Source organism: Rhea pennata, chromosome 1, assembly GCF_028389875.1.
Source record: "Rhea pennata isolate bPtePen1 chromosome 1, bPtePen1.pri, whole genome shotgun sequence".
Taxonomy (NCBI): Eukaryota; Metazoa; Chordata; class Aves; order Rheiformes; family Rheidae; genus Rhea; species Rhea pennata.
Genome location: NC_084663.1, coordinates 143,019,727 through 143,091,815, shown reverse-complemented (window position 1 = coordinate 143,091,815; position 72,089 = coordinate 143,019,727).

Here is a 72,089-nt window from a genome sequence, read left to right as displayed (position 1 = left end):
TATCTCTTTCATATTCAGGTAATATTTTCTTGTTACAAACCTGGATTAACTATTTGAAATATCCTACAAACAATAATTAACTTTGGCAACTTCCCTGGCTGAAAGACAAACCATGGTAAGTCAGAAGCAGTGAGGATTTTATTAGATGGAGAACTAGGCACTTTATAGAAACATTCAGAATGCAGAAGAAGAAACAAACATTAAAGAGCTTGGCATTTAGTTCCCCTTGGAAATAGAAATAGAGTCAAGGTTAACCCAGTCCCGGTAACTATATAATTAGCAACTGGCCTAAATGCATGGAAGACACTAATTTTTTTCTCTTTTGGAGAAAATAAGCGTAGTTGAAATGAATGCCATTTGTATGATGTTTATTCTGAATATTCACCTTATCCCATACTCCTGTTTTTCACTTTATAAATTGCTGAGATCTTTTTTAGAGTGGTATAGGCTTACAAAATCAGAATTTCCTTGCAAAATACAAATATGAAAGTCTGTTAATTGGTTTTGGATTTCCTGGCTCTAAATGATTTCACCAAGCAGTTTTAATTGTGGGTCAACAATATCCCCGTTTAATCTCCTGGGTTATAGAGTGCCAGGCCAGCTACAGTAGACCTGTTTTTTTCCTTTAATCTTTGCCTATGTGCTGCCTTTGGCCTGCCACCCAATCCCTGCTGTGGGAGCAGAGCGTCAAGAAGTGGCATGTGGTCTCCCCTGTCTTAAAAAAGCTTACCCTTCTGTGTGTCAAGGGGAGCTCAAGTCTCTACAGAGGAGATGAAACTATCCTCTGGCTTGAGGAAAGTCCCTTGTTCAATGAACTGACTGCTAATTTATGTATTGGAAAAGGTGTCTTTCTTTTGAAGCAACGAAGGAAAGGTTCTGTCCATAGAATAGCAAGAAATATCAATGTATACAACATAACTAGGGCCCCCTCCTTTCAATAGCCCTGATGCATGGACTGTTGCAGTCCCCTCCCAAACTACTTTTGTCTTCCACATTTTCACGTGTGCTCTCATTGTTCTTGGACCTTTGCTTAAGAGTAATTCAGCAGAAAATTGTTTGCAAAATTGTATGTGGCCCCCTATTGACTATTTGAAACAGGTAATGCTAATCACTCAGAAGCAGGTGCTAAGTTACCGCTTATGTTCTGGAAATGCAACAGATCTCTGCTAAAAGTGGAGCTGGGTAGCTAGTGTATATTTTCACCATCACAACAGTAGTATTGCAACATAGGTAGGTATGCTGCTAAATAGAAGCTAAACAAATGCGAGAAGTTTTTTTTGTTTGTTTGTTTGGGTTTTTTTTTTTTTTTTTTTTTTTTTTTTTTTTTTTTAAGAAAAGAAAGGATTTATCAGCAGTGTGGATTTTCTCTGGAGTGCATGGGTTTCAGTGTTACTGCCTGAGGATGGCCATGGCTTCCAAATTCACATGTATGGAAATAAGGGAGCAAGTGCCAGAGCTGGAAGACCCTGCCTCGGGTGGAAATGCATAACCATGTGTCTACTGAAATGTGGCAATTTAGGTTTTTTGTGAGACAGCTGGGCTGCGTGATCTAAAGCTATGAGAAGACCTCAATTGTCACCAGAATCTGTGCTTCCCTTTAAAGATGTAAGAAGGAATTTGGAAATGAGAAATCCCAGGATTTTGGAGGTGTGATGGATAATCTTAAGTCAGGAGCAGGGTTGCTTTGGGAAGATGTACAAGAGCCAAATAGGACTTGTCTGTTAGGTGAGGATTTGAGTACATGGCACAGATTCCAAAGGTCTGACTGACCTGGGAACATGTTGTAAAATCAGGCCATCTCTTGCCAAATGAATACTGAATCAGCTCCATTAGAAAATACTGAAAGAGACCTCTGGCATACTCAATAAAAGTAATAGCATTAATGGTATAAGAATGCTAGTAAGATGGGAGATCAAGGCTCTTTTTCATCTTTGTCATTTACATTCACTAATAAAAATATTATACCGATAAAAGAAAAAAGGAAAACTGTGTTGCCAGGATCAGATGTGATTTATGTACAGCAGTAATTACAAGAACACTTGGCTTAAGTCTATGTCATGGCTCTTTTGTGGGATATATAAGTAGTTCTAGACATCATGGGAGGATCCAGTGGTATGATGAACAATATTATAGTTATTGTGCATATTGAGAGGAGATATAGCTACCAGAAGGGTCAGTAAACAGAGAGCAGAGGATAGGAAAGTCCTATGCAATTTGTTCTTGATGAGGAACAGAGTTCATGTTCCTTGTGTGTCAATGAGTTGTTTTTCTATAGTTTCTCCCTGTAATCTGGAAAAGTTTTAGGCAGAATAAAGAAGCAGGTGGCTAAAAGCATCAAAACGATCAGTATTGGGAGGCCTGTGCTCTGCTATCTGTGTGCCTGATGCCACTGTCCCTTCCCTACACGAGGCTGCAGTTTTGGGGGTGAGTGACCCTTGTTCTCTTCATCTCTTCCCCCTCTCCAGCTCCACAGGACTAAGCTCCAACTGGTTGCGTTTCTGCAGTCCTATGCACAGCTGTCCACACTCATGTCACCCATGTCTCTGGACTCCAAACTTTCCCTCTGTTTCAAGGACTCATGTCATGGGGGTTAGGTTATATTTCACCAGGAAAAAGGTTTCTGGGAAACAGGACTTTTTCTGGTAAATGACCTCTCTGTGTATTCCTGGAGAACTGAGGCACAGGAAGAGGAAAATGACGCAGAAAAGGATACAGCAATGGATAATACAGGAGAAGAGAGAACAAAGATAGAGTGCTTTGAGTCTTTATTATGAAAGAAATTGTAGAAGTTGGATGATACAGCTAGCAGGAAACTGGTCATAATGTCAAAAAGACCCTTCACAGTAGGTCTATGCTATTTTTCAGTGTTACCAAGTTCACCTGTTATCCAAGCTGACCACTTGAAAAGGACCTTAAATCAGTACTGAGCAAAACATGTAAAAAAGGCTGTTTTTCCCTTAAGCATACACCAAAGCCCTTCTGTATGATGACTGAGGAGATAACAGGCTGAAGGCTTTGCAGTATTATACAGGCAGCAGGCCAAACGGAGTGACCTGCAGGCTGGCAACATGAGCACATGAAGCAGGTTTCAGGGCAGTTCGAAGCCTGCTCTCGATCTGACAGTGTGGATGTCATGTGTCCTCTGTTCCTCTGCAGGAAAAGTAAACCAAAAGAGGATTCCCAACGACCACAGCAAATCAGCTTATATCGAAGCAGAAACACTGAGCTGAGAAATAAAAGATAATTAACACGTGGCAGTTAAACAATGAGGTCAAATGGCCAAAATGTAGGTTAGAAAACCAAAGCACACAAAATCCCAGGGGTCATCCTCTGAGCTCCAGCTACTGTATTATCTACAGATCCTAATAATATTGGGTTTAACCAAGAGATTCGTCAAATATGAGCGTCTTAACAGCAGGGACGATTAGGATATGAAGAAATATACCTGGTAGCAAGGAAATACTCATCTCTGTCTGATCTCTGCTAGAAAGAAGGTGGTTTTAAGTTGTCGTCTTCTTACTGTAAGTGTATTGTGCACGGGTAGGATTTCTTTTCAACTCCTGGCCTCTGATGATGAATTAATTTGAATAAATGAATTTTCTATTTCAAAACAAAACCAAACTCCTTCTTATCTTTTCTACAGCATAAGTATTTTTCTATGAATTCCTCCATTTTATAATAATTCATTATAGCATTATTTAGGCAATGCAAATATAAAACAATTATGGGATGCAGTTGCATATTTTACACTATTTTTGGTCTTATTTTACATACCTGTACAATGAAAAGACACAGGATTCAATCTCGCAATTTTTTACCCCAAAATTTAGATCTTTTTATATCTCACAGTTCTTTTTTTTTGCATTTGTAGAATATAATCTTTTTATTTTCTTGTATGGAGTATCCAATTTACTGTTATAGCTGTGAAGGTTCAGTTAGTAGCAATTGCCCAATAAAATTATTGAGACTATGTACTTGGCAACAGCCTTCTTTATAGGCTGTTTATAAATTTTATGGAACATTTTATATATGCATTCATATATGTTTTATATATTTTATATATAAGACTTTCGAAAGTATAAACTCCAAAATCAGTTCCAGGACATTTTTAAGCTGTTAGATGCAAGAAAATAGAAAGTATGTTACGATGCAATTCAAATTTTTCTAGAAAGTTTAAACCAAATCATTATGTACAACTAAGTATAAATATGTAGCAAGTTCTCCAGAACATTTGAAATTTTGTACAGCAATATTTCTATTGCAGACTCGAGAAAAAATAAAAGATGTCTATATTGTCACAAAAATACATCAGCATTTAGCATCACTCGACCCTCAGCCCAGGTCCTTGGTACCCTCTACAGCTGCATGATTGAAGAAATTTGTTCCACAAACTCCAAAAGATACAGTTAACACTGATATTTTGAGGTATTACAAACAATTCTCCCCATTCTCACAATGAAATACATTTTTATTAATTTTGTCAAGCTGTGGAGGCCTAATAGGTGTCTATTGATTAAGGGCGTCACTGTCTCTCCATTAGCACTGGCTCATAAGAAGTGTTCTATTGTACAGTAAGGGAGCAACACCACTAACTACCTTCCCCATCCGTGGTGTAACTGCATCAAGCTCTGTTATCCCATTTGCAGAAAATGCCTCAGAATACAAAATCTGTTTAATATTGAAATATCATTTTCAGCTTATGCACAGAGGTTAGCTACTACCTGGGTGGTAAAGAAAGCAACGGGAGATCAGCTGGATATTCTTCTGTCATGCTGACCTTAAATGGTATCATCACAACTACGCAGCTATGAATCTGCAAAAAATGCCTGTATCTGAGTCCAGGGTTCAATAGTGTTCTCCATCCACATAAAATGAACCTTATCTTTTCATGATGTGTGCCAGATAACATAGTAGTTGTTCGCTTTTACCCACACCATGTCTGCTTCAGCAGGTTCAATGGCCTCAATTCCACCAATTGCATTCCTAGTTTTTACCTTTCCCTTTATCTGCATTTTCACATTGCCTCTTCCCATGTATGTAGCAATGAACCCACATATCCGTCTTCTGGGGAGAAGCAGGGAAAATGGGCATCCATTTACCTCTGCATATGACATCTCAAGGGTACATCGCTGTTGTGGCCTGGCAGTGAGCTGACACAGGAGACTGGCTGTCTTCCTGGAAGTCAAATGCACATGGTACATGCACGTGCCACACACAAACATGATCGGTTTCCTTCCCATGCTATTGTACAAATCCAGGTTCTGCTTTTGGGTTACTCTTCTAAGCTGGACTGTGAATTTAACCTTTCCAGACCTGAGTAGGCATATTCCCAATCACAAAGAAAACCTTGACACTTCTGTGCTTTTGGGCATTACAAGAAACTCAAATTTTCTTTTCCAAGGTACTTTCTTCCCTGTGAAGAAAAGAGCCAGACATCAGCATCCTCAGCACGAGGCCAGTCTGTGCTGTTTAGACTAAGCAAATCTAGACTCATTTATTAATATGACTCAATTCATCATACTTTCTTGATACTGGCAGCCAAGATATCAGACATCTCTTTACTGTAGATCCTTAAAGTAAAAAAAAACATATTTAACTTCTTCTAGCTGAACCACTCATTATATTGATTAGTACGTGGCTACTTCAGGCACAGTGAGAGACTTTACTTTTAGTTGTTCATTCCTTTCAAAAATAAAGGTTGGAAGTGCATGTTGTTCAACAGTAGCTTTGGAATAAATGCAGTGTCATATCCCCTCATCTTTGAAGAGACAATACATAATTTTTCTGACAGTGGCAAGATATTTATTCTGCTATTATTTTCTTGTAATTCCTCATCTAACTGATTTTTTTTTCTTTGTGAATTACTGACTTTGAGCTGACCTTGCTGATGGCTGTATTGTGTGAGTAATGCTCTTCAGCATGATCTTATGCTCTACTGTAAATCTCCTTATGTGCAATGAATGATGGCTCTTCTAACATCAAGAATTGAAAGAACTGAAAGAAGTAACACTATATTAAGTAACCATATAACGAGTTTGTGTTTTGATAGATAGATAAAACCAAGACTAGACTAAGTATGCATGGGTGGATAGGTTAGCAAATAGCTAACACTTTAGAAGCCTGTACTTCTGCAGTGGAAATATTGAATTTGTGTAGAATTAATTTTTATATAGTTCTCTGACATTCTGAGTAGTCAAACTTTCTCCATTGCAAATTTTTTTGCATACAGTACCTTTTGAAGTAAATCCTTTTCATCCTGGCTTTATTACATGTTCCTCCTCTTTAATAAATATGTGGGTGGTAAACATTAATTTTCTGTTTAAAATAGAATCAGTCTAAGCATCAAAGGATTGATTTTGTGCTGTCAGCTACACAAAGACAAAATAACCCACTGCACAGGTAGCTCATTTCCACTTCCTGAATGGGTTTATTCTGAACCCATTTTGAACTTCATAAGGTAAAGCATTCTGACAGACAGTAAAGGAAATAACATGTAGACCTTTGAGTTGCATATGCTTTGAGCAAGCACTTTCACTAAGGAATTTTCACCCCTGTAAGTGGTGGCATGTCTGTTGGCTATCACTTCTATGAATTATTCGTCTAAAGTTAAGCCAGGCTTTTCTCATACAAACAAGGTAAGTTGTCATCTGTGTCTCATGTCATGACATTGAGGTTGAGTAGGTTAAAGGGATTACTCGTCATTTTACAGCGGTGCTGCAGTTCTTCTGCATACCTTCTCTGGGATCTCGGGACTTGCCTATGTGGAGAATTTAGTGTACAAGCTATGGTGTTAGCTTACAGATCCTTAGCTGCTCATTGCTGATTCATTGTGTGGACACTTCATCAAGTGCCAGGAAGCATAATCCCTTCCCTAAGAAAGAGGAGTAACATTCCTTATAAAAAGTCATTCTTAGAGTGTCTTGTAAAAGACTCTGACAAAGTCACACCTCAGAGCATCCTGTTGGCTATTATCCCTGACAGGAAGAGAAATCTAGAAGACCAGACTGAGCAAGGTCAGTTTGTTCATTACTATTACGATCATCATCAAAGATAAGAACCAGTTCAGTGAGCTGTGGCGCTACAATGATCATATTGAAAATAAGTGCATATATAGAAGACTGTATCATATATACATAATATACATTTTGTACAGTGCTTGTTAAATGGTGAATACCCACAGAACACAACCTATGCCCATGTTTGGCAGCAAAGGTATGAGATACTCCCAACAAGCATATCTTATTGAAATGTTTTAATAAACCAATTTCTAGTCATTTTATAATTATCACTCACTGCAGTTCTAATGTTCCTAATGTTTGCGAGCAACTTACAACATCATTGCTTCAACATTAGAGGAATTTGATTCTCACTTGATGGTAAGAAAAGAGCCTTTATTCTTACTGTAGGTTGATGTATATTGCATACATCATTAGGCAACAGTCCATGGGGATTTGGTGTAGAGGATTTAATATGTTGTAAACACACATTCTAATTTACTCTGTAGTAATAAGAATGTGTTATATAGACAAGCCCGATGCAATTGCAAGATCAAGAATAGAAAGTCTCGGTTGTAAGGCTGTATGCATCCTGTGTGTAGACTGCAAGGGAACTTAACATAGCCTTTAGCAGAAGGTGTTCAATGAAAATACCATAGAGCTGTTCATAGAATTACTAATAGTTGTTTCCTTTCCTGAAACATATCTTTAGGAAGATAGAGAAAAGAGTTTTGTTATTTATTATTTTTACTTTTTATTGCTTATGGTTCCACTGAGACAGGAGATGGAGCTTTCCTCTGAGCACTTACAGTGCCTAAGGAAAAGGGAGCTGTATGTAGAAATGCAATCAGTTGGCAGTAGAGCATAGGCAGAGCTGATGTGCCTCTTGTTATTGCTTGTCCTTACCAACACCTGAGGCTTTCTAACAAAAGTCATCATTTATACTCATCTATAACTTTTCCAAACTAAATAACTTGCTATTTCCATGCCAGATTTCTGACCTTAATCATGGTCTTTCAGAATGGGAAACAGTTTTAAGAGACAGAAGTTTATGATTTATGAATTTATGATTTATGAATTCCTATGTTCCTGCCTAGGATAAAGCTTACAAGGTCAGAGATTGTATGATATTTTTGTTAGTTGGAGAGATGTACTTTCAAGTAAGAATAAATTCCTTGCAACAACTGATTTGGCTTCTTTTATCTGTTACTGCAAAGTCATGTGGGGAAAGAGCTGGTAGGAAAATGAAACATAGTTCTACTGAAATGTTCGTTATTTATTTCTTTTTAAAAAATTAAAATCGCCATTCTCAGGATTCTGAGACCATCTGCCTAGCTGTGGAAGCTTCCCCTTGTCCGTCAGTCATGTGGCAGTGCACAAATACTTCTTGGAGCTAAAGAGCTGCCCAAGCTTGGACCCTTGTCCTCATCAGGGTAAGGAAGGCTGAAGTGAGAAGTTCTGAGCACTTCTGTAAGAGCCGAAATGCCAGATTCTCAGGGTGTGATGTGGGACAGGACCTGCCCACTTAGGCACAGGGCTTCTTGCCTTGGACAGGTATTTGACCTCATTTAGATATAGATCCCCAGTCCCTAATGAGCACTGGCAGTGCTTTAATTGAGGTGATGAACTCATGAGTTATTGTTATTGCCTCTGGATCCCCTGTCTGCAGGACAAGAGCATAGCCCCCACTTAGACCTGGAACCAACAGCAAATAGGTGCCGGCTCTAGCTGCATAGGGACAGGATTGGTAAGTTCAGACTCTGTAGGGATAAGTGTCAAGGTATGCTCTCCTCACATTTGCTTTCAATCTTTCTCCAACACAGGAGAATGTTTCTCTGTAGTTCTGTGCCAGTGCTTTCTTCCAGGCGTTGCATGTTAAGCTTACCAGTACATCTGCTCCATTCTGCTATGCCCTAGCAATTTGTGTAATAAGCCATTAGATGACTCAGAATGACACCAACAGCTGTGGCTTATTCTCCCAAACTGTTTTTAAATGATTTATTAAATTTACCAAAATTGTTGGGTTTTACCTCACTTATTGTACTGTTATTTTCAAAGTTCGCCCATCACTGTCCTGCTCACCAGTGCATTTATTTTTATTTTTATTTAATTTTGAAATTTAAGAATTAGAAAATACTGCACGAAGTTCTGATTCCTTAAGAAGATTTTGATAAGCACACAAATTCATGATGTATTTATACTACTGAGCCCTACTGACAACTAGTTTTAAGCATAGATTCATTCTTAATTCTTTCAAACACTTTTTTCCTGTTCCTATTTTTCTTGCACTAATGTTAATCCCTTGACAGGGGCATAATTGCTTTGCAGGGACTGTAAGAACGTTCACTGAATTTCCTTTGTGTCACTGTACTAAGCAAGCTCCATTCACCCTCCTTTCTGATTGTCAGGGTTAATACATTAGTATGAAAAATGTTTCCTGAGAAACATCTACATTATTAAAGATTATGAATAAACTGAAATGAGGGCAATTTATCTGATGAAGAATAGCAGCACATTCTGTAAAATGGAGCCTTCCTTTTGAATGATGACCTGCAAAGGGGGCTGTGCTGGTGAACCAGACCGAGGGCTCCTATTGAAACTTACTGGGACTGTTGTTGGAAAGCTGGCTTTCTGGGTCCCTTACTCTGAAAAATTTCCTCACGTTGATAAGTTCGGGACACCAGAACTAGTCAGCTCACCCTGCTATTTGAATACAAGTGGTTAGTCTGGCTCCTGCATTTCTGGGGTCACAGATCTTGGGAAAGCCCATGCGAGGTCAGCCTGGGAATCTCAGGAGGCAAACTCAGGAGGAACACCACACTGTCACACACATCCTGTTTCTGATGTGTGTGCCTCTTGCATATAGCTTACATGTATCTATCTCACACTATGTACTGGAAACAAGCTGAAAAACCTCTTTCAGAAATGACAAGAAATAATGAATTTGAAGATGTGCAGACCAAAGGAGGCAACTTTGTCAATGTGACTTCTAAAAGAGAGATATGGAGCTACTGGAGAAAGTCCAGCACAGAGCTATGAAGATGATCAGAGGGCTGGAGCACCTGCCCTCTGAGGAACGGCTGTGAGAGCTGGGCCTCTTCAGCCTGGGGAAGAGAAGACTGAGGGGGGATTTTATCAATGTGTACAAGTACCTGAAGGGAGGGTGCCAAGGGGACGAGGACAAACTCTTTTCAGTTGTTCCATGCAACAGGACAAGAGGCAATGGGCAGAAACTGAACCACAGGAAGTTCCGCCTGAACATGAGGGGGAATTTCTTCCCTGTGAGAGTGACGGAGCACAGGGACAGCTTGCCCAGAGAGGCTGTGGAGTCTCCTTCTCTCGAGATATTCAAAGCCCACCTGGATGCAACTCTGTCTACCATGCTCTAGGTTACCCTGCTTGAGCAGGGGTGTTGGACTAGATGATCTCCAGAGGTCCTTTCCAACCTTACCGATTCTATGATTCTGTAATTGTACCACTGGTGGTTTGGTTCTGAGAGATCTGCATATAGTGCATCTGTGTAAGGTCCTGGCCTAGGCACACAAGTACTTGATTCAATTCTTGGTTCAAACATTTATCCTTTCCTGATGGACAAATCAGGCTGTTTTTTTTACAGTAGAAAATAGATAATCATACCCTTTTACTGAAGACCAACTAAATTCTTGGGGGAAAAAAAAGAAGAAGAAGAAGAAGAAGAAGGCAGACAGGTAAATGGATCTGGGACTTTGCCAAAGGCTGACTACTGATGTAGCTTTACAAAATAATCCTTCAAGCTCAGACAGACCAATTATGAAGAGTATGTTTCAGTGAGCATGACATAATTAAATTTCCCACTCTTTTTCCATATCATCTTACATCCTTCCCATGGGAGTCAAACTAGTATGACCCACTGTTATACCAGGTAGATACAAGGTGATTAAAATGTAAGTGTAATCTATGTCTGGAAGTGCACACTTCATATTCTGTGAATAAAATACAGGACACATGGCTATAATTTCTTCATAGCCTATGAAGTATTTATTATTCATAAGTGTAGAGCCCAAAGGTATGGCTTGGATTAAAAGGCTTACTGTATCACTTATAGTTCTCTTTCCTAATCCTGATCTATTTATAATTCTCTGCTGTGCTGCACAAGAACTCATTTTATTTGCAACATATTATTGATCAGTTAAGTGTAATCTAGGATGCCCCATAAGGTTTTCTTTTCCTCCTTTTTTCTGACTTGTTTTTCTGCATTCCACAGTTTCTGCTACATTCTGCTTGTATTTAATATGAATCATTACAATCTGTGGAATGATTCCCTGTGAAACTTCAACTCTGCTATAGTAAGATTTAAAATCGTAAAAAAATGGTCCCTTACTTCATGGACCAAAATTAATTTCTAATGGCAGAATGGCAGAATTGACATCAGTGGAATTACACTAGTACGTAATTTCTAAATTCCCTCAATATCACATCAGGCTTTGCAGGGATTTATAAAATCAAGGCTAATGCAGAATATTCTTTGTTTCTATCTGTTTTACATGACTATGCTCATGGAGTTATTTTGTAATGTTTATTGAATATCCATGGCAGTGAGAAGTGTGCACGTGATTTTTACTTTTAATGTGAGAATCACAAAGAGAGAAACTCAAAGACATCTTCTGCTAATTGTCTCAGCTATTGTTGAAAATTCTGTAGAATACAGTAAGTTTTGCTGTAACTGTGGGTTATGAAAAGAAGGTCAGGTTTCATACCAGTCTCAAATATCAGACTTGAGGTTTTCTCGCAGAAAATCAATATGGCAAGTAAAGAACTAATGTAGAGAACTTAGTAATGTCAGATGGATGTAGACACTGAGTCATCTCCATCTTTGGTAGTGAGAATTCTTCCATCTCCAGCTTTATAAAAACAAGATATTTGTAGCATTAAAAACAATATAGTTTATTTAAAATTATTAAAGAAGCATTTTTTCTTAGGGAAAAAAGATTAAGAGTAAAACTGTTCCAAGTATATCTTTAACAACTATTCACATCTAGCCTCTGTATCACTTGGAATATTCTGTTTAACAATTCTTTAGCCAGGCTATCTGACTGGGCACCTAGTCACATGCTATTTGTTCAGTCATGTAGTAGAAGCTTTTATAAGCAGTCTCACTGATATTTTCGCAGGCAATTGTCTAAAGCCTCAAGAACAGCTAATGCAATGAGACAAAGGATATCAGACATCTCATAGTCATGAATGAAATAGTAATTCATTTTCTAAAATATTTTCTATTATTTCAGTTCTATAATTCTACTTTAAGTCTCCTGAATACCATACAGAAATTCCAGAAAGAGTGATTGTGCAATAAACACAAGGCCCCACATTGGTTTTGTTGTTTGCCATCTCACTGATTCCATAGCTATTACAGTCCTTACTGTTCACCTTACATGGGTGAATTTCTTTTGTCAGCCTGGAAATGAGCACCCCAACATGGGGTATGCATTCTCTGTGAGAAGCTGAAGGCAAGGGGGTGAGTTTGCACTTGATAATATGAAATACTTCTGATATGTAAATAAATGATATGTGATAATCTTTATGAGCTGTAATGAGTGATAACAGTCTTGAATATGCCTCAGCTAGGAAGAGGTCTTACCAGTTAGAGGGACTGTTGTATTTAAGGAACACAGAACAATATTTATTTTGAAAGAAATTCAGGACCTAAATGGTCTCTTAGTACATTTAGTAGCTAGCAAAACGGTAGAGAAAAGAGTTGTTACTACAGCCATATGTGATCTCACCTCACAAACTAAATTCGTATTGGCTAAAATAACCAACACGGAAGTTATTCCCACCGTAGGAAAAGTCCCCCCTGGGACTGAGACATTAAAGCTACAATTGAGGAACTTTCTTCTTAAGTGCAGTTTAATTTTAAAATTTATTAGGTTTAGCTGCTGAGTCTGTTAGTTCAGTTTCTAATCCACTAATTAAGACTTCCACTTTTAGTTTGCAAGAGTAAACTTTTTTTTTTTAAAAAAAAGTTTGTCTCATATTTCAAGTGAGTCCAAAATAATTTAACTGGGAATATTGTTGCTTCTGCAATGAGATTGAATGCAAGTGAAGTGAAATATGCAGGCCAATTCTTTGGAAGCCTGTAGCTAAGATGAATGCAGAAAACTCAGGAGTTGTTTTCCCTATATCTGAGAAAGTCAGTCCAAGAGCAGCATCGCAAGATTCTGGGGAGAAATTTCCTTTGGTGAGCTCAATCCAAGTAAGAAGCAGGCTGTTCCTTACAAAATGACCTATGGCTGCTAGTAGCTCCCAGTTATTACAGGTAGCACTCACATTTGGCTAATCCTTCCTTATACGTGCCAAATTCAGGGACGAAGCGCCAGTCTGGCAGCACATGCCTGTGTGCTGCTTGCCAGCTCCGACTTTCACTCCCCACAGAGCAGGTGCTCCAAGAGCTGATGGAGCTGTGGATTCTGGAAGTGCCCGACGGGCCATATGCTGCTGAACAGTTTATCTCAGGCGCATTTCTGCAGGCTGGTGAAAGCAGAATCAAACTTGCTGCTCTGAGAAGCTCTTTCTGGCTGATACTTCCAGCAGTGTGTTGTAGCCTCAGCAACCCCTGTGGAAGGGCCTGGATACTCGTGAACGTGAAGCAGCCAGCCACAGAGAACAAGAGCTGTGGGCAGTCACATAAATGGCTTCTTTTGCCCTGGGAAACGCCTGAGCCTTCTAACTGCTTCATTCGCTGGAAACTCTGAAAACAAGTTTGTACTACGGAAGGAGGCTCAGACTCAGGCCCCACGAACGGGAGCATCTCCGCCAAGCCGTTCCTGCCAGCCTTCACCTCGTCTTACACAAAGCACTCTTTGATGAAGCTCAGAAATATTTTGGAGCTGAGCAGCACCTCCTTCCACCATTCTGTCTGTGAAAACACTTTATACTATGCAGTAAAACGAGTGTCAAGGAACAAGTTTTAAATTAACTCTCATTGCTGACAGAAAGCAGAGGCTAATTTTCTTTAGAGAGTGCAATGTTTTGAGAGACATAAATATGTAATGAAGTTTAGTCACTTCTTTGAATCATGAATATATATGGGAATAAAGAAATCTTATTTTTTAATTTAGTTCTAATGGAGAAGCTACTTTCTGCTACCAAGTAGCCTGAGGGTATACAGTCAAACAATCAAAATCATTCCTGAAACAGCATGATATCAAACATGTTGCACATCAAATTTTAGTAGCAAATATTCTTTATATTACTTAAAAAAAGCATCTTGGAACGTGCAAAATTTAAAACTATTCTAAAAAGGCACATTTGAAAAGTGCAGGAGAAAAAAAGAGTTGCTTTATACTGCAAAAGCATAGATCAAAACAGATGATTACGCTGCGGGGCTCCTTTCTAATATGACAACACATAGAAAACAATCACAGAGGTGTTACACCTGCCTGCCTGAAGACCTGCAAGTTTTGAATTAGCTCAGCAATATTCTACTTTGCTTTATTGCAAGCATATGCCAAGTCTAACTTATAGTTGCTTTTCTCCTGAGCTAGAGAATAGACCCTATGACCCCTTGAGCTCCCTTCCAGAAGGATTTTCCTTTTATTCTCTGGGAATTTTAGGTGTACTCAGACAAGTGAGTAATGTCTGTATGAAATGGCATTCTTGGATGTGCTTAGAAAGACACAAAGTCCTCTTGTGAATCAGGTCATCTGAAAATGGGATTGTACAGGTCATGTTTAACTAAAGCTTCCTGAAGAAGAGTTTAATCAGGTTCTGGATATTCACCTAGGAAGGATTTCCTACTCTGTACTCATGTCAAAGTGGAAGTTTAATGAGATGACCAGACTGCAGGCTAAGTAGTATTGAGAGAGAGGCCTAGACCAACTAAGACTGGCAAAAAGACTCAGATTAAACTGTCATCTGTAAACGTCAGAAACAAATGACATTTTCTTCTTCTTTTTCTTCTTCTTTTTTTTTTGTTAATCTAAACGGTGCATGAATTTTGTAGTAGTGCAAGTTTGATGCCAGTTTACACAGGTCTGAATGTTCTGCCTACTGCATTTGTGTCATCTTTTGCCATAGGAAACAATAGTTTAAAACATTTATAATGAGTGAATCTTAGCCTAAAAAGGTAGGCAGTACATTATAAAAAGCGTTTTATGTGTCTGTTCTAGCTCCCTGAAAATGAATTACTGATGGATCTGAGGAGTGACAAAGAATAGTCGGTTTACACGTTATTTTTGTGTAACATATAGTATGCTGTGGGCTGTGGGCAAAAAATATTCAAACAGGTGTAGGGGAATATATTTAAGCAAATCTAGTGAACGGATCCTTTGCACTGTGTGTGTAGTGGCTGAACTTGGAGCGAACACTTTCAGGACATAGGGCTAACTGGATGCTTGTAGTTCAAATTTAAGATGAATTGGGAGACTGAGCCATGAATTATGGGTCAGGTAAAATTTAGAACTGAAAATCTTCCAGGGGAAAAAAAATTATCTTCATTCCCACATTCTCTTTCCCCCAAAATCATAATTTAGAAAAAAATATTTATATGCTTGAGACTTTTTTAGATGCATAATATGTACAGGCTTCTTCTTTTTTTTTTTTTTTTTTTTTTTTTCCCTCCAAGTCAGAGTAAGAAAGAAAATTTCAAAACCATCACACTTCAAAATACTTCAAGGAATGCCAAAATTTAACACCCCCTGCCATGCCCTTTCGCTTCCGTTTTCCTTTTCTCCCAGAAATACCTGCATGCCCTCAGGGAAATGAGAATAGGTAGAAAAAGTTGGTCATGGTCAGTTATTTGCAGTAGGACTCATCTGACTAAAATCTCATGTCTGCATTTAGTTACCCAACCTTGCTTCCTCTTATAGTAAGGGTAGGGAGGTTTTCAGAGGTATTTTCTCATCACAAAAAAAAAAAAAAAATTAATATGTTAGATGAGCTGCACCCCAAAAATGCCACTTTGTCTCTATTAACTTAACAGGGAGCTTAGCTCAGATGTAGACGTAGTTAGGTGAGGTGAGCCCCTCTCCAGATGTTCCTTTTTTTGCCAGTCCTCCAAAAGGACTTCCTTTTTTCCATGCATCTGTAGTGACGATTATAATCCCAAAGGCCATTCTGAAGGCCTGATAGCTCTGCCTTCTTTTCCATTCTTTTTAAGAATAGTCCAAACTCTACAAAAAATCATGCTACAAGGAATCAATCTAAATTACTTCGGCATTGTGGATTAGTATGAACATATAGTCTGCTTTTTACAGTCTTTTTCATGTCTCTTCATACTTCAGGGCATTCACACATTTACTAGTCAATCTTTTTATTGTTGTTGACATGAAAGAGAATGCAGAATCACTGCTGAGAGCATTTGTGGGTGACATGAAAACTGATAAAAATGGGATATCAGGTCAATCACTGAGAAAGATCAGTAGCTGGGCATGATTTTTTTAATCGGATTATATTTAAATCTCTGGAAAGAAAGAAATTCCTCTTTTACATAAATAACTGACTCAGAAGGGTTTAGGTTTTATTCACCATTCACAGGCTGTAATCTAAGAGCTCTGTGTCATGTCCCACAGTCTCTGTCCTTGGAGACACACCTTCAACAAGTCCTGACTGCAAGACTGCATGATACCATGGTATGTTTAATTTTTCTGAATACTGTGGTTCCTTCTGGGAGAAACTCATATGCACAGACAAGACAAGAACTAGGATGTGCTTCAAAAAGTCTCCTCTGAGAGATCAACGGTCCAAGACTGCACAGTGGAATTCAGTTTAGATATTTACAAATTGTGTCTAAAAAAAGATTGAAAGGTGAGCTGGTTATATTATATCAGGATTTCATAAGGAAAAAAAAATCAGGAAATAAGCATCCTCCAACCGCAGAAGAAAGGCATTGAAAGAAACAAAATTTCTCATCTGAAATGAGAGGCATATTTTTACCAGTGCACAAGCAGGATTAAGAACTGAAAGTGAACCCTGAGGGTAGCATTTGTTTCCCTCCTGCAACATCTTTAAAGAAAGGCTTGACATATTTCTGGAAGAGATGCTTTTGAGGATCAATGCACTGGTAATTGGGTACATTTTGTAGTCTGAGTTTTTCAGGAAGTCAGACAGTGGGGCCTAATGGTCCCTTCTAGCTTTTGAATCAACAAACTCATTAACATCTTGGTGCGTGCTTGGGAATTAACACATTATTCTGCCATCAGGCCGTATTGCCTTCCCGGTCCTCTTAATTCATGCACTTCATTTAACTCCCTGCCTGAAATTGCAGGTTATCCCCTTGAAGAACCTGGCTACTCTTCTTGCTGTGTTAACTTACAGCATCACTCAGTATTAGCAGCCAATTATTTTGTCATGCATTTTGGCTGGTGTTAACCAAAAAAGTGAGGGTGAGAGACAGTGAATCTCTAACTGGTTGGAGAACCTAGTATTCCCTGCAGCTTCTGTCTCTTTAAATATACTGAACCTCCACTATTTACAATTTTTTCCTCAAAAGAGAAACATTGTTAGGTTTATTTTTTCATTGCTGTGGAAGAAGAAATGCATTTCTGCTGAGGAAACTGAAACAAGTGTGCAAGGGCTGTTCACAACTGGTAATGTCACTCTGACTATCTGGACTTCTTCCTGACATCCTCTTCACTTTTTTTTATGCTATTTTTCAATATCATTTTTCATACAAAATGCCCTTTCTGAATGGCAAGTGTTCCCTAGTTCTGTTCAGACCTCTGCTAAAGACCTATTTCTTCAGTGAAAATTATGAGTAGTAAATCAAAGACATTCACCAAGATTTTCTCTACAGTCAGAGAATTATGCAAGAGGGCTATTCTGTGCAGGTTGCCCTCATTGAGAAGTCATATAATTTTGTACCTGTTCTTGTTTCCATTTTATATTTTCCTATTTTCCTGTTATCTTTGTAGTCTTTTCTCTCTTTCTTTTCACAATCTTACTAATCATGAATAAGGGCATCTATAGAGCTCTACTGCCATCCGTGAGAATTTGCATATCTGTGAAGTTTTGCCCAGCTGTGCTTTAATTACAGAAGATCTGAAGCTGAACATCGTAAGGAGAATATGAAATATTGGACTCTTGAGTCCCTTTGTGCTCAGTGGAGAGGAAGTCACTATGGAGAGTTACTTGGATCATGCTAAAGCAGATACTCTAGATACCACTGACTCAGCTATCTCATGCAAATGGAGATACCTCCACCATCAATACCTATACTGTAACTCACCCTTAATGTGATTTTCTAGTTCTCATTCTAGTTGAATTCTTTACCATAAAATGGTCTAGATTTCAACAGGAGGTCTGAAAAGTGTCTTTGTTCAGACTAGCCTATAGTCTAGTGCTTAGAGATACCTAGTAGGAAGTGAAAGAGATCAGCACAGAGATGCTCAAGTTAAAGACAGAGGTGAGCAAGAGGTTTCTTCTTGCTGTGTAAGTGCTCAGACTTTTATTTTGTAATAAGAGGGATGGGACAATAACACCCCTGTTTTGAAATAAAATTCTTTTTTTTTTTTTGGTACTGTGATTCTGCTGAAGTCTAATGGGTTTGTGAATGGGTGTGCCCCTTCTCAGTAGGGCCTTCAGTAGACAGATGAATGGAAATAGCTGCTTTTTGGATCCTGTCTATCTTATATACGTTAAGTTCATTTCAGTGTATGTGGGGTGTATCTTAAGCACTGAGCTTGCACAGATGAGTACTAATGCTATTTTGGCACCTGAGATAGGATGTCAGTTTAGCCTGTCTGTGCTCTAGAAGCAAGTATTTTGGAATGAGGATCCAGAATCTATTATCTTTTATGTTTTGCTCCATAATTATCCCAGTTTCATGCTCCTCTTCATTCTATCATTGCTATAAGCCTGCCTAAGTCCTTCGCTCCTCTGACTCTGTGTCATATTAGCTAACTTATGAAGTAAATTGTGCCCTCATGCTCTGTAGCACACTTTTATAATGTTACAATTTTTCACCTGTATTGTCTTTTAAGACACCAAGCAATAGGTTCTCAGGTGTAGTATATGGACACAGAGCACAGCTCTGGAAGGCAGCCTTCACCCACTGCGGATTGTGCCCTGGAAAGTTTCGGCTCTTCATTTCCAGAATTCACTGGGATGGTATTTGTCAAACATTATTCAACTTTAGTTTTGTTTACCTTTGTTCAATCACTGCTTTACTGAATAGTAAATCAATGTCGGAGAAGGTTTATGAAAGTAATGCTAAATTGCACGTCAGTTAATGAAAGGGTATGAATAGATAATCAGGTTATAAATCAAGGCAGAGTTTCAGACAAAATTACAAACTGTGAGAATAAAGCCTGGGTGGTTACTCATAGCTTCATCTGCACCTATCACTTCTTTCAAAATTCAGTTATTATTCTTTGGACAAGAACTTTTTTGTGTGTTTGTGTGTTTGGGCTTATACTGTCTGGCCAGATTCCAATCTCAATAATTATATTTGCATACATCAAATTTCCTATGTAGTTTCACATTGTTCTGCATTTCCCTTTCTAAAGATTTCATTAGCAAGAGAAAATGACAAAACGCTTTTGTGTTGCTAATGCAGTCTAGCAGCTGTAGTTCAATGATGAGCAAATCATCTTTTCTCATACATATGCATGTATACATATATACAAAAATATTTTGGATACTTTACTGGGAAAGACATGAACAACCTGCTCACTGTTGATGCATACTTATCTAGTTAACAAAGTACAGCATAAGCAAATGCATCCTGGCCTTTGATTGCTGTCTCCACCCTTTGCCTATTGATTTATTTCCCCAAGATTTTATTTTAAACAGTCTGACGCTAGTCAGAGACCTATATAAGTAAGATACAGTGGAAAGTTAAGGTCTGATATGAAAATTTATGTTTTTAGAACTTATAATTTATTGTAACAGCTTGAAGTTAAAATACTGTCTTTTGACACATGATATATTACCTTCTGCCTTACTCCTAGTGCCAGCTCTTTCCTGTGTTTTGTTAATGGTAGTTATAACATTATTCACTGGTGGTATAAATTTATTATGACTAGGATTTTGAGAAAATAGAAACCTCTCTGACCACAGCAGGACTGAAATAATCATAATCTGTAGAAACATTTAGAGTTTGAACCTTTTTCAACAGAGGCTATAAGTGATTTCTATCTAAGTGATTTCTATCTAAGTGATTTCATAGACATATGTATCAAATACCAGGGAAAGTAACTATCAGTTTGCCAGCATTTGATGAAACAAGCTGTAATAAGCTGATTTCCTCATACTTGGATTCCACTCACCAGGTATACAGGATCCTGACTGCATTGTTTCAAACGGCTTGCTAGCTGCTTCCACCTGCTTTTGTCAGTACGCTAAAAACATCTTCAGTGTATTTGAATAGATTGTCTTTAGTGTAATGCACTGACTCATCTCTGCACAGCGAGATGAGAAAAGCCCTCCAGACTTTCTCCAGAGGACTTCTAGATGTAAGCAGTCTAACTCTGCTGATTCTGATTTGTCCCCTGGAAATGTCATATTTGAAAGTTCACTGAGTTTGTTGGCAATACATCTATGTCTTTGTTAGATTTCATTTGATCCTGAATGTATGGTACATTTGTTATTGTGCTGGCATTGGAAGAATATAAGAGTCCTTCTCTTAGAAGCAGCGCTATAACATGAATCAGGTAGATTTTTCAAGATCCTTTCTTTGATAGCAGGGTAAATGAGAAGAAATAGAAAGGGAATAACTTTTCTTGCCTAAAGCATTATGCCTAAAACATTACTAAATCAAAACAAGATTGTCCTAGATACTATTTTCCATTCCTGATTCAAACTAAAAGGGAAGGAATAGGAAATCAATGACCCTTGAAAACATATATTTTAAAATATATATTCAACTAAGGGGAAAGAGAAGAATTCCTCTGAGATCTAAAATGCTGGTCCAAAAGACTGGAAAATGGGTCTCAGTAAAATGGTTCATTTCTCAGGAAATGGTTCATTTTCAACAGGATGAAAAACTATTACTTTCACTGCCCATTCTTTCATCATAAGTGAATCTTTTACACCTAACTAAATGATAATTTATTTTGAATCTGTCTTGATATACTAGAGCTAAAGATAGAACTAAAATTACATCAGTCATTCCTCTGCGTGCTTTTATTGTTTAAAATTCTATTGTGAAAATATTTATTTTTTAAAAGTGATTGAATTCCACTTAGACAGGATATACAAGACCATCTTCTGACCAGTTGGAGTATACCTTGTCAGAGATTTCATCCCAGCTAGGTCAGCCACCTAAGTGTAATCCAAATTCTGAAAAAATACTTTGACATCTTTCCATCTCAGCATCTTATTAGGAGCAAGTTACCTACTGATTTTAATTTCTCAGTGTCGTTTTGAGCAGACAGTACTCATCAGAAGTGGTGACCACACTAGCATGCTCTGTGGAACGTGAATTTCTCCATTTGAGGGGATTGAGGACATCTGCAAAAATGGTGAGACAGTCACAAAGCTGTGATTGTTTATTCTGTTTAAGAACAAAACTTGTCATTTTGTTATATGTTGCTACTATCACCCAGTCAAACTCCTCTGAGACTCAATGGGATCCAGTGAATATCTTTGTTTTAGTCTAAATCATCTATCCTTAGCAGTCTTTTATAATATATATTGTCTGTTATTCCTCAAGCCATCTAGCTCCTCTACCAGAAACAATGATAACCTGAAGAAATCTATGGTCAGATTTCTACTTTCTGGCTTACAACAGCATTTTGAATGTAGTTTGCCCCAAATATATCCTTACCATAAATGCAGAAATACTCAAAGTGCCTATCCATGCACACAGATCAGAGCAGAAGAACAGGAGAGCCAACGTAGAGACACCTGAGCTGTTTGTGCCAGGATCCGAGCACTGCTGCGCTCTCTCTTGAGGCTTTATGACTCTGATCTCTGAGGGCTCAGATTCCTTACACCACGCATTACATTATATACATGCCTTTGCAAGTCAAGAAAGAGGTCTAATTACCAAGAAAAAACAATCACTGCTAGAAAGAAATGAACCATTTTTAGTATCAAGCCAAGATTTAACAGGAATACTTAGCCACATATACAATGTAATTTAGTAGGTGCATATTTGCCAAAGTTACCTGCAATACTCTACAAAAACTCCAGTGTTTCCAACTGAGAAAACACACGTTTGCTTTTTATAAGTGAGCAGGTAGAACAGATGCATCTTTCTGAATCTAGCTGCAATACTGCCAAAGTTAGGATCATACAAATTGATGAATTTTTAATTCTCTGTCCTCCTCAGGAAAATACATATTACAAATGATATTACACAGGTACAGAGACATCAGTGTTTCTTCCTTTCTACTAGAATTATCTTTCACAATCACATTTCATTAGCTGTTTGCAGTTATTTTCAAGGCCAAGTAATATATCCAATTTTTTATTTTCTTCTACAGGCTTCCAAATGATGAAATCCTACTCTATAACCAAATTTCTTGTTATTAGTTCCTAAAATTAATTCTTAGATTAGTTCTATCACGTCTATGATTGCCAAGACCATAAAAAAATTTCTGTATTACCACTTGATCCTTCTGTGCATTATTAATGTCTCCTTGTGTCAGTAACAATTTCTATTGACATAGTCATATTCTTTTCTTTATAAATAATTTTAAATTCTAAATAAGTTCAGGATCAAAACTGATATTGGAGCAACAACATTGGTTAGACCCTTCTAGTTCCATATTTTCTCTTCCAGCAAAACCAACTTGGCTCCCAAGTTCCTTATTTATCTTAAATTTTTATCGAATTTTTTTTCTTCTCTAATAAACTTCCATGTGGCTATAAGAATTCCATGTTCAAGATTATCATCATATTAAAACATACTCTTAGATACTTGACTTTAATCAGATTTGCCTTACACAGGTGCTTGAAGATCAACAAAAAAATTTTTTAAAGAAATGTTTCAGCTATTTTTAGAATAAGTGAAAAAAAAATTTAATTAATTACTGATCTCTTTGCTTAGGGGAAGGAGTTGATTAGTTACCATGAATGCAATTATCAGGACTTCTGAGGGAGAGGAAAATTAAAAGAATAAATATAAAACTCCTCCAGAATGATCCAGACTCTTGACGCATGAGATTGTCCTAACTTTAACTCCTAGTATCTTGTAATCTCACAGTACTATTCTCACAGAAGACAAATGCTGTCTTTCAAAACTCCTTTTTCTTAATCTCATTGCTCACATTTTTATATATATTGTATTAAGTTTGTAATGACTATGAAAGTACAAGCTATGATCAAGTTTTTGAGAAGTCTGTCTGAAAGTTGGTTCCTGTACAGATATCAAATGATTTGATACAATAAAGAACCAAAAAACAATGAAAACAGAACTTTGGTTGTAAAGTGTATAATGATTTGTAAATTTAATGTAAAAAAGGTGCACAGTGTCAATGTCAGTTTAAGGAGTAGTTAAAAAAAGTCTTAATTTGGTAGTTCAGCATGTGTTTATATGAAAAAATACAGATGTTTTGATGTGAAGAGCCTATATAAAATATTACTGAAATTCAGCTCTATTTTTACTATTTTTTTTAAAAAAAATATTTGTGAATGTCTAATGGTATGGGTGATAGAATGACATAAATGTTGCATTAATCAACACAATAATGTTGTTCAAGCATATTACAAAGGATATGTAGATGAGGTGGTTTTACAGAGAACGGTTATAAACAAATACTGACATCTAAATTTGTCATTCCTGGCAAATCAGAGATGCAACTTATATAAAGGTTGCCAAAGTTTCACTTTATTAAAATACTTACATAATGTTAGTAGTGGAGAATGTTAATTGCTCTCCTTGCCATTCTTAATGTGCACACACTTTATTTCCTATAATTTTAATAACTTTCCTACCACTTTTTGAAAGAGATGAACCTTATTAAAGAACTGGTATATAACTGACCTGTCTCTTCTAACAGTCAAGATCCCCGCAGCCAAGGAAGATGATTTGATATTTAAAGCTGCAATTTCTGATTCATATAGATCTTGTATCGTCAGGAATGAATCTTTGGGGAAAAGGGAGAAATAACACATTTGCAGGAGAGAGGAGTAATTTCTCTGAAAGGCTGAAAGGCATTTAAAAAGTAATAAATTATTTTAATAACCACTTAATGGTAGATATTACACAGTCCCCTCTAATTATTAATCAACTGTGGACATGTTCACTGCTATTAGAAAGAAGGCCTTTCTGTTGCATAACTTCCTGCTTTTTGATAAGGTTACAATTTATCACAGTTTCTGAGATCTGGCACTGAAGGGGCTCTTTCTTGCCTTTTCTGCCTTCTTTTACTGGAGGAAAAAAAGAAGCGCTGTCAGGAAGATGGATCCACTGCTGCAAAATCTGGAATGACTGTTATCGTACTGCACCTTCTCCTTCGGAAATTCTGCCCTGCTTCCCCCCACCACTTTTTTCTGAAACATTTTATAATCTGTTGGCCCCATCTTTTTCTAACAGTTTCAGGTTTAAATGGTCTCAAGATTTCCGAGACCGTGTTACTGTGTCCTGATTTTTTTAGCTCTCACTGCAGGTGTAGTCTCCTTGACTTTGTGGAGATAGATCTCCTATGAGCCAGCCTAGACCAGCTGCAATGTACTTTAGCCAGTGTAGTGCTGTGCAGAAGCTAAGTCGATGTAGTGCTGTGCACAAGCTAATAATAATCCTATTAATCTACAAGATAATGTTAAGTATCTTGAGTACGGCACTATGCTGATAAACCTATGTTGCTTCTGATTCCAGAGCTAGCTTGGATGTTTTCAGATCATGTACATCTTCACCTTGCGTCACTCTGCAGCAGAGTCAGATGATAACAGACATTAATTTTGTAGCTTTGTCTCCCCTTAAAACTCTGGTAACAACATCAGTAATTCCCTCCTGCTTTCTTACCCGTAACTTCCTTTATTTCTAGGCTGCTTCAGGATTCAGTTATTTGCTTTTAGCACATGTATTTCTGGAATGTATATTCAAACTTTTAAAAGATAAAACAATTCTTATTGACAAATCTTTCTTGCTTTGAAGATTTTCTTTTAAAGAACAACCCATCTATGATGCTTACCTAACTCCTGATGTAAAGGCTAATCAGAATTAAAGCTTCAGGTTGACTGTGAAAGACTTCAGTAAAGATATCAAGATGCCTGTCACTCAACTGGAGAATTTCCTTTTAATTTTAACAACTTTCAAAACATCTTAGATCTGTAAATTTGTTTTGCTAGTCCCCATGCTTCCCTACATCCCTTGTTACCACAGTATTTTACCTCTCCCTTCCAGAGGAAGCCAGGACTTATACATAGGAACAACACAGGGAAATAGAATATGTTTCTTCAGCCACTGTCATGTGCCAATCCCAGGGCATCTGGGATTCTTTCAGGTTCTGGGATTAGTCATGCTGAACTCAAAAGATCATCATTTCTCAAGTATAAGAATTTATCTGAGATAAGAGGTTCTACACATGTGACATATGCTAGACTACACTAAATAATTAGCACCAAACAATCTACAAACTACAAGTATAACAAAACTAAAAATACAGTAAAGTTAGAGAATCCAGCGGGACCAGAAAGGAATATATTTCTATCAGATCATTATGGGCAAATCACAGCTGCAATGCACAGTGACTGCCCCCCTATGCTTAGGGGCTGCTGTTCTCATCATGCTCAAGCTGCGCCGGGTTGGTTCATGGTCTGCCTGGTAGTTTGCATCAGGGGTGTCCCCTGCCAGGAGGAGCTGGCAGTGGGTCCGAGTCCTCACGCAGGAGTACACGGCCCACCTTCTTTTATCTTTGCTTTGTTCCTGGGCTCAGTTAAATAAATAATGTTAACCCATAGTTACACAGCAGCTATATGAACTCAACTGGAAACACCGAGCATGTCAACAGGTAACCCCAGGTGTGGTTCTTGTCGATCTGAGCTGCCTTCTGCAGCTTGTACAGTTTTGACCCTTGTATGGGTTTGACTTTTGTATGGATTGGCTCTTGTACAGGTTTCACTTTCATATGAATTGACTTTTGCACAGGTTTGACTCTTATACAGAGTGACTCTTGTACGATTTTACCAATAAGTCATTTAGTGGAAAAAATCCACAATGCCTGGATGCTTACAGTTTGGGTCTGCAGTGTCACAAATCTCCATCAGATATCATTTCTCATTGCTGATTTGATTTGTTCAGCAATCATAGGATTGTTGGAAAGTCTACCACTAGGCTACAGCAACCCCATAGCGTAATGGCTCCTGCTGTGGTGCACCAGGAGTTCCTTAACTTCTGAGGAGCACCCCAGAGCAAATCTCTCTTCTTTGGGCTGCATGATCCTGAGTCCCACCTTTACCTGTGTGGCACGTGACATCATATTAAAAGGCTATCTAAATTACAGGGGGGTTCAAATTGTTGTTAGTCATTTTATTTTTTACATTTTTTTATGCTTTGTTCTACTCCACTCTGCTCATGCAGTATGTGAGTTGATCAAGAATGTATGATTCCTTGTAAGAGTAGTCAGAATGGATTTCACTGCTTGAGCACTAACAATCTTTCAACTTCTCACTGAGGTTCAGCTTCAGGCTGATAAACTCACCTGGCAGAGCTATAACAACTTTTGATAGAATTTCACATCTGAATGTCTATTTCAGTTAGAATTAACTCAGAATACCAAAGTAGAACAGGTTGGTAGTAACAGGCAGCTACAAGAACTATAGCAAAGTGTAGGGTATTATTATTTGCAATATAACTAAAGTTCTTGACTTCATGTATTCCAGAGAAGAGTCATGAAGCTTTTCTTTCTGCTTAATGATGCAGAAATTTTTCTTGTTTGGAATGGAGAAATCCTCAAGATTTAATTTTTATCCTAAAGGATTCAGCTTTGCATTTATCCTGAATCTTTCAATCTCTTTGTAATACCGAAATCTTATAAAGCATAATCGACCCAGTGGTCAGCCTGAAAAATAAGCTCTTTTGTAAAAATGAAGGATTGCAACACTGTTATAATTTTATCCTCTTTGTCTAGGGAAAATCACTGTAAGATTTTAACTACCACTATTCATGCTTATACTCCTTACTTAACGTCTCAGGCTTCTTTCATATATTAGTTAGATTACAAAAAGGGTAGGAAAATATCTTCTGGTTCCTATGTCTGGAAATTCAGTACTAATTTGAAGTTAAAACACCAAAAGATAAAGATAGCAAGTTTAATTAAGGTGAATTTAAACAAACCTTATTAGAATGGCATGAAATTTAGTAACATATTGAAAAAAGTATGCTTAACGATTATTGCCTATTTATGACAGTAGAAAGTCAGGAAGAGATGTTGATGGCTGAAGCAGGATGGCACTCAGACAGGGAAAAGGGGTTTTATGAGGAGTCTGAGGCCAGCCCTTACTTTATTGGGAGGGAGAGAAGATACTAGTTTTTGTTTTTTAATCCAGAGATCACCATATTTAAGAAGCACAAATAACTGAGGAAGAGGGGAGCAGAAGCCTTGTCTACCATCTATCATGCAGGTGGCACCTTTTCTGCCTCCTGGCAGATGCAGGGTGGCGATCTAGGAGGCAGGCAGCACTGCGCCCGCTAGAAGTTTCTGAGCACTGAGCGCTTGGTGCTCAGAGGGCACTTTACCCTGGGAGATGAGGGTGAGGTCTGGATCCAGAGCAGACAGTAGTCTGTCTTCAGTATCTCCAGAGATCAGGGAGAGGCTGGACACGCTGCGGCACCCAGCATTTCTCACCAGTCACCTCTTAGGGATTACTGTGGACCTCCTTGGAGGTCTTGATGCCCTCCATGGTATGTGCAGAGATGGGCTGTGCCGGGCCCTGCCTTTCCAGATCACCTTGTTAGAGCCAAAGGCATATTTTTTAGGTTGTTATGATCCCTAAGGAGTTGTATCCTAAGTATCCTTTCTGAACCTTGCCTTGAGTTGCCTTTGGTCCCACCAGGGACCTCTGGCAGAACTGGGAAGTAAGATATGTCCCTCTTTTTCACAGAAAGCACATAATACTTTTTTGTAGACTTTCTCCATTGCTGCATATTTGAACTGCCATTTTCTTTGAACGATTTCCTTTGTATTGAAAAAAAAAACCCCAACATTCATTAAAATTGTTTTGAATAGCCAGAACACTTGATACTTGTCTGGCAAAAAATGTTTGTTTTTATTCAGATTTCCAGGGAACTGATTTTTCACTTGGTAGATACTGCTGACATGGTCCTGGCATTTATATTGGTTCCTTAGGAATCCAGGCTGAAGCCCGGCTTGCAGAAATGTGCATGTGTGCCGTAACTTTGAACTGTTTGGAGAATTTCAAACAAGTTTGGCAGAGGAGCCTTTAGAAAGAATGGTATTTAGTAGTTTCATGAAAACACACTGCTGACTAGAAGAGAGGGCTTCTATGAGTGCCCTCATTAACAGGAAGGATGGAGTTCTTGTGTGAAATTATTAGACACAGCAAAAGGTGTGTGGCATAAATGCTTAACCTATATATACATAACCACAGGAAAACCTGCAGTAGGAACATGCTCAACCATAAGCTATAAAAAAGTTCCTTATTTCTTATACTCAAAGGATTTTGCTTCTGGAAGCATTTGGGAACAGTTATTAGGCAAATTAACATTAATTAATTGTCAGTTAACACTAACAATTAACTTACCTGTTCTCTTCTTACAGAGGTGTTTATCAGAATACAAATACTGCAAAGCCAAAATGTGCATGAGCAATTGTGCACAAAGTCCTTATGGGTGTGTGTAGTGTAGGAGTGTGGAGATGGTTTCTTACGGTGAAAGCAGCGGAGGCCTGGAGCAGTCTCCTGGGGAGAACATGCCTGTGCTGGGAGGCAAAATGCACAAGAATATATGCAGATACAGATTCATGGGGAGGGCAGGGGAGCGAATATGGAAGTTTTCCTTCCCCCTCTTCTCATCAGCATGGAGCAGAAGATGCGTGTGATCTTGCATCTTGTGCCCCACGGCACAAGGTCCCCCCGGCCAGCCCGTGGGGACCGGCTGCGTGCAGGCCATGCACTCAGTCACCTCGCTGCCCAGGTCAGGCTGAGTGAGGAGCGGCTCCTCCTCGGGCGATGATGGGGCAAGGAGACCGAGGGCAGGTGGAGCCCCCATCTCCTCACAGGAGACTGTGGGACCCTGGCCTCCTGGATCATCCCAGGATCCCCCAGTCTCGGGGTCAGGGGAGACCCCCCACCCTGCACCGGCCGCAGGAGATGTTTGGAATTTGTATCTGGTAGGTCCTTAATTTGCTTAGTAGCAAATTAAAGTTAGGATGTAGTCGGGTTGTCTCAGGTTACAAAGGAGATAGTATGTTTTGATGCTGTAGTGACCTCCCAGGAGGTCCCTTCCAGGCGCTCTGTGATCCCTGGAAATCCCTGCTGGGAAGTCAGACATGGCTTTTCCTAGCAGAGGCGTTCCTTTAGCTGAGGCAAAGTACTAAAATGTGTTTTTCGAAAGGACTGTGGCATCAGCACAGGGTGTCAGAAGTGGTAGCAACAGGGCTGCTACACGTGGGAGGATGAGCTGGGAGCTGCAGGTTACCCCAGCATGGCAATGCTCTCCCTGGCCAGGTGGAGCCCACAGCATCCAAACAGAGCTGGCAGGGTAGGGTGGTGTCAGACGCAGGTCCCTTCACCAGTCCAGCAGTTCAGAAAAAAATATCTTTCAGCAATATACAAAATGAGGCAATTAAAAAAAAGCCCTTCTTGTTATCTAAAGAGTACTTTTCAATGTAATATGATTATGAACACACTCTCTTCTGAATCCACTCCTACAACACCCACACTGTGCATAGTTAGCAGTGGCACTCTAATGAGTAATGTAATTTGCTCAGAGTATGAGATAGGCCAAATAGAAGTGTGCATAAATTAGCATGGAGGCAGACAGAAGCTTAACAAGGCATCCAGTAGGCTCCTTATTCAGAGCTTTAAACTGTGTCTGTTACATTATACTTATGAAGCACCCAATTAATGTGACGAGTTAGGTAATGTGGACACATACCTCTATGGCCTGCTCATTCTGAAGAGACGCGTTTGGCAGCCCATATATTATGAAGACCCAATAGAGATCCAAATTCCAATTTTTCTCCCTGCAATAGCTTAAAATTCCAGTGATCTGTATAGAAACAACTGTATCCTATTTGCTGCAACATACAGGCTTAACTCGTTGCTAAATCTAGACAGGTCTGCAATGGTTTCCTAACATCCAAGAACATTTATTGTATTTCCATAATAATATTATGTTGGAAGAACAACAGTTCAGGAGAACTATGTCTGTAGTTTTTGCTTAGTAGCTGCAGGCTCTGTAATATATGCTTAACATAAAGGAAGAACAAGGAAAAACAATGTATCAGGATAGAGTGTGACGTGACGTTAATTCAAAATTCACAGAGAACCAAAATAAAAATATGAATTCTGCTAGGTCATCCTCAAATTGAATATCATACACAAGTTTTTAAGGTCACAGCATAAACACTTAACTACTTGAAAAACTAACCGACAAAAGCAGCTTATGCTTTCTTTTAAATGTAAAGACTACATGAGGAAAATTCCTGCCTGGAATACTAATTAGGAAACTGGAATCAACTCTAAAATCCAATGTAGCAAACAGCTGTAGGCTAACTCATAAATAGATAAGTCTTCAAAAGGTTCAGGGGTCCAGTTCGGAAGAGAAGTGTTTTTTGTTTTTTTATTTTTTGTTTTTTTTCCTAACTTAACTTAACTTTACTTTGAAACATCCATTAGAAGAAAACAAACAACAAACAAACAAAGAACATCCTTCTGCAATCTCAAAACAGATTTCTTTTTCTTCTTCTTAAATTTTGGTTCTGTTTCTACCTGAAACTTTCTATCCAAAACTTTGTTTCTCCCACATCAAGATAAAGTTCTTTCTCCTTTTATTACAATTTCACTCTTCTTTCACGAACATTTATTCCTTTAATCTGGTGTTACTCCCCAGTCATGGTTTTCTAAAGTTGGTTATCTATGCAGTAAAAGATACTCTATCCTCCCTAATCTTCTAATTTTTCTCTGTGCATAGAAGCTGGAATCCATGAACTCCCCCTGCCATCAAGTAATGTATAACAAGCACAACCCAAGTGCTTAAAACATTTCATAATAGGAAAATTTGGGGATTGTTGCTTCATTTAGCAAGTGCTTGGCCTACTAAGGATCAGAACCTTGGCTGTCTGTTCTGCTGGATGTCTGGCAAAGTTTAAAAATATTCACGACTAGAATATAGGTGAGCTAAAGAATGTAGGAGATCTAATGCAGGGGACTCCAATTTGCAAAGTAAATCTGAATTTTAGAAGCTTTACTGAACAGGATCTCATGGGAATTAGAGAAAGGAGGCAACCTAGCAAAGTCTAATGTTGTCACTGCAATTACTTGATTGTAATCATAAATGTATTGGCTGAGTCACAAAGAGCAAAATAAAGCAGTAATGTAGGATTTTGACTGCAAGTTTTAGCTGAGGCACAGTGCTAAATTTTATGAGTAAATACCACTTTTGGGATTAACCATCATAGACGTCAGTCAAACCTCCTCTTCTTTCTCGGCACAGCATGGGAGGCTGAACTCTGTCACTTTAGCTTTTAATCCTCTGACACTTAAGAAACATAATGTTACTTCCAAGAAAGGCCTGCTTCAGACTTGTGCCTGCAGTCCTTACAAAATTAATATATGGCACAATGAGCTGTTCAACACACTGCTTTGAAACAGACCTTCCTCCTCTCCCTGCTGTCATTTGTATAAAATGAAGATAATAAAGAATTAAATACCTAGAGTACACACTTATTTGGTTTATAGAGATATCATGGGGGGTATTAAGTAAATATTCTATACCATTGGTGGGTCTTTTCCTTTAGTACACTAACCACCAGGGCAAAAAGAAGGCTTTTCTTCCTATTCTCAGTGAAGGAATAGATCTTAAGAGGAAAAGGAAAGAGGAGAAGCCATAGCAGAGCTGAATATCTTAATCAGGAAAAAAGAAAAAATATAGGAAGGAGTAGGAACAGTTTTTTTTCTTGCATCCTATCTGACTATTTATAAAATACAAGTTAGGAGAAATGAGTGAACAAAAGCAAATAGCCTTCTATTTCACCTAAATGAGCTCACTCATCCCACTAATGACACTATTGCACTTATTAATTTACTAATGACACCATTCTTATTATAAAGCTGCATTTGTTATCTAGCTCTCAGGGAAAATGCAGAGTGTTGATATTTAGATGAATAATAAGGGAATTTACCAAGTTCAATCCATGTGTGTATGTGTGAAGAGAAAGCCTTAACAATGGGTTTTATGAATTGGAAGCCCCTTCCTGATCCTTCCAAATTGCTAGAACTTTACTGTCACTCCTAAGAAAAGTAGGAGACAGTCAGAAAACATAAGATAGATCTCAAGTCAAATTATGGGTCTGAATATGTTAGTGCTATGTTAGACTTTGAAAGGTATCTATTGGGAAAAAGTTTCCCAGATGCGGTCACAAACTCTGACTGACCTGAGTGCTTGCACAGCTAAATTGTTATACCTTTTTTCTAGCTAACAGGAGTTCTCAACTCATCTGCCTTCTAGCCCTACAATGCATGATTCAAGTACAAAATCGTCTGCTGCTGAGTGTACAGGATGGTCTAATGTTTACAGTGCCTCTCAGTACCTCTCCAAGAACGGAAGAAAACATCTAATTGAGGATATGCATTCTAGCATCATCAATTCTGCAGGTGCCTCAATTCAGCAGGCCAGCAGTGGCATTGCTGTACAGCCCTCAGCTCTCCAGTGCAAGGTTATCCAGTGCAAGGCAAGATGAGCACTGAGCAGAGCAGGCAATGTTTGGATAGGGTGCTGCTGTCTTGGTCAAGAGAAAGAAGCATCTAGGCTTTCTTTAACTTGATAATAAGGGCTGCAGGGATTTGCACTTACAGAATGAGCTAAAAAGTGTTTACCTCTGTGAAATGAATCAGGAAATCGATCTTGCTGTAAAACAACAACAACAACAAAATCCTGCCCTTACCCCAAACATTTTTCAGCCTTAATAGCTCTTGGATCTGGCTCATAAGGAGTCCCAAACAGCTCTGCTGGCACAACTGAAGGCACATCTCACTGGGAGCTGGAGAGGAAGAGAGAGGAGCAACATCATCAGGATGTTAAGAATGCCTTCTGCTAAAATTGCCCCTGAATATGGGCCCTCACTATTATATTACTATACAGGCAAAAGAAATAATATTGATCTGTCATTGTCATGTCTATATCCTCATTTATACTCATTGGATGAGATCACAGTTCGTATGGCTACATGAGCTTTTGTGAGCTGATGGAAGGAAGCTCAGTCCCTGCCCTAACAGAGCAAGGCAATGAGCACACTGTAACTCCGAGTCGCGTACCCAAATCAGTCCTGCACCAAGCCAGAACAACTTCCATGCTGTGCCTTGGACCCTGCTTAGCTGGAGCACAGCACAGCATGCCAGCCCCAGCCACACACCTGCCTGTTCAGGGTAAAGGCAGAGAAAACATATGTCAGGCTGCAAAAGACCATATAGACAGTCTCAGCAGGACGTGAAACATGCAGTGAGCAGTAGCAACTCCTGCTGCACATCAACAGCTAGAATTTCAGGCAAGCTTATAAAAAGCAAGTAACAGATTTGCATTTCTCTGCCAACAATTCTCTGCATGTTTCTCTAAACATGTATACATCACCCTGGCATTATCTATCAAAGGCAAACACTCATTGAAGATGAGCAATTCACTTATACTGTAAGCATCCTTTAGTTTGCATGAGTACATTTAATGAGCCATCAGAAAATCCCCAGCACATCAAGACTGTTTTTACATAAGCTAAGAGGCCACATTATTTTATAGCTAATCCCCACTCCATCTGTTTATCCACTCAAACTGAAGAATGCATCAGAAATGAGGAAACATTTTACCCCTTGTTCTCTGCTAAAAACTCGATTCTACCAACTTGACCCATCGAGAAGGCAGGAGCTTCCAGTTTACTCCTATTTTGCTCCTCAGAGGGAGTCAGTGCAAGGACATGCCATTGTTTTATTTTGTGCTTAGGGCAGTAATTCTCACATTGTGATTCGAAAAAAGCCTAAGATCTATGCTGAAGGTGCTCCATGACAAGTAAAGAAGGCTACAGTTCAACACATGTTTTAAATCATCATAATCCAGCACTTCTGGAAAAAAAAAAAAAAAAAAGACAATCCAGCCACTCATTTCTGTCCCCAGATTACCTTTATATTGCTCTGGCACAAATGTTTATGCAACTACTTGATAAGCCAGATTGGGGAACTGCCCTGACTGATTTGCTTTAGGCAGGTCACTTTTCAGCCAGATCAGTACCCTCGTCCAGCTCACTAAACAGTCATAAAAATGGCCATGATGATTTAAATTATTCATCAAACTGCAGATTAAAAAATAACAAGCCCAGTGACAGTAGGCTTAAATTCATGAAATAGAAATTCAGATACTCCAAGTTATCATATCTCCATTTGAAAATATTTAGAGATCTGCAAATAGAAAAGTATTGAAGATCATATAAGCTTAAAGCACGATGCACAGTCATCTGTATTTATCATCATTGCTCTGGTAGGAGACCTACTCCCAGCATGAAATATGGAAGCCCATGGCAGCCACAGTTCAGTAACAGGTTACTGCCTGACACACTAGTTATCTCCCACCGGCTGTTTTGCTAAGATAAGAAAAATTAGTCACTAACCAGGGGCCATGGCTGTCTGTAGTCAGGATTCCCATCCATTGCCTCTGCTAAGGCTCCCGAGTGGCTTTCCATGGAGGCAGGATGTCATCTGGTGCCTTGGCTGGGAATTATTCACATATGCTGTGCACGTATGTCTGACAGGCCTCTGGGGCATTCAGAAAGCTAGTCTTATCGTGGAGCCTTTAAGTGTTCCTATGTGACACTTTTGTCTCTAACAGCTGCCAGTGCCCTTGGGTTGTGGCCAAAGAGAGAGGTGACCCTCAGGGACATGTACAAGGAAAGTCCTGTTAGCACGGGAGAGTATCAGGTCTGCAGTTCCAGCCGTTGCCTCCTTGGCATGCAGGGAGCAGGAATTTGTACCCATCCACTCTGGAGCCAGTCTCAATCTGGTCCCTGGTAGCATCTTTTACAGTAGCTTTGTTCCTTTGCTTTCTTGGAATAGTCATTTAATGGAGCAAATAAGGTTCAGATGAAATTGCCTGCTGCCAGAGTAGTTACTGGAAATATCAACCATGCCCTTCTGTACTTCATTTCCCCCTCTCTTCCTTGGTGATTAAATGTCAAGTCCTTTCTTTGTTCTCTTCCAAAGGAAGCTAATTCTCTCCTCCAGCTGCAGCAGTTCCCTTTAACAGCACAATGTGATGCTGCCCAATCTTAAAAACCCTTCCAGCACAATTCTCCTTCCCCCGCTGCCTTCCCAGCCCTGCATGTTGCAGCCCAGAGAAATGGCTAGGCACTGCTCTTTTATGATATCCTATATAAATGCCACCACAAGACCTGGATGGCTAAACAGATGAGAAAAGAGGAGCAATGACTGCCCAGAAAAATTTGATATAATACTGCTAGAAAAGCAGAGGCCAAACTAAGCGTTAAACATGGCAGTGCATGCAAAAACTTACAGCTTCTTAAGGGTATAATCTGTAAAACTGCCATTTTACTGAAAATATCCCCTTTTGTAGTACACTTCTCCTACTGTGATTTAGGATTAGTGACAGTTTCTAAAACTAAAATTGGTAAATAATCTGCACTGAGCGATTTCACTGAATTTCACTTCTGCGCTATGAGAAGCAGCTGAAGCAAGGCCCAAAGAGCACTTATCTTCTACAGGCATGTGAATGAAATTCAGGCACCTAAGGGATCCAAAATATCCCACTTACTGCTTTTTCATTTGCCCAGAAGAACCATTTTATTGTATGAACTGAGCAAGCACATGGTTGCACTCCAAAGTGGGTGTCTGAGTCTGGCGTTTCAATGACTAAGCCTCCATTTTTTTGGTGGTACTCATTGCTTATTACACACACAGCTGTCACTGTCCTCCATTCATGTCATCTCATCAGAAGAGGATGTATGTGTTTTATGTCATAGTTTAGGCAGAGCTCCCCCAGATTGGACTTTTTGGATCTGCCTTCTGACTGTTGACCTGACTGGAAAGAATGCTTCCTAATCCCAAGGTTTAAATCAAGGAAACATCTGCCACCTCTCCAACTGGTATCTGGTCACGGTGCAAGACTCTTAAGTCTAGAATGAAAGGGCTTGAGGAGGAGCTTGCCTTTGGGCATGAAGCAAGAGCCTAACTAATAAATAAGGTACTCAACTAGAGTATAAAGACTTTAGCTTCGTTTTGCTTGTAATCTCATTAAAAATAACAACCATCATCACTCCTTCAACAATTCAACTGATTTTTTTTTGCTGTCTGCAACCCACTCCCTACTGAGAACACAAAAAATCATATTTAAAGTTAAAGCTAGAGAAAGTTTTAATAATTGGAAGTGACACTTTATAATTGAAATGCTTTAGAAATACTAATGATGGGTTTCAGAAAGCCTAGCACCCACAGAATGATTGCACCTCATGCTGGTGAAATCCCTGTGGATTTTTCTCAGAAGGGCAATGCAACTGGCATCCTACTCCAATCATTTTATGCAAGATGGTTCCAGAAGGGGGAAATGAAAAATAACTTGAAAAATAGCTTCTTTAATTGAAACTATAGAGATGGAGATGAGATTTTTATAAATAGGCAAGTTGGATTTTGTAATGCTTAAGTGCTTTTGTACCGCACCTTAGTATGGGATATAGAAGATGATCTAAACTTCTTACCCAGTCTTCTCCTGTATGTGTTTATATCTTTGAAATTTGGAGAATAATCAGAATACCAACAGTTAAATGTTTCCATTGAACTGCTTCAGTATTTCAGAATACCAATTGTAAAGGCACGTGGTGGAATGAGTGCTTATACAAAATAAAAGGGAAGACAGCATGCTATGGCATGCAGCAATGATATTCAAAGGCCTTTTCAATTACATAGTGTTGTGCTGAACCTCACTGTATGTCAAAGGGAAGATCACAAAGTTTTACATCTCTCTTCAGTTGTGGGTTGGAAATTTGACTTGTGACAATGATCAGAGCCAGGTCATCAGCAGAAGAGGTACATGTTGTTATTTTGATCCACTTTGGTTTGGACCCTGCTTAAGTCTTTTTTGAAGAAATAGAACAATAACTGGTTGTTGGAAGAACAAGACTGATTTGCGATGAAATAAATGAAGACATAGAAGATAGTGATACGCGGTCAATACAACTTACATACTTAACATAAAGATCTTTCCTCATAGGAACTAGACTGCACAAACCAAGAGTAATCAGTGTTTAAGTAATCCTTTGCAACATGTTTTGTAAATGTGAGTCATCCAAAAATCTGACATTTAATAGCTGTTGCATCCATTGATTCTCACTGACATTTCTTTTCAATAAAATCCTGAGTCCAAAAACTTCAGAAGAAGGTCTTGCATTACCTTCAACAAAGTCAGAGATTCCTATATTACATAAGCCAAAGGACCATATTCAACACTCCCTGAAGTGAAAGTCTTTACTCCTTCCTAAATAATTAACCACTAATAGGTTCAAGAGCTGTTGTTCAGCTTTCTGTAGCAAGGCACAATGTGTCACTAAGAACACTCACAATAACCTTAAATATATTCATCTGACTATATCCTATGCTTTTTTTTTTTTTTTTTTTTTTTTGCTTTGTTACTGGTTTATGTCATTTCTTTCAGTTAAAGAAAAATCTAACATCATTCATATGCAGATAGGAATACGTACATGCACTTTCCATGCTCCTTCCATTCTATGGAACAGCAGGAGGCACGAGTGTTTTGTCTTTATATCCATTTCATAATAAGAGCTGATGTAATACTGGGTCAGAAAAGAGGCCAGGTAATAACCCTTCCCCATAATAATGCACACACATACACTCATACAGTCTTTCTTAGGTTAAGTTGTGCCATTATCTACCTATCTACCTGTTATCTACCTATCCATCCTACCTACCTATTTTAATGCTGACACAAATGACATTAAACTGTTCACAATATATTCCTTATTTGAGCCACTTCAAAAATGCAAGTTATCTGCTATTACTTGCTCATCTGCAGCCAGAAGTAGCACCGATGACTGCAAGGAAATTGTTTTGCAGTATTATGTAGGGTTAAAATGAAAATTAGAGAGACTTGCATATCACAGTCCAGTTGCAATGAATTTCACAGAAACGAGCACGCATTTAGCAGAAGAAAAAAAAAGAGACTAAGATTAGTAGGATTTAAAAGTAACATGAAGCTTAAACAGTAAAGTAAGCTTCTGTAAAGCAGAATGTGTAGTACATAGTCTAGGGACCATCTTGAAGTCAAGGGAATATAAATGGCAATTTAGGAGACTGAAATCAGAGATGGCAAGTGCCTTCTTTGTATGAGTGCTTGCAGGAGAAAACTCCTAGAAGTGAATCCCTTCTTATTTACTTTCTTTCTACATAACATTGATTTTGCCTTCAGTAGTACAGGAATTAGTATACCAAGAAAGGGAAAAAGGTATGTCTCCTCCTCCTTCATCTCTTCCATTGCTAAGCCTTGGCATGTTACCTACATCCTAGGCTATATGATATATCTATCACATGAAGATGATACACACACACATATATATATGTGTACATATGTGTTAGATTACACACACACACACACACATACATATATATATATATATAACATATGTGCTCATACCTGTGCTCATTTCCCCTTTCCAGGTCAGCACAGAGGCTGGCAATGGGTCCCTCAGATCTGAAACAAGTTACTGCAAATAAGGATTTCTAGTACTAAATGTCTGGCAGTCTTTATTATAGCAGCACTGCCAGTTCTGCCAAGAGTACCAGCTTTCTCACAAAGCCTCCCAGAGCACTCCGTCATCTAATATAGAAAGTAAAAATCCTGTTCACACTAACTAGGCACAGATTCAATGAACAGTGTGCAATATTGAAGCAGTGATATTGAGACATTTTAGGTTAGGGAGTGATTATTTCCCAGTATTGTTAATTAGGAAGATTTAGTAAATGAATGACATTAAACTTTGTGCTAAACACATTTCATTAGAAATTATTTTCTAAAAAGGAGAGAAAACATGAGAGTCAGGAGGATCTTTTTATAAAAATGTGAAACTGCAAAAAATTAGGCTCTACTGGTTGTTTTTCTATTTATTTATAACACAGTTTTACTGGAAATAAAGAACCCAATCAATTGAATAAGCACTATGATAAACAATGCTTGAAAAAATCATAGAAAAAGGTGATTGCCATGGTACCTTAAAACAAATGGGTCTATAAATTATTTTGCCTGTATTTTGGACTTGGTGAAATGAATTAATCAATATTTAAATTAAAAAAAAAAAAATTGCGGGAAACAAATTTCACTGAACTTTATTTTGTACTACAAGAAAACTTGAAAACTTTGCAAGTATATTATATTCTTCTTATGTGCATGAGATCTTAGGCACTGATGATCAAACTCCCACAACCCTATTTAGATGTTGAACTAAAAAACAAAAACAACTGAACAACTGATCAGCTCCTCTACCAATTTTTCAAGGTAAAGAAGTGATACTGCTTAAATAAGATGATTTAAATAGGATAATCATGAGGTCAAAGTTCTGCTATCTTGATTTTATGGAGTAATGGGCCCTATCCATCCAAAGCTGGTGAGCTTGGTCTCTTCCTTCTAGCAAACAATTCTTCCAGTGTGTACCATTTTTTCTTTTGCTTTATTCTTATTTACTTTTCCAGATAATATGCTGTCTATCTAGAAAATAGAAACTGAAAAGAACACATCTTCAAAGAAGAGCAGAAAGACTGAGATGGAATGCACGAGTCATTTTTCATCTCCTTGTGCGTCTATCAATCTTTATATTTCAAGGTATTCTGTTTTTCCAATCTTAGATCTTTTCCTATAAAACCGTTTCCTTCCCTCTACTCATTTCACAGACACGCTGAAGTCCCAACATATTCTTATGCTTATCCCAATGAAAATTACGTGGAATATATGTGAATTTTGTTTTCAGTTTAGGCAAGACAGTCAACACTTTACATGCAGTGCTGGCAAAGTCCAAGCCAATCTTTCGAGAGGAACTGGAGTGCAGTATAAATGTTTATTATTCTCTCTCTTTAGATGATTTTAGGTGGCTGCATGTTCTGCATACGAGTTGTTCTGGTTCCTGCTCTGAGCCACCTCAACCTCTCCGAGCATTCTGTAAGGCGTGAACAGCGAATTGCGCTTCAGGGCCGGGTGCTTGAATGCTGTCCCTTGGCATGCATTTGTCTGTAGGCATTTTGAGTTCTGAAACAGATTTAGTCTCTCATGTCCTTGTACTTCCTATTCTCACCTGGAAAGTGAGGATAATATTTTCTGCCTATTCAGATGACCTGTTCTTCAGGGAAAGTTTCTTCTTCTTCTTCTTTTTTTTTTTTTTTTTTTTTTTGGAGGGGGGAGATTGTTTGTTTGTTTTTTTCCTCTCTCCTTACAATACATATGTGTGTGTATATGTACATATATATATATACCTAAATAGATTTGCAAGTGTGCACACACCATATATGCACTCTGGCTCACAGGAGCGTCAATGCATGACTTAGCAGTACCATGCGGTCCTGAGCAAGAATGATAAGAAAAATACTATAATACCAAAATAATGAGTTAAAAGTAGACCTAAATTTCCTTTACTGTTCTCTCTCTTACCTTAAAAAGAATGATTGTGAAGACTGCCCTGTGGAAGTCCACACAGAGTCAGAGTAGTTGGTAATGGAAGGCCTTTGATGTAAAATCAGTGAAAATTGGATTTAACTTTAATCTAGATTGTGAATAAGAGATTCTAAAGAGTAAAGCTGTTGTGTGATTTCACAACCCCAGCTGGTCCATTGTGACTGAGATTATTGTTAATAAATGTTTATAGAAATTAAAAAGAAAATGAAACAAAATCATACTTGTTCTAATTAAGTCAATTCTACTGAAATATTTTTGGCATTCAACTTGTCTTAAAAATGTATTTAAGATGCAACTTATATATATGTGGACGCCTTTGATCTTCTAAGTGCATCTTAGCCACAGGTTTCTAACAAGGTCATAGATTTTTTTTTCCAAAATTAATTGTCAACAGAAAAACATTCTCATAAAATCTAAGCTTCGCTGGTATATAGTGCAGTATATTAATAAACCCCAGATCTAATAGCGCTAAAGTCTTCTTGCTTTCAAATATAGAGCTATAATTTCATATGTCTGAAGTACAACCAGTACAGTCTAAAGCCAATGCCTTTTGTATATAATTATTGAGTTTTTTTGTTTCATCTAATTAAAAGTATTGCTGTTTTATTATCTAGTTACTTTTATTAATTTGAAAAATCATTAAAACTGCTTGAAGAGATTAGTGTTTGCTGTATACTTAAGATTCAGTGCATTAAAACAGAGCATATTATAAGCTTATTGTGCATTCATACACAAACAGCAGTCTCTGTCTTTCCTGAGCAAGACTCAAAAGGTGTATTCACTGCATAGTTCATATTAATCTTGTGATTTCCCATTAGATTCTTGTACAAGTGAGTCTTAGCTCAGTTAATATTTCAAGTTCCCTTGAGTTTCTAGGATGAGTTATTTCATAATTGAAAAAATGCAGATGAGCTTAACAACAAATAGCAAGGGCAGGTACTGTCATTTTCATATTTCTCTAGGAAGGAGACTATCACATTAAACAGAGAACAAGGGCTTCAGTTATATCCAAATAACTAATCTCCATAATCTGGTCGTTCAGTTTGCCTACCTCTCCATAAATTAAAGCAGTCTTTAATATGGCATGAGCTTTTGAGCAGCAGAGAATATAAATATAAATATGAATATAAAATATATCAAATTTTGAAGGTGTCACTCACAAATCTTTTGGGCTTAAGTCTGTAATTTAGAGTTGTGTGGATAGGGACAGTCATTGTATAAGTTTACCAGCACACAACTGTTTAGAGTTTAGCTGAGTTGATTCAAAAGGCTGATTGGTGAAAAAGTTAGGATCAGTCACTCAAAATGTACAAAGAACAGTGCTACCCACACTTGAATAGCTAGTAATTCTAGTTTAATGCAATACAATTTATTTATATAGTATTCCAAAAAGGAATACGTAGAATACATATAATGAATTTCAGAGAAGACATTAGACTAACATATTTACAATAGCATCAATATTCTATGCCGTAGGAATGGTAATAAAAAAGGATGAGAGCTATAAACCACCAACTGTAATGAATGCTTCCTTCATTTCTGATTTAACTCAAAGGTTTTCATTGGCACTTCATGTCCCTCACTAGTGATGTTTTGAAGAGCTTTTATTTGGACTCTGAATGCCTGTGTACCACAGGCAGAATGTTTTGGACCAGGTCATGGAGCTGTTGTTAGTAGATCTGCAATTAGTCAAACCTTTCTAATTTAATGGAGAAAGAGTGACAGGTAGTACAAAGTGATGTAAATCTTATAGGAGACAGCATTTATAGTCCCACATAATTTAAGGGATTCTGACTTATTTCCATAGTTGGGTCATTTATCCATTTTACAGTCCAGATCTTTCTAAATAATAAAGGATAAATAAGTCACTTAAGTAAGTCTGTCAAGAAAACATGTAGTGCATAAATAGAGATCTTAAGTCTGTACACAGTGCAAGGCCACATCTATACTAGAAAAATTTAATGGGAGCATTGCATTTTCTGAAACTGCAGCCTGCATGCTTTCTTCCACCTGTATAGTGCATCATCATGGAGATTTTTTTCTGTTTTTAATGTGTGTGTGTAGTTTTTTTAAGAGTTTCACACCCAATAATTTTCTCCCCTTTAGTCTCATTGCCACATCATTGCTGTAGCCAGGGATGAGTCTCTACACTGAGGACTCATGTCTGTTTTAGAGCTGCAGTATCTCACACTTCCATAGCTGTGAAACTGCAACTACAACCTTAGAAGTAGTCCATCATGTTCCAAATGTGTTGATTAACCAAGGTACGAATTTTTCAGTTGACACAGTTCTGCACTTATTTGGCAATGAAGATCCAGACTTTCTGCACCAAGACAGCAAAATAAAAGGTTTTTGGATATATAAAGTCATCCACCACAGAAGCATGAAACTACACATTGCTATCAGGCAGTAGGCTGTCAGTTTGGATCTAGTTAGTCATGGCAGGCTGATGAAAAGTTAAAGAAGAATTGTCCGTGTCCATGTCTCCTGCTGAAACTCTTCTTCTGGGCAGAAGATAATGTTAAAGTAATGGATCTGTTAAAAGAGGGGAAAATATTCCAAAAACTTGCAGCTGGTGAGATAAGAATCTATCTTCTACCTTCTCCATCCTACTGCAAATACTATTTCTTGTTATATTTAAGCATTCACTGGGCAGTACGGAGACAGACGTGATATGAAAGGTGGAACTTCAGACTCTACATTCTCTTGAGGATCTTAACCACTAATCCTCTGAGTCACACTCTCTTTCACTCTCTCTTTCTGATGTCATGAGTCTTTCATTCCTATCTGCACTGTCTCAAAAAAGTAACACAGACATTTTTTTTTATGAACACAGAAGTGAACTCTACTTGCCAAGAGTATCCTGACATCAAACACAAGCTAGATTTAAGTACCACCAGATCTGGATAGCTCCAGAGCATGAGGCTTTTTTACGTAATTTGGAATTAGGGCTCTATTAATCTGACTAAATCCTAGATTTGCTGTTTGTATCCTTGGGGATCTGACTCTGAACAGTTAGCTGCATAAAACTGACAGAAGTGAGAACTCCACCCAGATCTAGCAACTCGCAGTGTAGTTTTAATTTCTGAAGTGTACTTCTTCCTTTAGGCCCAGAAAGTTTCCGATTCATGCAAGTCTCCTATTATGTTGTATACATAGTTTACATTGTTCAAAATCTTTTTGTTCACACTTTGTCCACTCTTTTACATCAATATTAGTATCTATTTTTTCCCTGCCTTTATCCTGGCTACAAACAACATCTCCTGCTAATGTGCCTACTGCATTCTCCTGTTGCACATCTGAGAGCCTGTGTAAACGACACTGGTTTATTTTAAGTTACATGAGAAGGGGATATTGTAGGGCTTTCTCTGCTGAGACCATGCAGAAACAAAACTAAAATGAATAAAGTTAATTGAAAAACAGGAGCCTTAGGACTATACTGAGAAGAATTTATAATCCCTGTCCTAAAGCCAGATTACTAGAACTTGACAAGCTAGGGCAAAATATGTAAGAAAGACCTTTACTCTTTTTAAATATCGGGTATGTGGGTTAGTTTGTCCAGTTCTTATTTTTTTTGTGTCTTGTTGCTATAGCTTTGCAATGAAAAATGTAAATATTGTGGGAGCTGTGGAAATATCAGAATGCAATTTTTTAATAAGTATAAAAGAGATTTAAAAAATTGTGCTCAGAATTATTATTTTAATGAGACTTCAGCTGGGTTGTAAATTGTAAATTAACAACTGTAAATAGAATGAAATAGGGAGGAAAATCTGTTAAGTGGCTGGCCTAGGTCTCATGACACACCCCTGTCTAAAATATGCTGATAAATATACACATTTTAAAAGGCAAATTGAATCCAGTCTTTTCATACTAGCTCATGTTTCAGGTAGGTAAAAGGAGGAGGTCAATGTTTCAGCTTGCATGAAAAGGTTTCTTTGAAGAGAGATTTGTCTGTGAATATTTTACTCCAGTCCAACTCCTATAGAAATGTGTGAGAACCAGAGGAGACAAGTGATTTGGCTAGACTGCTGTCTAGCCAAATAATTGGAAAACAAAATAAAGATTCAGCAGTATTTTTCCTATAATTCAAACGCTGGAGTGCATGAAACACGCACCTGGGGAGGTTCAGTGCAAGCTGCTGAGTACACTCCCTGTTGTACTTAAAGATTTTGCAGAGCAAGAAAGCAAACCACAGTGAGAGAAGACATGGGGGAGTCATTGCACAGAGTAACTGCAACTAGGTGAAGGAAACTGTAGTGAGGAGGTAAATTCTCATGTTTTTATTAACTCCTTTAACAACTGTGTCACCAAGGCAGCAAGAAGAAAAACTGGTGCTCTCAGTTAAAGTATTGCATCTAAAATGCTGGAAGGAAATACTTGCAGGCTATCCTAACCTGAACCAGCTCAGAACAAACTCGCAGAGGGGTCCTGGTTTTAGCCCACCAGCAGTGCTTTGGGCTGGACTCTGAGACTTGCTCGAGGATGCTGCAAGGTTCTCTCTCAAGTGTTGTGAGGGCAGGCTGCTGCTTTTTACACTACTTGGATGATTCTTGTGCCTGCAGTAGGCACAAGAGCTAGTGCTTTCTTCCTCACTGCTAAGGAAAACCTGTCAGGTTGGCCGGCTGGGAGGGGATATCACAGCACATATGTAACACAACACAGTGCTGCGCAGAGAAACCCGAGCTGAACCAGCTAACTTGTTTGCCAGCTGCTGTGCAAATGTAGCCTTCCGCTTACATTAATTAGCCTTTCTGATGAGCTATGCAGAGTGGGGAAAGCTTTGAAGATTACAGAGCAGTAAAAAGGAAAAGCAGAAAGCTGGGGAAAGACAAAGTACCACCGTGAGGCAGCAGCACAGCTAGTTGCTTTTCATTAAGAGTTCAGTCTTATGAGACATTTGGCAGCTAAAGATAAATATACAGTAATTTTTAAAATAAATATATCACTTTGAGCTCATCAGCACATCATAAATTAAGAAATTAGGCTCTTCTCTTTTCTTTAAAAGAGTTAAAACTCTCTTGTGACCTTGTTGTATATTATAGTTTATAATTCAGTACAGATTTACATGGGCTCATCTTATTTTAAGTGCTTATTAACAAATACTTCACTTCTGCTGACACGGTGCCTTTGGGAATACAGTTTAACTCCACATGCATACCGAAAGAGTTTGTTATGAATATTACTATTATCCTGAAAGCCAGGTTAATTCATAGTGTCTGGACAATTAAGCGTGACTTCTGAGTACTGCATGATACCAGAGAATGATGCTTTTACAAGTACATCAGAAGGTGCATACTGCATGCTATTAGTAAAGATACAATCAATCTACCAGCTGTCGCTGTGAGCAGAATTTCTTTAATTAAGTGCAGACGATATTAGGGAGATAAAATGATAAAGTGTAGTAATTTTAATCTGCAAAAATTCAGAATTTCATGATCAAGATTGCATTCACATTATAATCAATGGAGAGAAAGTGGCTTTGACTTGTCTTCAACTAGAAAAGAGACCGAGATGACTAGGTTTGGAAGGGGACACCTGGAGTGCAAACACCTGCCTGGATTCATCAGACTACAAGAATTTACAGGATTCATCAGCTGAATCCTCTTTGGTCTTACTCTTCTTTATTATTCTCCTATTTTACATTGTGTAACAACCTTTTCTAACATTACTTGCTATGTTTATGTGTGTATTTTTCATGTTCTGCAAAGTACTCTTCATTGTTATACCTTCATATTTGTAGAAAGCAAAAGCACTGGGATAGGAAAAAATAAAGGAATATTATTGAACAGCAATACCTCTTACCTCTTTAAAGAGAGCTCTTTCCCTTTGCCTATGGTTATCCTCTCAGGCAAATCAATAGAGACAAAATCAACGTAGTAAAAATGATCAAAAGCCTATATTCACCTGATTCATATGTGCAGATATCCAGAGCCAAAGAGAAAGAGCCCTCTTTAAGGAGGTTAGCTGTCACTGTGCAGAAACAAGTGGGATTGCATCTGTAACACTCTTGCCAATCCTTACTCCCCTTACAGCAAACGATGCACATATTCATAAACACTCTAGAGAATTTATTGGCTTTTATTGTGCATTTTCCTGGAATTCAGAAATGAGTGGCAAAGTTTTTACTTAAGAGAAAAATACTGCTGTGCTTGTTCTTGTTCCTCAGAGCCTCTCATTGCATCAGACGCAAAGAAGCTTTTAACAATTCGTGCTTAACATTCAAGCTGTCTGATGTTCTCCAGGATTTAATTTGAAATTACTTTGCAGAAAAGCTTTACAGAGCATTAAGGTTATGTTTGTTGTAGATGTGCAATATGAAATATCCAAGTATTGTGCATATGCATCACCAATGTAATGCTGTAGTACCAACCCAGGAGATTTCTGCGCTTTGAACCCCAGGAAGGGGATGTTTAGTATCCCAGTGATGAACACAGGGATGAGTGATTGGACCGTATTATCAGATTTATTTACCAATAACTTAATTTATGGGAACTTGGCGCATTTCTTAAACTGACTCTTTTTTCTGGTCTGATATTTTAAATATGCTACTAGATGGCTGTTATACTCCAGTCTTTTCACCACACTCCTTGAATATCATGAAATTACAATTTTCAGACAAGACCATGAGCAAAATTAACTTGATTTTATGTAATTCAAATTCAACCGGCATAAGCCTGAACATCTACAACAGTTCAAAGTAGAATCATTGCAGTTCTAATTCCTTCATTTTGGCTTTCTGTCACAACAAATTAAGTTAGATTTGCTGTTTTCAGATTTTTATGGCTTTCTGTGTTTTTGTTACTTAAAGATTCTTTTAATCTGTGACATGATTCTAACAGCTTCAGGAATAAATAATGACATCAATAGGACCATGCTTTTGTGAAAACAATGGCAAGTCACAATCAATAAAGCATTCTACAATGTTATCAGCAAAAAGATAGAAATTTGAGTAACATTTGAGAACTTGAAAAATGGGAGGATAATACTATGTATAGATTTTCTATCTTAATATTTATGAGGTTATAATTGTAATTAGAAACAAATAAATGATTAATGTAATAATAGATTCAACAAATTAAACCCTTCTGTGTTAGATAGGTGGCTTCCCAAAACTTCTGGAGAATATGCTTGAATTCATTAATATAAATTGTTTTCCGTGAGTACTTCACAATATGAAATTAAATTCTGTTTCTTCAATGGATTTACCATAAAAAAGATTGTTTGAATAAGTAACTTTGCCCTTTGAAAATGTATTTCTTCTTCTTTACTTCTCATTTAACTTCCTAACATGACTATCACAGAAAAAGCTGTCTGGGCCCTATGTAGCAATTTTTTTTTTTTTTTTGATGTATAGAATCATCACTACGTTTCATCTGACAGCACAATGACAGATCAGGTGTCCTTTGCTTGTAGTTACATGTCAGTGTTCAAGTGATGGATAATTACCAGTGACAGAACCAAGCATGGAATGGGAGGAATCAAGGGTCACCAGAAGAGAAGTGACAGAGCAGAGTACTCAGGGAGCAGTTTTAGAGACAGCCCGCTATTTTTCCAATGACAATAAAATACTGTACATAGGCTACATTATTTTTTTTCTAGGAAATATGATATCATAAGCTAGAAGCTGCTTGTTCTGTTCATATTTGTGGTTTGTGGTTCAGAAGTTTTTGACAAGGGGAAATCATTGCTTTCTTCTTGCCTAACCGGCAGCAATTAGCTACAGCTGAGTGAGAGACATTTCTGTAACCGCAGGCAACAGTAGTTGGAAAACTTATTAGACAGTTTTTTCCACTGATAGCAGAGGAGAGAGCATTACTTTCCCATTCTAGCAATACATTGACTTTAGGATTGCAACTCACTCATAGGGATAGAGAGCCTTTATGGGAAAAATGTTGTCTTTAAAAAAAAGGAATGTTAGCAGAAAGTAAACTGTGTAGAATGTTCCCATAAATCAACAGTAAAGTAAATGTGTCTGATAAACAGGAAAGCAGAGCTACAATGGCACTTGAGGCCATCTATTGACATGAAATTCTGAGAAAAAATGTGTTGCAGCACTTCTTGACTTTGTGCTGAAGAATCAACTTGTTCAGAACAGACAGAGTGGACTGAAAACACAGCATAGGTTTTACTGACAGTTCCTAAACAAACGCAAATTCCTCGCTTATGTGGGCTACTTGTTCCTGTACATGAACACTAAAGATGTTATTTGGAAGACAAACCATTGACATACTTGTCTTTGGGCTCAGAGAAGGTGCCACGGCTGCGCACTTGCTGCACATAAGGATTGTTTCTGGGAAGTAAAGCTTGTCAGAAATGCTTGCCTGTAGCAAGTAGAAAGATTCTCTGAGCAGTAAAGTTCTACCATTATCCTGGTTTAGCAATCTGGTTAGTCTAGTCTAACTAGGCAAGTGTGAGTAGGAACTTGTGTCTCGGTCCCCCCCCAGAAAAACCAAACCAAACCAAAACAAAACAAGGGAGTTTCTGATGTATGTGTGTTCTATAGATTCCCAAGAGGAATTTCAGCTTCCTGGGAAATCCCAGCATGCACATGCTACACAGATGATCACTTGCAGATTTTGTGCTTTATGTATAGCATGGCAATACTAGACAAAAAGGCTTAGCTAGCAGAGTGTCTCAGAACTAGCAAACATTGTTACTTCTCACAATTAATGGGAAAACTAAGTCAGGAAAACATAACATGGAGAGAGTGAATAGCATAACCTGTCAAATGTCCAACCTCAGACCTGCTGCGAACTATAGACATTTCACTGAAAAGCTCCACCAATGTCAAATAAAGCTAGTAGGTCTCCCTGTAGAGGACTGACAACTTTTATAGACTGAACAACACAAGACAGAAGGCAACTGACATGAGGGTTTGTGAGGATGGTGACTTTCACTGCACATTTTGAAATTTTCCCCCCTGTAAACTCTGTTGCTTCTTACATTCGTGCTCCTTTGCCATAACTTCATGATGGCAGAGGAAACAGCTGTTCTTAAGCTTTGTGGATGGAGGAACGGAAGCCGAAAGATCCCCATGTAATTAAGCTGCGAAACTGCAGGAGGACGCTTGCTCAACTACATCTCATCATGCTTTTGTGTTGTGTGTCTGCCGTCGGACACAGCCTCAGCAACCGCTGGCTTGAGCGCCACATCCAGGGCTGTTGGGCTCCTGGGGCTGGCATGTGCCCAGCACATCTGTCGTGCATGCGCGATCTGCCCAGCTGCAGCCTGCAGCACGGTCTGGGCAAGGAGCGTGCTGCAATTACTGCTGCTACGGGGAATGTTTTTAGCGCAGCCTAAGATGCAGAACTTAGAGATATGAAAAAGAAAATAAGCTTAAAAGATGTTGCCCAGTGGTATGGAAAACAATACGAAAGCAGAACAATAGCTTTACATGTAGGAGGGCTAAAAGGAGACTATAATTTTGTGGCCCAAATACATGAAATGATTCAGTATTTGGGAGACAAATATCCCTACCACATGGCAAGGGTTAACAAAGCAGCTGGAGGAAAATTTAAAATGATATTCAAATTAAGAATAACTATCAGTTAGCACTATTTCAACAGAAAGAATTCCAAATAGCTGCTTCTGGAAGCTCTCAAATATAACTGGGAAGTGTTTAAGATATTTGACTCTCCATAACACAGATTAAAAAGGACTACGCTTTATTTTATTGCTCTTATATGTGTGATGAATAGTTTTATTTCTCTTAATTTTGCTGGCTAGTGATAGTATCTTCTTGTTTCTATTGATTTCATTCTTAGAATTTAATTTGCCTTAGACGCTTAATAGTGTGATTCCTTACATGCGCATTATCTTATCCATCATGATTAGAACTGGATTCACAACTGTGAATTATTATTAACTGTTGAAATATAAAGGTGTAAAGCAGAAGCTTCTTTGCATGCTTTTGGGTACTTTTTAAATTCTTGTTTCCTGATTTGCATAATTGCATAACTTTTTGGAGATAAGATTTCCTTTACTCTCATTCAATTTCCTTTTGATTGTTGCTCGGCTAAGCTAAAAAAAATCTTTTTATTTCAAAATAGAGCACTCTTTATTTGTTGTTTTGCTTGTTTTAATTGGTTCATGACCCCTAGAGATACTTCTTTCAGTCTCATCTGTACAAAGTGAATTCTAACTATGTTTTGTTTTCCTAAAAGCCCCAATAATTTAATTAAAGCTGAGATGATAAAGCCAAAACTAGAAGACTACATGCTTAATTCTACTTTTTGTTTCTAGAAAAATATGATGCACAAAGAATTCTTTGCTCAGCTGCAAAAACTGAAAGCTGAATGAAGAGGACATAGAATATTAATTTTGTAATATTAGGTAAAGGTAGATTGGAGCTTACTCTAAAGCTGGACATATATTTCTGAGAAATAGGCTTTTAGACCATAAGTTTTGAAGACAAAAGTTCTCTACATCTGCGGTGGATTCAGGTCCCAAATCTTCCAAAACAGGAGGATTTTGTCTCAGGGTTGAAAATATAACATTATATCCTGAAAATCTTCCATCATTTCTCTTTTAACATAAACCTCCAAAGGTAATTTTCTTCTGTTTTGTATTTCACATTATCCAGTTTGATTGTCATCTCATATCCACTGATTACAGTGACTTCTCCTGCCCCCCTGTATTTTCTGTAGTTTTCAAAGTGTGAAAGAAATCAGACTGAATTTCATATCCCACTCAAGAATGTTTTTCACTTGCAGTTAGAAGACATATGTACGCCTTTTGATTTGTAAACAAATCAAATGACTAGAAAACTGCTAAGATACAGAGTGCACATAATTCTATGGTGCCATTTTATGGAATTCATTTTCAAAACAGAAGTACACCTTAATCTCTAAAGAAACCCTGATACATTTATGATTTACTTAAAGATTGGTCCTAGAAGCCTTGCTAATCTTCATGTGAATTGCTCCTAGAAGCCTTGCTAATCTTCATGTGAACTCTCAAGTAGGCATTTAATACTCATAAGTCCTCATGTGACTTTGACAACTTCTTTACTCTTGTAATTGACAAACAGTATTTCATCAGTGGATACTATTTCAGAAAAACTTATTTTAATGTGCTCCACACACAATTTATATCATTAAAAGAGGGAAGAAAAAAGCCCATAGCTCAGTTTGAGTTGGTGCCCTCAAGAGACCTATCCGTTTATAAATATCTTTCCTTTCAATATCATTTAAGACACTAATTCTGACTCTTTTAAGCTATGGCAGTAAACTGGGCAGGTGGATCAGGGAGGGAGGCGTAGTGCACTCCAGCATGCTGCCTGCCGTGGGTGATGAGGAGCCAGGCATGTGGGGCATCCTGCTGAACAAACCTCCCAGCCATGCAGGAAGACCTTTGTGGACCTCTTCCAGCATATGCTTCAGCACTTTCAGCTATTTCAGGCATAACTTTCTAGTGTAGTGTGACCATTTACAGAAAATTGAACAAGTTCAGGGATTTTTGTAAACGTTCTTTGTTCCATGTCTTGCTTTCAAAATTTCAGGTTGCTGCCTGCTGAATACGACAACTAGAGCTAACATTGCTGTTTCCTAAACTCTCCATGCATAGAACTACAGATTTGATATTTTCTAAGCAGAAAGGGTTTGCTGTATTGAGTAAACTGTTTGAGTCCCCTGCAATTTAAACTTACAGTTTGGTTGTAAGGTGGATCATTTGGATGGGGTTTGTTTTTTGTTTTTGTTTGTTTCTTTCTTTCTTTTTTGATTTATGTCACTGAAAGTATTATGAGCCTGTTGAGCATATGCATAAATATTACAGGAGGATGTGAGTTACACTTTCTCATGTGGCAATCCTACATGTAGAACCACAGTGGTAAGACGCTTGCCGTGCTTATGTAATGGGCAAGCAGTTACTGTAACTCTCTGTGCATTAGATGCTTTATGGATCAAAAACTTTTTGATCAAGAAAACAGCTGAGAGAAGGTCTCCCTTTACATCTTTATTCTTCAGCTCTCAGGACTTAGCCAAACACTTCTTACAGATCAAGCTGAAACTCTTTAGGAAGCCAGTGCACCTCAGTGATTCATTTCCCCCTAGTAGAAGCAAGCTCTTCACAGCTCTGCTGCATTAACAAAGTCTTAAGATTTCTGATACAGTATGAAAGGCAGGATTAGAATGGAAACATTTACAGAAACTGAGCTACAGATGCCATTTTGGCTGAAATAACCGCCCTTTTTTTTTACAGACTTTTTTAATCAAAGGCTGAAGTAACTGAGTGATTGGGTAACAGCATTACCTGTAGTAGAAAATGCACTTAAATTGAGAATGAATTTGATCTGGTGACTACAATACACAGGCCAGTGCAGTGCATGCAAAGCAGTTTCCCTTTATCTCAATATATCACCTTTCAGACCTCAGAGAAGTATTTATCCAGAGAATTCCAAATTTTTCTAGTTGTGAGTTATCCATGTGCAAGCATCGATTTCTGTAAATATTGATTGTATGCCATTACTGAGGAAAGGCATTTCAGTCTTTGTGTTCTTTACAAATCCTTTGCTTGGGCTGTGTGACTAATACTTTCATTTTCTGGATGTATATGTTACCAAATTTTCAGTTTTAGCTGTTCTACAAGCCACTTGCTTCATCAGATCCACTCGTCCACATACTTCAAACTCTAAATTACAATTTATTTACATCAGGGATTGACCTAAAAGTTAGGAATCCTGATTCCCATATGGGCTACACTGAGGGCTGGACCAGACGATCTCCAGAGGTCCCTTCCAACCTTACCATTCTACGATTCTATGATTCAGGCCTTTAGCTATATTTTTTTGTCCATTTTATTCAATTTTGACATAATCATCTTTTAAAGTATATATTTAAATTATTTTCATAGACTTCTGGCTTCCTCTGGGGATTCATATTGATCTGTGAATGATCAGTAATTCATTACACCACAGATTTTTTTTCTTTTTGTCTTGAACATGTTGTGATTACCCCCCCAAAAAGAAATAAGTAAAAAAGAAAACTAATAGTCCCAGATGCATTAATTGAAATTAAATTTAATTCTTTTGAAACTGTTCCTATTAGAAGTCAAATGGCAGTTGAAATAGCCATATTTTTAAATGACTTATTAGCATCCTATATAACTAACATCGGTCCTGAGGTAAACTTGGAAAAAGAGCTATGAAGTAGAGTCACAATTTAGCTCCTCTAGTTCAAGGAGCCTATGCAGGAATATTGGAAGTCTGTTTAATATGAGGGACTCTATGTATATCCATGTGATTGAAAATTTTATCTAGAAGGAAACATAGGCCTATTTACTTTGCCCATTGATTGCTTTATTACTGTGATAGAAAACAAACCACGGCAACTTGGTGTGAGCAGTCAAATTCCAGAAAAGGTGCATGATCTTTTGCTCATGCAGCTTCCTGCCCAGATAAGGATCCCTCAAGTCTGTCTTCTAGGGGTTAGGCAACTACACAGCAGATCGCTCAATAAGGCTGACCATGTGTCCTGCCTGACAAAGGGTTTATGCGACAGGCCGTCTGAGATAAGCAAGAAGAAACAGAGCAGAAGGAAACTGGCTGTGCAGGAGGAGACTCAGGGAGAGTCCACAATTTGGAGGAGGAAAATAATTAAAGACAGGAATAACAGACCTTCTGGAACTAAAAGATTAATCGTGCAAGTGATGTTTAAGAGTGATGGTAGTGTTTGTTTTCATTTGTGCATTCCTTAGCTCAATAGTGATTCAGTTTTGGACCTATATAATTCTCTGATTTGCTTCAATTATGATGGGGCTCTCAGAAGGGAACTTCAAAGCTAAACCTCCTGGAATGTCTTCAAGATCTCAGAAAAAGTGCAATGACATTTCAAGGTATCTTATGCAGCTCCTGCGAGCCAAAAGCCCATGACACACAGGACTTGGTAGTTCCTGTTCCCATTGGGGTGGCTACCATGTACCGGGGAGCAGAAGGGAAGCCACAGCTACCCCCTCAAACTACAGCTCACAGCCTGATGTGTGCACACAAATGTACATTGCCAGACATCAAAGTGCTTAGCAGAGAAAAAAAGAGTGTTTTGGGTAGGGAGGATGGAGAGATGAATGGCTGAAACCTTGTTATTAGTACTACGCTGCATGTTAATGCACTCTCCATTGTACGACACGCAGAGCTAACATCTCTGCTAAGCCCACGCCACTGCAATGGCATGATCAGACCTAGACCTGATTTTTTTTTTCCGGGTTTTGTAGGAGAGAATCTCACTTTAAAGTTCTTCCTTGGCAGGTGCAGCATCAATCATCCACTAGGTTCTTTGTCTTCTCCTCACTACTGAGATGTGGAGAGGGATTCATCAAGTATTAATGAGTCCTCTAGGGTGCTTGCCGTGAGCTATAAAACTTCAGCCTATAATTCTGTGTTTTGAAAATCGTGTACCTCTCTGTCTCAGTATATGTTGAAGGTGCTCTCAGAAATAATTAAAGGGCAGAAAAACAGGATATGGCTAAAAGGTTAAAAATTAAAACCCCACTAGCTACCTATGTAATTTCTTCAATTACTTTCTTGAAACCTTTTCATCTCTAGCCATGAAAACACCTCTACACAAATGTGTCAGACAACATAAGTTTGCCAGTGAAATAACATCTACAAAATCTGTGAAGTGAATTGGTGAAAAGCAACTCTAAAACACCCTGCCAAATGTGGGTGGGGGAGAACTTGTCAATGCTTATATCATATGGTTCATCTTCCCTGATACACAGATGCTCTGAAAATATAGCCTCCTGAAGCCTGTTAAGTGATTTGATAAGCCATCAAAAGACAATTAAAAAATCTCATGTCTTCTGATAAACCAACTTGCAAAAGAGGTAGTAAGCTCAAAATCCTCTGTGTGTGCGTGAGTGTTTACACACTTCTATATAGCTGGGGAGAGCATGTCTGAGGAAGAATATTAGATGCCCTAATCTATCAAAAGCTGGAAAAGCAAGTGTGGAACAATTAGGACAGCAGAGGTAGTTTCTCAATATATTTGTGTATAATACAGAGGTTAGAACTCTGTTTCTTGGATCTGAGCCACAGACTGCTCTGGGGAAAATGTATGTATTTGTGTTCTCTTTCTGTAACATTGGATTCCTGTCTCATTTCATTTGTGCAAAATATAAATGTACGCAAATTAAACAAAACAGTCTTGGGTTTATTCTGTTAATTTTCTTATTCCTAATAAACATTGTTCATCTCAATGAAATTGCTGTTCAGACAGACTGCCCTTGGGGAGCAAACCAGCCTTCAGAGGGATGCACAGAAGGCAAGTGAAGTTCTAGTTTCAGATGGGTAAGTGGTGTGATAGCTCCTAGTGCTACACAAGCATATTGCAAAAAAACTGTGGTAGCCAGCAATCAAGATTTTATCCCAGGACCAGAGAGAAGAGTGACTGCAGCACTATTTTCCTGTAAACTTTAAACTATAAAACTGTTTTCATGTTTCATATTTCTTAATTATCATTTAATTTGATTAGTGATCATTTGCTTTGATTAAATCTCAGACCATTTATGATCACCCCAATAGCACTCTCATTTTAAAATAGTCATCTGAAGGATTGCCTTCACAGAACAGGAGCAAAATAATCCTCTCTCTAAGAGCCAATCACTACTGTGAATATCCCATCATTATAAAAGCAGCATGAGATGAGTCTTGATAAAAAACAAACACTTTGAAGATGCTCAATAAAATAAAAACAGCTTATCTCTTGGAAAGAAGATAATCATTCAACTTGAATTACATGTCTGGACTTTATTTTCTGTAACTGATTTGTGCTTGGGAACAAGAATTGAGTTTTTTTCTTCATGTTTGTATGGTTCACAGCTCATTAGCAGTAATTAAGCAATCACAAGTTAAAATAATAAAATGTTAAAACTGTCATATTAGTCATTTACTGCAATTTGTAAGTAATGTTGGAATCCTATATACAGAAGCATGACTATGGATTATATATTGGCCATTCATCACATTTTGCAGCCACTTATCTGAATAAAAAACAAAGATATTTTAAAGGTCAAATGTGAAATTTCGGAGGCAAAAAACAAATATATTTTCTTTGTTGGTGAACATTTTGTTTGTGCTGTGCATAAGTTGCCCTAAGGAATTCTTGCTGTCCTCTGAAAGTCAACAAACAAACAATTTGAAAATGATTAATATTGATTTTGCAGAATATACCACAGTTCTGCTGGAATACTTTCTGTCTGCAGCAGAAAATTATATTTATTGTTTAGAACAGAGGACAATTAATATAGTACAAGTGAACCTAAAAATATTGGTCTTGACTATTTCCCTTTTTTAAGTTATTCCAGATACTTATGTCCAATTGGTTTTAGCAGTGTAGCTGAGAATAACTTTTCCATCTGGCAATCGCATTAGGTATTCAATCAGGGTTTATTCAGTTAGATGAACACATCAAGAAGAAATGTGCAGAAAGTAAGGGAGTCTCCTTGGGTCAGCATTGATGCATCTTACTGCACCTTGGGCAAAATGTGTTCAGCTGCAGGGATACAATATGTCATTTTGACTTGGGGTTACATGGTTGTATATGGCTCTGTACACATTATGTTTTGCAAGGAGAAGGGTGTTAACTAAGGGTTAATTGTCCCCCAGGGCTCAGTACTGGGTCCCATCCTGTTCAGCTTTTCATCAGTGACTTGGATGAGGGGCCGGAGTGCCTCCTCAGCAAGTTTGCTGATGATCCCAAGCTGGGAGGAGTGGCTGACACACCTGAGGGCTGTGCTGCCATTCAGAGAGACCTGGACAGGCTGGAGAACTGGGCGGAGAGGAACCTCATGAGGTTCAACAAGGGCAACTGCAGGGTCCTGCACCTAGGGAAAAATAACCCTAGCCACCAGTACAGGCTGGGGGCTGACCTTGTGGAGAGCAGCTCTGCAGAGAAGGACCTGGGAGTGCTGGTGGATGACAAGCTGACCATGAGCCAGCAATGTGCCCTTGCGGCCAAGAAGGCCAATGGTCTCCTGGAGTGCGTTAGGAAGAGTGTTGCCAGCAGGTCACAGGAGGTGATCCTGCCCCTCTACTCAGCCCTGGGGAGGCCTCATCTCGAGTACTGTGTCCAGTTCTGGGCTCCCCAGGACAACAGAGACATGGAGCTACTGGAGAGAGTCCAGCATAGGGCTACAAAGATGATCAGAGGGCTGGAGCATCTGCCCTGTGAGGAACGGCTGCGAGAGCTGGGCCTCTTCAGCCCGGGGAAGAGAAGACTGAGGGGGGATCTGATCAATGTGTACAAGTACCTGGAGGGAGGGTGTCAAGGGGTCGGGGACAAACTCTTTTCAGTTGCCCTGTGTGACAGGACAAGAGGCAATGGGCAGAAACTGAAGCACAGGAAGTTCTGCCTGACCGTGAGGGGGAATTTCTTCACTGTGAGAGTGGCAGAGCACTGGACCAAGTTGCCTAGAGGTTGTGGAGTTCCTCCTTTCACTCCTGGGAAATAAAGTCTCCATGTGGCCACAGGTGGCAGCATATTCTAGAACAGACTTCACCTAAGAAAATCCTTGCAGCTGAAAGGGTTTGACAGATATTGAAAAATTCTGATGCAGTTTTCCATAATCAAGTTTTTTTTATCAGGAATACTGATGACCAGCTAACAGCCTAAAGTTTGGTTTGGTTAAATTATTCATCCATGAAAATTCTTCTAGAACAAAACCAGCTGTTTGTAGCTTAGTTTAAAGAAGGTCATGGATTTCTTGGGAGCTTGTTAGCATTCCTTAGGAAATAGGCTCTTCTTAGCATCACCAATAGCCGTCAGGGACACACCAGCCACTTCTGTTATCAAAGGAAAGGTTGTTAACCCAGTCAAAATAAAAAGAATAATGGACTGGTCCAACCAAACGCTTTTTCTGTAGAAATCTATTTTGTCTGTGAGGTTTTCCAATCCAAACTGCAGATTTGCACAACCCTTGCACTGGATCACAGCTCAAGAAGTAAAGTTTGCAGATAAACTCATTTTCTTTTTGCATTTACTATTCAAAATCATTCTTTCTTGCTGAAGCATGTCTTCATCCTCCTTTCCTACTTCTATCTGTCTGTGCTTGACTCTTTTCCTTCAGGAAAGATACATGAAGGACAATCTCATGATAATAAATCAAATAATTCATGCTTTCACAGCTACAGGTTCGCCAGGAAACAGCTTTTGAATTCCTTGTTTCAAATGTCAGAAATGAAAGGCAATATTCACTAGTAAAAAAAAAAAAAAAGGTGGTTTCCACACACAGTGAATATTTTTTGTCTCATACAGGCATTATTTTGGGAAAATAGACCAAAAAGTTTGCCACTCCATTCCTCCTCCCATACTATGATTGAGAGAATAACACTGCCAATGATTTTATTGCTAATTCCAAAAGGAATTAGGTTCAATACCACATCATCTGTTTTCCTCCTCACATACAAGCAACCTGTTTCTCTCTGTTTAATTGACTTGTCAATTTGAACCATTATTTTCTACACATCAATGCACAGGCATTGTTTTTAAGTATATCGTATGAGGGTATTCAAAATAGCTAAGGAAATGTTATCCATGTATTTGCCCTACTGTCTTCAAAGAGCAGAAACAAACTTTTAGAACATGTTAAGTAATGTGAAAGTGGAAATTATCAAGCAATTTGATTTCTGGCTAAAGGACTAGTTTTGTCAAACCAGTAGTATTATCAACTGGCAACTATTAATATCTAAAATATCAGAGTATGTCAGATGCATTCCTGAGACCTGATGCTATATTATTTTTCAGCTGATAACAAAGCATATTAATAGGTAAGCTTTCTTAAAGAGATAACCATCCAAATTTTAATATTAATGTCATCACTGACAACACCAGATGGCACTGTTACTTATAGGTATCTAGCTTCTTTTCCTTTTTGTGGCTAAATGTTGAATCATGGGAAGACAACCTGGAAGTCACTATCCATATTTGCTTTTATGAGTTTTGTTATGGAAAGTTTCAGAAAGCACTTGTTAAGAGAGAAGCTCCACAGGCAGCATCTCACCCTCTTGTAAGGCTTCATTCTTCAGCCAGTGAATTGGGCATTGAAACTGGACCACCAAAGATACCCAAAAAGGATTTAAAAGTAAAATTTCCCTTTCCCTGTTCTTGGAACATGTATCTGTAACAATAAAGTTATAAATAGAATATGTCCACACTGTGATTCATAATTTCTCCTCCACTGCACATTGCTTTTTGCTTGACTAGATTGACTGTCAGCTGCAGATATTCACCAAATTGAGTGAATAAGGCAAATGCCATCAGTACATTCAAGGTTTTTAAGCAGAATTGTGTATAATACAGTACACAGACATCTTTCCTTTCCAACGTGTCCATCAGCTAAGCAACATTAACTGTAGACAGCCAAAATGGCAGGACTCAGCTGTGCCAAATGCCCAAGGAACTGAGGAACAATGTTGTTTATATACCATTTATCCAACCAGAGCTTTCCATTGCTTTAGAGAGTTCCCTCACCAATATTACTTATGATCATACTCAGGATAATCTGGATTTTTGAGTGACTTCATCAAGCCTTGTAGACTTGTTTGATGCACTACATCAAGTGCCTGACGGAAAGATATAAAAAGAACTGGACATGGCTCACTAAATATCATTTTATCAGAAAAAGTCTGTAAAATGGGAACCCATCCAACAGCAAAACATCTGGTCTTTAGATTGAATATCCCACTTTTCCTCAAAGTGAATTGCTGATCTGAGACGTCAATACAGAAGCAAAAACACCTGTTGCAACTGTTTGAAGAATATGGCTTCAGTGGATTATGAATTAAACCTCTTATCCTTTTGGAGCAGGAACTTTCTCAGAGTCACGAAGGAAGATATAGTATCCCAATGGACTGAAAAGCCTAAGCAGACATGCCGCGAAACTGCCCTCTCCTGTCACCAGCAAAGACCTCGCAGGCTTTGATACTTACACCAAATTTCAGGGAGTGGATTGCAATCCAACTTTCTTTTAGGATGAAGGAAACTTCCTGCTCACGTAGGGGGCATGACATTATGATGAAGCTGCATATCACAGATGTTACTTTGTTGAATAAAAGCTGCAGAAATAATTCTTGGCAGCAAGTGGTTCTCAGAGGGTTTTCTGAGCCAAATATGGTCTTTTCCATGCAATGAATTGACAATACTCTAGTTTCTCTTGTGTAGCTGCTTTTATGCCCTTATTGCTTTCTACCCACCTATTAATATATCCAATGTAATGACTGACCTTTCCAAGTATCATTAACGGTATCTTCGAGGAGCTGGCAAAATAGATCGTAGATTGAATTGCTGTCCTTAATGTTTACAGAAACGCATTCCACAGTTATTTAAACTGACCCCAGTTGGTCTGAAACCAAATGTTAATGAGTATTGTAGGGTTATGGTGTGAGTAAATAGGACCACCAAAAACACATCAAGCCTGCAATCTCATTTCAGTATGAAGAGAAGGTAGAGCAGCCAAGCTTTACAGAAGCAGTTTGTTGAAGAAATGTAAGAACAGAAACTGCTGACTATTTCAGTGATTTTCACTCTCTAAGCATTAGACTTCACCTGTTATGTGATGAGTTTGTTTGAATTGGTACTGACAAAATTTGGGACTCTGAAAGTGTCCATATCAAATCTTTTGAATGATCTTAATTGATTGATTTCACATAAATTCTCTATATTTGTGCTATGTTAAAAATTAAATCCAGACATTAGGGCGTTTCGGCACTAAGCAAGTGCCTGTTATCTGGCTGAGATAACACTTTCTGGCTGAGATAACCTCTTTCAACACTCAGGCAAATCTTGTGCTGAGCACTGCAGATACCTTTTGCTCAGCCACAGCAGCTAGTAATCCCTCTGGATGAATATTTCTGTGAGCCATGATATTACTCTGGTGACCCCAAAAGAGATGGCCTCCTAAATGATCTTTAACCTTTATGCAGTAAGATGACTAGTGACTCTTGCCACCTGTGCTCAAGTCCATCTTTTTGTACCAGATCTGCCTTATATCTTTTTTTCTAGTCCAGTCATACTCCTGATCTTTGGCTTCTTCCCTGAATTTAATCTTGCGTGTAACTTGCCATGAACTCCTATTTTGTTTCACCTTTTTTCTGAACTTTGTCACAAGTCTTTTAACTCTCTGGTCTGCTCTTGCTTTGGCTTTCTGCTCTAAACACCAAGTAGGACTATGGTTTTGCCTGAGTCCCTAAGCTATGAGTTTAAATGCTTTCTTGTCTAAAACTCATGTCATTTGATAGAATGATTCCATAAACACGTGAAGTTTATTTTGATTGTGAATTTTTATTATTTCCAGAAGTAGCTTTAAAAAAATACCATAGCCTGCCTTTCATAGGTTTATTTTGCACATGGCAACTAAAAGAAAATAAAAAAATGTAGATGGAATTCTGAGTACAGTCATTATTTATAATTCAAACACACGATGGCTCCACTGAGCCAGTACTGCTTATATAGGCAGCCCTATCATCATTCTTTTCAGACATTGATCTCTTTTACATTATATCTTTTCATCACAATTTTGCTTCTAGATTTTTTTTCAGTGCAGTGGGTCTTGCCAAATCAAACGCAAAGCCAGCAAATATGCAGTATATGTCTACGAAAGCAATCTGTAGCAAAATTGTTCAAAGACGTCTACCTATGCATTGGCAATTTATCATTTTTAAACCTATTCTGAACAGCCCAACAAGTACATTCTTAAATAACACAAAATATCTTTTTTTCCAATATTTTTAATTAAAATTTGTGTAGTGCTGAACCACTGCAGCATATCTGATGAGAATCTAAATGATTCCACCTATGGAGAAAAGCGATACTTTTTGCATTATTAACATGCATGCTCAGTTTAAAATTCTTGCTATCAAATCAAATGCTGTGAAGAAAATCAGCCACTGTATCAGTCTTCACAAATGCTCCTGGCACCTAACATATGACTCACTCAGATGCCCCCAGCAAAAATCAGATTGTTCATTTTCAAAGGAAAAGGAAATATGTACGAATGTGATTCACTAACAGTTCCTGAGGGAGCAAATAATTGCTCCGGACTATTTCATCTTTTCCCAGTGAAAGTAAATTAAGAAATAACTCCAGTGCACAAGTAACACTTCAAAAGCAGGAGAGGGGGAAATCTCTTTATACTGATATATAAAAAAGATAGAAAATATCTCTTTGGGGAAAGAAAAGTAAATTTAGTGTTTGTGAAATATTCAGCCCTGAAGAAAGAATAAAGACTCTATAACGAGAGAGTAGGCAATGTGTTCCCGTGGCAGCTCAGTCCACCACCACATTACTCAGCATTTTCTGCGGCTGGGATGTCACATCAAGAGGTCAGCGGGCACCCTGACATTCACGTTCGTTTGGTGAAGACTGAAGATGCCTGTCATCACTGTGTTTTAGTAATACGGACCTTGTCTACCTGTTCACTAGGAGCTAGGCAGAGACTGCCATTTACATGTAAGATACTGAATATCCAAAAGCAAAGCTATTCAGTCCAGGCTGCTGTGTCAAACAGATGCTTCAGTGGCTGGGATATATGTGCATGTGTTGAGAGAGAGCGTTACAGATCAAAGTCTGCAACACCATTGAAGCTGTTGATCGTCATACACCTGCAATGTACTCAAGCAGAGATTGCTGGAGATGTACCTCTTTCCCAACAGCTTGATGGCTCTAAAAACTTGCATTACAGAAATTACGTTAGTGCTAATCACTTTTCTCTTGTGGTAAAAACCAACATATTTTTCTGTGACTGCTCCCTTCGTTTCCCTGCCTTCGCCTCTCTGCCCCTCGCGGTGGTGCACTGGGCATCAGCTGGCTGTGGCTAATTTGGATTGCCTCCCCCTCCGTTTTCACAAGTGGGTTTTGGGTCTAGATGACTGTTTCTCTGGGGTTCAGAACTGCCAAACCTCACGTACCACATACATAAGGCTGCTCTAGCGGCCAGTGCTGCGTCGGTAGCTGCATTGCAGCTCGCAGTGTTTTGTACTGTGGAGCAGATGATCAAAGTTGGAAAGGGACTGAATTCAGGGCAAAAGCTGCCTGCTTTCAGTTTGCCTGAGAGAAGGTTGAGCAGAAAGAGGAAGGGAATGTTTTCATTTGCAAAGAGTCATTTCTGTCACCAGCTTTGTCACTCTTCTTTTTCATCTATTTTAAAATTCTTTAATGACATCTATAGCTGAATGCCTTCATAAACAAAAATTTAAACAGATAAAACATTTTATAGATTTTTATACTGAGACAGAGGCTATGCTGCTCTTACTGAACTCACTGAGGACAGTGTTAGGGAAATATTTCAAGGTCTGAAAGGACACAGTAAGACTTGACAACGATCTTGTGACATTACAGAACACTAATGTGAGACACAAGAGACCGTGAAGTGTATCTGCAATAAATGGAAAATGAAAAAGTGAAGCCAAGAAAAATATACCCATAAAGACTTAACAGAATTATTATTAACATTAGAAGCTGTCAGCTAAATGAAATTGCTATTAGTGTTACCAACCAAATACAGTATCCCTATAGGAGCAGCTCTGAGCAATGCTACCAGAATCTCTGTGCAACAATGGATTAATTATAAAAGTAATTCTCTCCTTTTCTTTCTTTTTTTTTTTTAATAACTAGACTTTTCCTCATCAGTCTCATTAGAGAGACTTGTAGCTTTATCATCTCTAGCAGGTAGAAAAGGGCAGAGTAAGATGGTGATTTGACATCTGCTATTTCCCTCCACCGAGACATGTAGTACCTCCTTGCTCATAATTTGATCAGAGAACAAAGTGTTTGAGTTTTTAACTCAGTCATTGTGTCACTGTTCACTCTGGTGTTTTTTCCTCCCCCCCCCCCCCCCCCCCCCCGCCTTGAGCACAGAAGGTGCTGGGATTCTTGTAACTGAGACACGTAGTAACAAGTTTACCAGCTATCAGCAAATTACCTTACTGGTTCAGATGAAATCATTTTGACATCACCTTGATGGGCATAGCATAAAACCTCAGCCGACTGAAAACTGGGGTGCAGATGTCTGCTTTTAAAAATACCTCTGCATTTTGCCAAGCCAGTAAAGAGGTGTTCTGACCTATCCTATTGACAGCAGTGATCTTATGCTGGCCACTTCAGTGACCCAAAAGATGTTCTTTGGGTACAAAACTGATGTCTGATGATGTGGGTCTTGCCTACTGGGCAGAAGTGCCTCAGAGCAAACAGAAAATACGCAGTTACCTTGCACGCAAGTGATTTTTGCCTTCACAAATCCCTCCTCTGCCTGCTGTCGAGGAGCGTGGTGCTGGCTCCTTCGGGAGACAGGTGCCCTCTGCCTTGCCAGGAGATGAGGAGGGCAGAGAAAATGTTTCTCAAAGAGCTGGGTGGCGATGGGGGTGAAGACAGAAAAGAGAGGTTAAGGGTGCTCTGGGAACAAATGGGGAGGAAGGAAAAGAGGTCCCCAGAGGGGCAGGTGGGATATCTGGAGAAGGAAAGTGTCCCCACAGGGTGCCTATTTGCCCTCTTCCACCAGCCCCACTTCATCCCCAGCCTGAGGAGCAGTGGCCTGCCTGGTGGCCCCTTGACCAAAGCTCCCTCCTTTCAACCTACCATCCCCATCCCTCCACAGCTGTTCTGGTCAGAAAGGCTGGTGCAGCCTCCATGGCAGGTTTGCCTCCACTTGTCTCTGATGGGGGAGGCACACAAAGCTCGTCTACATCGCGCCGTCGCTTTCTTGCCCAGTCTACTCTCCTGCCTGCCGTAAATCTCCGCGGAGCTAGTGCCTTTGATAAACCCTTAGAAGAGGTTCATGGATCAGCACTTGCCACGCATCACTAATCCCGAGAGGCTCTCTGTCCTTGTTACTGCTCTCACTTTCTGAGGAATAGTGCAGGAAAGGGGTTGCCCCCTCCCCAGTCTCTGTCTCCAGCCACAGGAGGCTCCTCAAACCCCAGGTGCTGGCAGTGCCAGCCCTGCCCATCCCTGCACCAGGTCCTGAAATCCCACATAGGCGCTCATGGGCCTTTTGAATTTCAGATCTTCTTAAGCTCTGCATTTGAACTGCCAAGGGCAAGCCTGTCCTGAACCTGCTTTGCATTTCTACCACGTATCAAAGAGCTTCATATAATTTCTTTTCACCTGCTAATTTGGTGAACTGGTTTCCAATATGTATCACAGAGTTCAAGGTGCTTCAGTCTGTCTCCCCTTCTTGATTGCCAGAAATGTATCGAACATAGCAGTACTCAGTGGCTGTCACAGTACCTATTATACTCAAAACACACAGGGCACAACAGCCTGAAATGAAACAGCCTGGAAATTTTCTTCTAAAATATTGATTATAAAGAAAATTTAAGTACTTAAATGTCAGAATAAAAGAACCTTCATATAGATGGGACTTAAACCAGTCTGTCATTTATACTCAAGGAAATTTCTCTTCGGTATTTAGGTCAAACCTTCACTTCTGAATACTAGAAATTTTTTAGAACATCTGACAGAAGTCTCATCCCATCCTGATCAAACAAAATGAAGAAAAGTTAAATCAGCCTTGAACTGTTTATAATTCATAACAAATAATTTCACTTTGATTACTCGCTCTTTATTAATTATGTTTAGTTATTAGCTAATGCCCTAGATATCTGTTTTAATTACGCTTGCCAATCATACTTTCCATACCCAGAACATATTAGTACTTAGTGTATCTAACATATACACATGTTTAAAGGAAGAGTGAGTAATCTCTTTCAATTAAATCTGCATGTTTGTGTTTAGCTGCCACTGTGGCATTTAACATTTATTAAAATGTGTTTGATATGTTTGTTTATTTGGTGTGTGACTGGCTTTAAAAAGTCTTGTTTTATGTTTTCATGTGCCTTTACAGACATTATAGGACTTGTAAGACAAAAGGCCCTTTTTCTTTTTTTTTTTTTTTTTCTTTTTCTTTTTTTTTTCTTTTTTTTCCCTGTTGAGGTAGTCCTGTGGGATACAAGGCTTGTAAAACATAGGAATGAAAATCATCTGAGCTCATGAGTTCCCTGAAGCTTATTGCTTGAGAGGTCTATGTTTAGAAAAGAAGCAGAGGACCCTTGCCCAAGACTCCCAATAGCTCCAATTTCTTACTGGCTCCTATTCAGAGTCCCCCAGCAACAGCACACGAACAACTACTATAAACGCTTTTCAAGCACATAACCCTAGGCACCAGCACAAGCTGGGGGCTGAACTTGTGGAGAGCAGCTCTGCAGAGAAAGACTTGGGAGTGCTGGTGGACAACAAGTTGACCATGAGGCAGCAGTGTGCCCTTGTGGCCAAGAAGGCCAATGGTCTCCTGGAGTGCGTTAGGAAGAGTGTTGCCAGCAGGTCACAGGAGGTGATCCTGCCCCTCTACTCAGCCCTGGTGAGGCCTCATCTGAAGTACTGTCTCCAGTTCTGGACTCCCGAGTCCAAGAGAGACATGGAGCTACTGGAGAGAGTCCAGCGTAGGGCTACAGAGATGATCAGAGGGCTGGAGCACCTGCCCTACAAGGAACAGCTGTGAGAGCTGGGCCTGTTCAGCCTGGGGAAGAGAAGACTGAGGGGGGATCTGATCAATGTGTACAAGTACCTGAAGGGAGGGTGTCAAGGGGACGAGGACAAACTCTTTTCAGTTGTCCCGTGTGACAGGACAAGAGGCAATGGGCAAAAACTGAACCACAGGAAGTTCTGCCTGAACGTGAGGGGGAATTTCTTCCCTGTGAGAGTGATGGAGCACTGGCACAGGTTGCCCAGAGAGGTTGTGGAGTCTCCTTCTCTGGAGATATTCAAGGCCTACTTGGATGCAACCCTGTCTGACATGCTCTGGATGACCCTGCTTGAGCAGGGGGGTTGGACTAGATGATCTCCAGAGTTCCCTTCCAATCTTACCCATTCTGTGATTCTATGTGTATTAGTAAGCAATCATAAAACAATCGTGGTAACTAATGCTCCATTGACTGCTTCTGAAAGGTATCGAATCTCTTCGTAAAGTTTCTACATGTAAGTTATCAGCATTTAGCTGGACTACTTATGATGGTCACAGCAGTCCTATTCTGTATTTATCCATGCCACTATTTGGACCTTATCTGCTTATTCATAACAACTAAATACTACAAACATCAATAAAATCACTTAATTACAAGATATTTTTCAAACACAACTTAAATATAATATTTAAATTATGCTTCATCAGTGGAAAAGTTGAAATTACTTCATTATTAAAATTTCATTGTCAAAATCACTTCACTGTAAATTCATTATAGAGAAGAAAAGACTGAAACAGGTGATAGTTACTTTAGAGGACTCATTTTCATTCATAAGTAAGCAGTTTAAGTGGCTAGTACAATAATTCTGTACCTATAAAACACTTGTTCTGGGGGAAGGAGAAATGGTGTTTTTCACACAATGAAAAATTTTGTAAAAAGATGTTGAAGCCTTGCTCTAAGTACAGAACATTGTACCTAAAGAATCAGAAATGGAATCAGACTACCATATGTGCTTCTTATATCAGCAACCAACAAAATACACACAATAAATCCAGAAGCATTTTGTTCTTTTTCTGGTATTTCAGACTTAGTATTTAATATCTCCTTCTGGAGTTAAAATAGATCTTGTATAATTGCTGTTTCCATTTTTTATTCTGGTATATGATTTTTGTACTCAAAATCTAAGACCTACATTTTCTGTTATTGAATATTTTTGTATGTGTCAATTTTTCTGGATATGTAAATAACTTTTTGCAACTTTTCTATTCAAACGACAAGTAACTAATTCTAGTTGCAGATAAGTTTGGTAAATTTGATTTAATTATCTTTCAGGTTTAGAATGGATTATTACAAGTTATAAAATGTTAATGCTTAGGTTCATTACACTGAATTTTAAAACATAGCATGTTCTAAACCCTGAGGCCTAATCAGAGACACTCATCTCCATTACTGACTCCCCAGAAACACCATGACTGATTTTTTGATGTTAAACTAGATGGAAATTCCTATCTAGGTCACTTGGAAAATATAAGTGGCCAATGTACAGAAAATGCATATGGTGGGGAAGGAGTGCTCTTTTGATGAATCCTATCAGCATAATATCAGGCACATATCTGTTAGACATTAAGTAGGAACTAGAAGGTCTGTAGCTTCAGCTGATGACCCTCTCTACTCATAAGTGAATGTTGCATTACACTGGATGCAGGAGATCTGATTCAGCTCTGTCTTCCCCCAGCCATGGCATCCCATCCTGGTTCTCTTTTCTGTTCACTAGCACAGTGGTATAGTCCTATTGGGTACAAAAGTGTCCTGCCAACAGAGCTTATTTGCCTCTCTGTGCAGCAGTAACCTGTATTTGCAGTGCTGCAGAGAAAAGGTGGTGGTTTAAATAGCATAAGTAGAGCAACAAAAGTACTGCAGCAAAGTCTTAGTTTGCCTGTGAGAAGTTTGGACATTTCTCAATTGATCCTAAGATATAATGCAATTTAAATATTTCGCAAGTTTCCTCAGATCATTTGGAAAATGCATGCAATTAGTTTTTAAGTGTCTGAAAGAAGCCTGTAATTAATAGTTGATAATTATTTTCTTCAGCTATAAGACATACTTTCAAGAACCTTTAATCCTAATTAATTGTTAGTTGAAATAGAAATGCTTAATAGATGCCAAGTACTGGATCTATTCCATTTTCTTCACTATGCAGAATAATATGCAGTAAATAATGAAGATAGTATGTAAACCCGTTTCAAATTCTGAGTTTGTTTACAATGCTGGGTCAATAAATTACTAGGAAAATGTGAGAACCCAAGGTTTTGGAAGGCAATTTGAATCGCACTGGAGATCAAGGAAATGTAAGTACTATAGAAAGATGATTGTCATAGAAAAAGTGAATTAAGACATGACGGCTAGTCATTGGTCATGGGATTTTACGTGACTTTTTATTTATGTATAGTTGAAGAAATTTTATGCTGGAAGATGCTTGGAAGAAGGAAGCTGAGTCTGTAAAGAGTCATAGTGGTAAAATGGCCCTTTAGAGAAGAAAAATAACTGAAACACTGAGGAAGCAGTTATACTTAGTTTACCAATATTGTCCAAAGTGGTATAGGAGCAAAATATTAGAGGATATAAGTGCTTAGCACGCACCTAGGACATAAAGAGCCGTTACATGAAGGAAATAAGTACATGATTTTTTTTTCCTACCACAGTAGGAACATCATGGGGATCTACAGATTATTCCTTCTCTCTTCCCCCTCACTGCCTCTAGTAAATCAGTTCTTTTGCATTCAAAGGAATATGAAATTAGCAGTTAAGGATAGTATTTATTAGAATGTAGTTGCTAGGGGACTTCATGTTTCTTCCAGAGCATATTGCTGCTGAAAGGCGGTTTCATGAATTTTGGTGGTGTCTGAACATGAGCACTGGATGCCCAGAGAGATGTTTATATACCCAGGTTTCTGGGTATATTTCTGGGTAATAATTTATTTAATTATTCATCTCTAGGTCAAACTAGGTCTCTGAGTTTGTATCTATACTGTAGAAGCCAGGAGTGCTCCAGTCCCTGGCCCAAGTGCAAGCCCTGGCCTGACGCTGGGACAGGATCAAGCTAACCCCATCGCTTCTCAGCCAACTGCCCGCTGGTCTTGAGGAGGACATCTGGTCACTGACAGAGTCCTGCCAGATCCCAGCTCAAGACAATCAAGGGACCATAACAAGAGGGTGATGTAGTCAGTGTAGCACTGATCACTGAAAGCTGTACAGCCTGCTATGGCCTGGTTTTTATAAGAGAGAATGAGCACTGTGCTTTGTGGGTGTGTGTCCGTGTCGCAGAAACTACCCTCACTATAATGAGTTTTTCTGACAGGAAGCCATTTAACTAGAAACAATGGATGGAAAACAAGTCAGGATATATCCTTACTCTTCCTGAACAAGGATTGTGCTATATATGCTTGGTGGGTATAATGAATGCCTCACAGTTCTGGAAGCTTCATGAAAAACAGCATATACGTCAAAACAATGAAGGCAACTAGCATGATGGAGGAGCTGAAGCTGAAGTTTTTAATTGTTCTCATTTTGTCAGGTTCCTTCCTTCAAGACAAAGATATGTCTGGCAGTTCTGTGAAATTAATGCAATGTGGAAATAATTTCTTGAGCTCAGGGACAGCTTCAAACCATAGCTTTGATAAGTGAATCTCCCCCATCCAGTTCAGTGGATATTGAGTCAGAAACAGAAGACCATCACTTCTGCCAATTTTGGCAGTATCTAAAGTATTTTTCTTCCAGGCCAAGGTCCTGTATTCAAGATAGCATATTAAAAAAGACATTTGTGGTAGTGCTGGAACACTTGAAAATGTGAAATAGGAGTTTCTTAAAGGCTCTAAAACTAGAAAGTAAAGTAAAAGAATCTCCTTGTTTGGGTAGAGGATGAAGAAGAGGATCAGTTGTGAATTTTGAAAAATTGTGTTTGACAACCTGGCAACACTATTAATTGTTTGCTGGCACTTGTAGTAGTCTCTAAGAAACGAAAAATGCCTTCGCATCCACAGAACAGGACTTCATGGTGCATATGGGGAGTTTATTTCCTGTGGAGGAGGATTCAGTTTTCAAAGTTTGAAACCTAAAGTATTAATTCTAATCCTGAAAGGCAACAAGTAATAACTATTCCAGTTCATCCAAATCTTCCTCTTAAGCTGTTTTCTAGACCTCTCTATTCTCACTGCTCTTTGCAGGGTAGTATTTTTTTGAGTTGTTTTCTTTTTCCCCTAGAAGACTTTCCAGTGACTTCTATCTTCTTTGAATTACATTGCTCAATACTCAGCTTTGCTGCACTTCAGCAGAGGTCAGTGTTGAATGGAGCAGGATTGCTTCAAATGTCTTATTAGCTATGCCAGTTTATTAACCACTATATGGGATTGCCTTTACACAATCATTTTGATTCCTGTTCAGGCTATGATTCACAACTCTAAATCTACTTCTGCAGTGCTCTTACTTAGCACCTTTGATCTCTATCTTGTATTTGTGCAGTTAATTCTTCTTGTCTGAGCTCACAGTCTTAAATTCTCTCTCATTAAACAGTATCTTTTCTTTTTCCAGAGTATTTTCTTGTACATCAGGATCCCACTGAACTCTAACCCTATTTCTGAATGTACTAGCAAATACTGTCAGCTTATTGGTGTCTTCAAGTGCAACAAGCACATTTTCTATTCAGTCATGTAGGTCATTAAAGAAAATGTCTGACAGTACCATTTCCTTAGGACTGATCCCTGCAGGGCATTATCCAGCTCTTTTGTAGGATATACCTGAATCACTGTTAATGACTTCCCAAATACAGTTTTCCAATGAGTTTTGCAATCATTATATTTTAATCTAAATATTCTTTAGTTTT